At 49.0% G+C, this 69412-nt stretch overlaps 4 protein-coding genes across 8 annotated transcripts; 2 read left to right on the top strand and 2 right to left on the bottom strand.

Moving 5' to 3' along the window:
• The first annotated feature begins 26686 nt into the window (after window positions 1-26686).
• Window positions 26687-39108, top strand: ATP4A (ATPase H+/K+ transporting subunit alpha). The gene is made up of 22 exons (XM_037039660.1): window positions 26687-26758; window positions 26851-26991; window positions 27079-27138; window positions 27565-27768; window positions 28895-29008; window positions 29249-29501; window positions 29737-30005; window positions 30627-30825; window positions 31202-31311; window positions 31391-31525; window positions 31881-32073; window positions 32819-32994; window positions 33658-33794; window positions 33882-34032; window positions 34118-34286; window positions 34378-34532; window positions 35745-35868; window positions 36335-36480; window positions 37748-37881; window positions 38233-38334; window positions 38424-38515; window positions 38698-39108. Exons 1-22 carry the CDS (start codon window positions 26747-26749, stop codon window positions 38724-38726), a joined length of 3105 nt encoding a protein of 1034 aa, XP_036895555.1. The 5' UTR covers window positions 26687-26746; the 3' UTR covers window positions 38727-39108.
• A 2575-nt stretch (window positions 39109-41683) lies between these two features.
• Window positions 41684-43435, bottom strand: TMEM147 (transmembrane protein 147). The gene is made up of 7 exons (XM_037039600.1): window positions 43255-43435; window positions 43117-43186; window positions 42602-42661; window positions 42380-42516; window positions 42167-42251; window positions 41959-42080; window positions 41684-41875 (listed from the first exon to the last, which is right to left on the bottom strand). Exons 1-7 carry the CDS (start codon window positions 43329-43331, stop codon window positions 41752-41754), a joined length of 675 nt encoding a protein of 224 aa, XP_036895495.1. The 5' UTR covers window positions 43332-43435; the 3' UTR covers window positions 41684-41751.
• Window positions 43436-43714: 279 nt separating this feature from the next.
• GAPDHS (glyceraldehyde-3-phosphate dehydrogenase, spermatogenic) lies at window positions 43715-54618 on the bottom strand. The gene is made up of 11 exons (XM_037039601.1): window positions 54526-54618; window positions 51859-52030; window positions 50978-51074; window positions 50705-50811; window positions 46510-46600; window positions 46292-46410; window positions 45808-45889; window positions 45350-45501; window positions 45052-45214; window positions 43961-44058; window positions 43715-43878 (listed from the first exon to the last, which is right to left on the bottom strand). Exons 1-11 carry the CDS (start codon window positions 54590-54592, stop codon window positions 43806-43808), a joined length of 1221 nt encoding a protein of 406 aa, XP_036895496.1. The 5' UTR covers window positions 54593-54618; the 3' UTR covers window positions 43715-43805.
• Window positions 54619-58489: 3871 nt separating this feature from the next.
• Window positions 58490-63274, top strand: SBSN (suprabasin). 5 transcript variants are annotated; one of them, XM_037039599.1, is made up of 6 exons: window positions 58490-59889; window positions 59944-60097; window positions 60314-60709; window positions 62331-62396; window positions 62505-62549; window positions 63096-63274. In XM_037039599.1, exons 1-6 carry the CDS (start codon window positions 58793-58795, stop codon window positions 63117-63119), a joined length of 1782 nt encoding a protein of 593 aa, XP_036895494.1. In that variant the 5' UTR covers window positions 58490-58792; the 3' UTR covers window positions 63120-63274. The 5 variants fall into 5 exon arrangements, with proteins under 5 accessions (XP_036895494.1, XP_036895492.1, XP_036895491.1 ...); XM_037039597.1 differs by lacking the exon at window positions 59944-60097 and having other exon boundaries at window positions 58505-59241; window positions 59296-59545; window positions 60194-60709; XM_037039596.1 differs by lacking the exon at window positions 59944-60097 and having other exon boundaries at window positions 58505-59295; window positions 59350-59545; window positions 60194-60709.
• The last annotated feature ends 6138 nt before the right edge of the window (window positions 63275-69412 follow it).

Below are 69412 nucleotides of genomic sequence, written 5' to 3'. Positions count from 1 at the left end.
TCTGTTATATAATAGTTCGGCATCCTGCTGGCTTTGTGTGCATTTAGTATATAAGGGAGTTGGGGCTTCCCACAGCACAACTTGCAGCTCGTGATGCATGTGGATTGCCCCACCCCAGAATAAAGGCATCTCACCAGTCTCCATGAATTTTCCTCTGTCTGCCTGAATCCTGTGTGAACCTGCCTAGCCTTGAATGGCTGCAAGACAATAGGTGTAGGTGGCAGGATTTGTTGCAGTATGGTATACAGCCATTGGCACCTGTGGAGAGGTGGCCTGCCACTGGCATATGGTATCCAGGGGCAAGTCTCCTTGCAGCTTGGACCCCTCCCCAGGACTAGCCCAATGTTAGTGGCACCCCTGACACAGTGAAGAGGGCTCTGCAGATGGTAGAGGAGACCCTGGGGAAGCCGAGTGCCTGGGTGACTGCAGGAGACATGCACTGGGTGTTTCTTTCAGTTTTGTGAGCTGAGCAGGAGACTGCATTTTGCAATGCAGTGAAGTAATGAGAATTCTGAGGAAGAGGGAGAGCCTTGAAAGCCTGGATCCTCTCCCTGTAGGAACAACTCTGAACAGCAGAACTGCAGTGATCCCCCTTCCCTGGTCGTAGCAGATGAGCTGGAGGAGGGAGAAGAGGAACCGAGTTCCTTGCTAGCCCATCCAGTAGTGATACAGAAGATGAAGTCACGGCAGCCCGTGGTGTCTGGGGGTAATCTGGCTTGCCCCTGCCAGATTATTGAGCACATGACCTATCGCCCCTATAACTTCTATACTCAGGCCGAACTAGTAGATCTGGGGAAGAAGTTTCAGCAATGGGCCAAGGAGCCCTTGGCAGCATGGCTCCTCTGCCTTTGGGACTTAGGGGTAGAGAGTATTATGTGCACTGATAATGAAATAGAAGTTAGCTTCCATTGCAACACACCCCTCTCTATGCCAGCAGCTGCAAAATAGCCAGTGAAATGCTAGAGGGCAGGGACCTCATTCTCTGTTAGAATGGGTCATGGCTGTGATTTGTATGGTCTGGGTGGATGCAGGAGATGTGCCAAGCAGTATGAGCAAATGGCAGTCCTACTTGGACTTAGTGCAAATCCTGTGGGAGTTGGGCATGTCCCAGGCCATGTTTAAGCCGAATACTCAGGGCCTGGATGATGAATGCTCTACAGCAGAGATGAAGGATCTGGTACTGCAGCATGCCCCTTCTGCCTCTTTTGGATTTCTCATGGCTATCTTGGAACTGTATGTCAGGCACCACATTAATGACATCATCCCAACAATGGCAAGTCTGGGAACTTCCAGCCAAGATGGAGGCGTAGGTGGAAACACTGTGCCTCCTTGCACAACCAAGTTTAAAGACAACAGAGTTTTAGTAACAAAAACGCAGCCAAAACACAGAAAATTGAGCTGTACGGAAGTCCGACAACAATGAACCATTCAGCCAGAGTGGTAAGAGGGGTGGAGTCAGTGGCGGAGCGGCGTTGGGCAGGAAAAAGTGGCCAGACTGACCCAGGAGCGCAGGCGGAGGTTGGCGAATACCAGGCGTGGGGTGGCAACTAGTGGACCCAGTGTGGGTACAAGGCAGCTGGCTGACCACATTCACACATTCATGCACAGATAAGCCAAGCAAAGGAGTGAGCAGTGAGACAGACCACTCAGGCTAGGGCCCCAGCCACGGGAATTAGAGCCTGAAAGCACCAATTGGAAAGACTTTCCGGGTTGAGGTGCTGGGAGAGGCTCCCAGGCTCACAGAGAGTTTGTTGGAGAGACCCACCAGGTCCTGGAGGGTGCACAGGCCCACACACCTGGGAGCCAGCACCAGGATGGCCAGGTTTGCTTGAGGGAAGCAGCAGAGGGGACTAAAATCTGAGAGAGAACAGAACAAACACCACTGCCCCTCTCTGACCCTGCCCCCACATACAGCATCACAACCCAGTGACTGGGTCACCCCACCCTCATGAACATCTAAGGCTCCGCCCCTCATACATAACAGGTGGGAATAGACCAAAACATTATGGCTCAAGAAGAACAGCTCAAAGCCCCAGAGCCAATAATTCTAAGTGACCAAGAGATAGCCAACCTTTCAGATGCACAGTTCAAAATACTGGTGATCAGGATGCTCACAGATCTGGTAGATTTTAATCACCAATTAGATGAATAAATGAAAGCTAAACTAAGTGAAATGAAGGGAAATGCACAGGGAGCCAACAGTGATGGGAAGGAAACTGAGACTAAAATCAATGAGTGGACCAGAAAGAAGAAAAAAATGACCAAAGTGAAAAGAAGGAAGAAACAAGAACTCAAAAAAAAATGAGGAGAGGCTTAGGAACCTCCAGGACATCTTTAAACATTCCAACATCTGAATTGTAGGGGTACCAGAAGGGGAAGAGGAACAGCCATGAGTGGAAAACTTATTTGAACAAATAATAAAGGAAAACTTCCCCAATTTGGCAAAGGAAATAGACTTCCAGGAAGTTCAGGAAGCTCAGAGAGTCCCAAAGAAGTTGGACCCAAGAAGGAACACAGCAAGGCACGTCATAATTACATTAGCCGAGATTAAAATGAAGGAGAGAATCGTAGAAGGAGCAAGAGATAAGGGGACAGTCACCTACAAAGGAGTCCCCATCAGACTGTTAGCTGATTCCTCAAAAGAGACCTTATGGGCAAGAAGGGGCTGGAAAGACATATTCCAAGTCATGAAATCCAAAGACCTACACCCAAGATTGCTCTATCCAGCAAAGCTTTCATTTAGAATGGAAGGGCAGATAAAGTGCTTCTCAGATAAGGTCAACTTCAAGGAGTTCATTATCACCAAGCCTTTATTATTTTTCAAAATTTTTATTTAATTCTTGTTCAAGTACAGTTTTCTGTCTTGTATTCCCAGCCCTGGCCCCCCAGTGCTCCCCACCTCCCTCCCATCTCTGCCCCCCACCTTAGTTATTGTTCATGTGTCCTTTATACTTGTTCATGTGAGTCCTTCCCCTTTTCGCCTGTGATTCTCTCCCCTCTCCCCTCTGGACCCTGTCAGCACGTTCTGTATTTCAGTGTCTTTGGTTACATTTTGCTTGCTTGTTTGTTTTGTTGTTTAGATTCCTGTTAAAGGTGATATCATATGGTATTTGTCTATCACCACCTGGCTTATTTTGCTCAGCATAATGCTTTTCAGTTCCATCCATGATGTTGCAAAGGGTAGGAGCTCCTTCTTCCTTTCTGTAGCATATAATTCCATTGTGTAAATATACCATAGTTTTTTGACCCAGTCATTGACCGATGGGCATCTAGGTTGCTTCCAACTCTTGGCTATCGTAAATTGTGCTGCCATGAACATTGGGGTGCATAGGTTCTTTTGGATTGGTGCTTCAGGGTTCTTAGGATATACTCCTAACAGTGGAGTTGCTGGGTCAAAAGGCATGTCCATTTTTAGTTTTCTTAGAAAATTCCATACTGTTTTCCATAGTGGTTGTACCAGCCTGCAATCCCACTAACAGTGAACTAGAGTCCCCTTTCCCCCACAACCTCTCCAGCACTTGTTTGTTTCTTTGTTTATGGTAGCCATTCTGACTTCACCAAGCCCTTATTATATGAAATGTTAAAGGGACTTATGTAAGAAAAAGAAGATAAAAATATGAACAATGAAAGGACAGCAAACTCACAGTTACTAACAACCACACTTAAAAAAAAGCAAATTAAGAGGACAGCTAGATCAGGAGGGGAATCATAGAAATGGAGATCACATGGAGGATTAACAACAGGGAATTGGGAGGAGGAGAGGGGGAGAAGGTACAGAGAATAAGTAGTATAGACGGTAGGTAGAAAATAGACAGGGGGAGGGGAAAGAATAGTATGGGAAATATAGACTCTAAAGAACTTGTGACACAAGGACATGAACAAAAGGGGGGAATGGTGGGGGAGAGGTGTGCAGGGTAGAGGGGAATGAAGGTGGGAAATAGGACAACTGTAATGGCATAATCAATAAAATATATTTTAAAAAATAATGGCAAGTCTGGGGGAGACTTGGCAGCAACAGAAAGGAGTGTGGATGGTGTCTCAGGCTCCTTCTGTCTTGCAAGTAAAGAGCGACCCCGTGCAGGTGACTAGGACCCAGATGTGGTCAGACCTTTTAGGGGCTGGAGTAGATTAAGTTAAGATTGATAAAAAGCCAAATACTTACCTATTATAACTCTAGAAACAGCTGTGAGCTGACCAACATTTCCTTTGGCCCCAGAAGAAGAAGGTAGCAAGGAGGAAACCCAGGGATGTGACCTGAGAGGCCTGTACTATCTGGTTGGAAGACCACCTGGCTGTATCAACTTCCCAAGAAGAGGGAGAAGATATACTTTGGACATTTGAATGGGGAGAGGGCCAAGGAACTTGTCTATAGGGGACCGATGAGGACCAGAGGCTGCATGTGGAACTGACATCCACTGGTCCCCTACAAATATTCAGCAGGTCCTGGCTGTAGTAGACACAGGAGCAGAGAGTACACTCCTGTATGGAAATCCTGTCAAGTTCTGAGGTTTCCAAGGTCTGAGGCTTCTATTGATGGTTATGGGGGGCACAGTGTAAAGACAAAGGCTATGTGGCTCTACCTGGATATTGGGCAACTGCTCCCTCACCCCATGAATATACTGTTTATGTGTCCTTCACTCCTGAGTATATCCTGGGCATTGATGTACTCCAAGGGTTATGGCTGTAAGCCACTGTGGGGGAGTTCTGCTTGCAAGTGTGAGTGGTAAAAGCTATTTTGCAGGGACATGCTGAGCATCCCCCCATTCAGTTGCTGTTCTCCCAACAGGTGACAGTGGTGAAGCAGTACTGGTTGCCTGGGGGACATGAGATTACGGCAACTATAGGAGAGTCGGAAAGGGTGGGGATAACTAGGGCTGTTCACAGTTCCTTCAACTCTCCCTTGTGGCCAATGTGAAAGCTGGATGGCAGGTGAATAATGATGGTAGGTTACTGGGAACTGAATCAGGTCATTCCCACAATACATGCAGCGGTCCCCTCTGTGATGGACTTGGTGGACCAGTTAATCAATGATCTGAGAACCTACCGTTTTTGTGGCAGATCTGGCAAATGCTTTTTTTCTCCATCGACATTTCACTTGAGTGGCAAGGATTTTGGCTTTCACATGGGAAGGCTGACAATGGACCTTTACAGTGTTCCTTCAAGAGTATTTGCACAGTTCAACTATCTGTCATGGGCTTGTAGTGGAAGACCTGGCTAAGTGGCTACAACCTGCTGAAGTGTGCCCTTTTCATTACATTGACAACATCTTGCTAACAAGTGATTCTCTCACAGAGTTAGAGACAGCAGTGCCGCAAGTGTTGTCACACCCGAAGTCACATGTCTGGGAAGTCAGTGAGGCCAAGCTGCAAGGGCCTGCATTGTCTGTCAGATTCTTGGGGGTTGTCTGGTTGGGTAAGACAAAAGTGATCCTCAATGCGGTGACAGGTAAAATTCAGGCGTATCCTACCCCTACCACTGTGAAGCAGTGCCAAACGTTTTCGGGCCTGCTAGGGTACTGGAGAGTGTTTGTGCCTCACCTTGCTCAAGTTGTTCACCCTTTGTATGCCTTGGTAATAAAGGGAGCGAGCTGGGACTGGGCCACAATCTTGGGAACAAACATTCCAAGGAGCTAAGTGTATCATAAGACATGCTCAGGCCTTGATGCTCTGGATCCTGCTAAACCTTGTGAGCTAGATGTGTACACAACCCAAGAAGGCTTTGGGTGAGCTTTTTGGCAGTGATCAGAATGGCTACCCCCACCCCTGGGATTCTGATCCCAACTATGGAAGGGAGAAGAGGTATGGTACTCCCTATTTGAGGAGCAACTGAAGGTGGTGTATGCTGCCCTGTTGGCCACAAGGCTATAACAGGAACTGCCCCTATGACAGTAAGGACCACTTACCCCATTGCTGGGTGTGTCCAAGACTAGATGGCCAAGCCTCACAGTGGGACAGCTCAGACTCCCACGTTGGCTAAGTGGGGGGCTTATCTGCAACAAAGGAGTACACTATCAATTAGTCTCCTATAGGCTGAATTGCAGGAAGTATTGGGCCTTATCACCTATGTAGATGAAAAATCTACTGCCCCTGCCACAATAGAAGAGATGGAAGGTAACCCCTTCCATGAAGGGTGGGCACCTATTCCCTCAGATGCATGGTATACTGATGGACACAGCAGGGACCAGCCCACCGTGTGGACTGCTATAGCAATTCAACCAGAAACAGACATGATCTGGTTTGATACTGGAGTAGGCCAGAGTAGCCAGTGGGCAGAACTGTGAGCCATGTGGCTCACGCATTCAAATGAAGCACTGCCCCTGAGTATTTGCACAGATAGTCAGGCAGTGTACTGAGGGCTAACATTATGGATCTCTACATAGCATGCAAATAAATTAATGGTTATGTATAGGCCATTATTGGGGCAGGCCTTGTGGCAAGACCTCTGGGAATTAGATCACCAGGAACAAATCACTATATATCATGTGACCAGGCATGCACCCCTTCCCCCCGCCCCACGAATGATGAGGCTGACACTGTAGCCAAAGTGCGTTGGCTGAAAATGGTGCCTATTGGCTCATCAGGAAGAGAAGTCGCCCAGTGGTTAGACTGTTGCCTCTTACATGCTAGACAGAAGACCATGCAGTCTACTCTAAAAGCTTTGGCATTACCTATCACTTTAGCAGAGGTACAGGAAGTTTGTGAGACCTGTATTGTCTGTCTGCGAGAGCATCCCTGGAGGCCTGTGGAAATCACCAGGCAGGTGGTGTGGGGAGGAGCACCACTGACCCAGTGGTAGATTGAAGTGATTAGACCCCTGCCTATGTCAGAGGGGTGTAGGTATGCAGTCCTATGTGTGGACATAGCCACTAGACTCTTGGCTTCATATTCTGCATGCCACCAGATCAGAAAGCAGTGGTCACTGTGCTGGAGTTCTTATATGCCACTTACAGATGACACTTGATCACTGAAAGTGACCAGCAGACACATTTTATAGGGGCCTTTGCACAAAAATGGACCTGAGACATGCAAATTGCCTACAAGTTTCATATGGCCTATCGCCCTCAAGCTGCTGGAATGATCAAATGGTGCAAAGGCCCTAGAAAAGCAGGGCCTGTGAGCCACAGTTGCCATTCCTGCATTGGGGGGGCTGAGTAAAATATTTGTGGACTGTCCTCCAAACTCCAGATGAGAGGAGTCAGGAGGGGGCCAAGCTCTAGTGGAAGCACTACTGCACTGGACTGCTGTTCCAGTTTGGCTACGAGTACAGACTAGGGATGCTTTGCTAAAACCAGGCATGGGGAAACAAGGAAACATTCTGATGCCTGTACCTGAGAGCCTTGGAGAGTGGGCAGACAGCCACTTGGATGTGGCCTTGGGAAGTAAAAGCCCTCACATGTGTTGAGTGGCTCTTGTTGCCCCTTGGGGACAAGGGATGGAGAGAAACTTGCAATAGTGTCCTGGGTGATTGGGACATGGCCCCCAGTATTGTGGGTACCATAACCAGGGCCAGCAGAACATGAAATACTTCTCCATGGCACCTTTGTGATATCTTTATGGCCCACAATGAGTTCTCCATTGTTGTTGCAGGTAGATTATGAACCCCCAATTGAGGCATGAAAAGTATGGTATTCACACCCAGGAAGACACCTCTGCCAGCCACTGTCCTATTGGCTGACCAGAAACTTGTTCATATATTGCCTGGGGGTCATGTTTTGCCATTGTTAGTTCCAATAACTGCTTTGTCTTTTCACTGCTAGGGTGCAAAGTAACACCTTAGTGGACTGGGTACATACCTACACCTCAGTGGTAACAAATCAGCATGCTGGGTCTACACTGAAACCCCCCTGAGCACATTTGCTGGCTTCCCAAGTCGCATCTCTCCAGCTTCTGTCTCAAACTGGACTTGGTTACAGAACCAGTGGAACAGTAAAGATCCCTTATGGAACACAACCTGGGCAGATATCTATGCTGGGGCAAAGCAGTGGCATGACCAGCCCAGGCCATTAGTCAGCTATTCCACATGGTGTGACTCAGGGTGGTTTGTGGCTGGGACCATGTAGCTGGCTGGACCAGCTCCCCTTTGTAATGAGAACCTCAAAGGATAAGCTCAAGTGGGCTGGACTCCTATAGGTCTGTGTCAGACTCATACTCTGAAGTATTCCTGGGAAGTGCAGAATGATACATGAGCTATCGTGTCTACTGGAGTCTTCTGTGTGTATGGCTGACATGGGTAGCCTTATTTGCCCAGGAATTGGACTGGCTGTTGTACCTGGGGATGGCCCTATTTGCCTGCCTAAGTTCATAAAATTCTTGCACTCTGGCCAACCAATTGGGAAGCATTTAAAGCATGACACTGGGTAAAGCGTACCCCCTGGTGGTATTACCCATTAGCCATTTTTTCTCCTCAAGCTGCTTCTGTACTCACTGAGGCTGAGATAACTGCTTTGGCTTTGTACACTGCTTGTGCATTGAATGCAACACATGATTCCTTAAGCCTCTTAAATGAGGAAATGTATCAATTAAGAAAAGTCCTACAAAATCGTATGGCCTTAGATATGCTCACTGTTTCACAAGGTGGGTTATGTGCCCTAGTTGGGGCTGAATGCTGTGTGCACATTCCAGATGTCCATCACAATGTTAGCCAAGCCCTACGGGCATTAGCTTCTGAGACCCATGCTATTGAGTGTCTAACAGGTGATCCCTTGCAGGAATGGTGGGCACCCCTAACCACTGAATGGCAGTGGGTTCTTGCTGTCTTGGGTAGCAGAGCTTGTGTTTTGGTTGGGTGCTGTTGCAGTTTGTATTGCTGTTGCAGCATCTGGGTACATGGCTCTGCCCTCCTTGCCAAGGGACACTTGTAGAAGACACTCTCACATAGATTGCATGGTGAAGAACCCTGAAAGTGTGAAATATAGGGAAAATGAAGTCATGCAGGCTCCCTCACCCAGATGCCGGGTGACTATGACTTAGCAGTGTTCATAAAACTTTGAGTGTGGGCCTGCATACGAAGAATCAAGCTCTGTTATATAATAGTTTGGTATTCTGCCGGCTTTGTGTGCATTTAGTATATAAGGGAGTGGGGACTTCCTGTGCTGCAACTTGCGGCTTGTGGTGCGCATGGATCGCCCTACCCTGGAATAAAGGCATGTTCGACATCCCAACGGCTCCGTGAATTTTATTCCATCTGCCCGAATCCTGTGTGAACCTGCCTGGCCTTGAACAGCTGTATGACACGAGGTCAAAGACATTTTTCACCCAGTCCCCCAAACTCCCTCCCCTTTGCAGCTCTCAGGAAGTTCTCTCCCTCTATAGTCTGTTTCCATTTTGTTTGTTAGTTTAGTTTGTTCATTAGATTCCACATATAAGTGAAATCATATGGTACTTGTCTTTTTCTGACTGGCTTATTTCACTTAGTACAATACTCTTCAGGTCTATCCATGTGGTCACAAATGTTAAGATTACCTTCTTTTCCATGGCCAAATAGTACCCAATTGTTAAATTGTACTACAATTTAATTTAGTAGTACTACAGCTTGTTTATCCACTCATCTACCAATAAACACTTGGGCTACTTCCAAATCTTGGCTATTGTAATTAACACTGCAGTGAACATAAGAATGCATATATTCTTTCAAATTAGTGTTTTGGGTTTGTTTAGATAAATTCCCAGAAGTAGAATCACTGGGTCATAATGTAGTTTCATTATTAATTTTTGAGAGAACTCCATACTGCTTTTCACAGTGGTTGCACCAAACTACATTCCCACTAACAGTGTGGGAGGTTTCTTTCCTTCATATCCCCACCAACACTTGTTTATTGACTTATTTGTAGTCAATATTGACAGGCATGAGGTGATATCTCACTGTGGTTTTAATTTGCATTTTTCTGATGATTAGTGGCATTGAGCATCATTTCGTAGAAGTGTTTTTTCAGGTCTTTTGTCCATTTTTTCATATGCATTTTTTTGATGTTGAGTTGTATAAGTTCTTTATAAATTTTGGAAATTAACTTCTTATCAGGTGTATCATTGGCAAATATATTCTCCCATTCAATGAGTTGTCTTTTCATTTTGTTGATGGTTTCCTTTGCTGTGAAAAAGATTTTGGTTTGATGTAGTCCCATTTGTTTATTTTTCTTTTGCTTCCCTTGCCTGAGGAGATATATTAGAAAAAAATATTATTATGAGAGATGGCAGAGATGTTATTACCTATATTTTAATCTAAGACTCTCAATAAGTTGAGAGGACCAGGCTTAACTAACTGAACAGCACAGCCAAGCCAGGATATAGTGTATTATTGAAGAGCAAAGGCAGGTTTAGGAAGACAGAGAAGGACACAGGGTTTCTAAGTTGCTTGGAGGGGGTTATAGGGCCAGTGAGGGCATTGTAGGGGGTCAGAGGAGTGTTCCAGGGTTTGTTTTCTCACACTGGTAGCCAGGGTCACTGTGGGACGAGTTTATCCAGCACCCTCCTGTTGGTGAGGTTGATTGTTTGGGCCCCCATTACACATTACCTGCTGACCCTTCTTTCTCCCTCTGCAGACTCCATCCTCTCTGCTGGAGTCTATGGCTGCTGTGGCTGACATCCAGACCCCAGAGTTCAAGGTCACTGTGATTCAGCTCATCTACAAGACTGACTTCATTATTCCCATGAAGGAACTACATGCAATTTTTCAGTCTTCTGCTTCTTCCCACCAGAATAATTGTCATCATGTTCTTCTGCTTGGTGGGTGGAATTAACCATCTTCCCTTCCCCACAGAACACCCCAAACCCTTCTGGTTTTTTTGCCAATTGGCTGACAGTTGGTAGGGACAGTTTTACTTTTCCTGTTAGGCTGGTCAAGTCCCATTTATTGATTCTCCTCTTCTAATTGGCAGGAAACTGGAAGAAGCCTTGATTGAAGAGGTCCCATCCCCCTTCCATACACACCCACTCAAAATTTCAGCTCCTGGACTGGACAACTGGATCAAGAGGCCTGTACCCCTCAACCTTGGCTTTTGAACCCCATTCTGAACCTTTGCATAGTTCTCCTTCCCAGAATATCTTTTCTAACTCTGATTTTGTCAAGCTTCCTGCCAGGGTTGGAGAATGAGGAGCCAGCCTACCCTAAGCACAAAATGCAGCCCTTGAGTTCTCACATTGTGTATCGAAAATCTACACGAGTTTTCCTTTTGACTCCTCTATCCATGCCTTCATCCTGTAAATATTAAACGATGTGCTGTGTGCCAGGCTCTGTGCTGGGCACTGGGGGCATTCAAAACACAGGACACTGCTGAATCTGACCTCCTTCATGAGGTTCTTTTTTTGTTGCCTCCTGAGCTACCCCTGCTGCCTCTTTCCTGATTCTCCTACACCTTTGATAGTACTTTCACCTTTAATAGTGTGGCTCCTAGCACTGTGTGCTGGCTCTGCCCTCACCTCCTTATTCTCCTTGTCCTTTACAGATGCTGTCTCACCCTGTTACTTTCCTTCATCTTCTTCTCACAATTTGCAATTAAATATTCATTTCTCTGATTACTTAGTAATGCCAGCTTTTCACCTAGCTTGCAAGCATTGTGGATAGGACCATGACTATTTTGTTCACTGCAAATACTAGTGCTCAACAAAAAGATTGGCACAAAATAGACGCTCAATAAACATTCAGTAAATAATTAAATTAAGGATAGTTTTAATGAGAGGCCTGTTTATAAAATGGTGTCTGATGTGATTCAGTGAATCCAAAGGTCTGCGAGGACACTCTAGCCAGGCTTGCCTTGGTTAAAGACAAATAATCTTTTTGATATAATCTGTATTATATTTTTATTAGCTTTTACCCTCCCCCCAACAATCACCTCACTGTCCATGTCCATGAGTCCTTTTTCATTTTTGCTCAATTCCTCTACCCTCTAACTGCATCCCCCCACTATCTATCATCTGGTCTCCATCTATGGGTAAGGACAAAGAATCTTAAATACAGCAAGAAGGTGATAATAAGTTACCTATGAGGGAGTCCCTATAAGGCTTTCAACTGATTTCTCAATAGAAACACTTCAGGACAGAAGGCATTGGCATCAAATAATCAGGGTGATGAAAAGCAAGAACCTGCAACTGAGAGAACTCTTTCTAGCAAGGCTATTACTTCAAATTAAAGACAAAATAAGGAGTTTCCAAGACCAAAAAAAAAAAAAAAGGGGGGGGGGCTAAAGGAGTTAGCCCTTTTTTTGACCAAACTAGTTTCAGGATATATTAAAGGAATCCCTTTAAGAAGACAAAATAGAGTGGGGAACATAGGTATAAAGGAAAAATGGCATTAAATAAGTACCTATCAATAATAATCTTAAATGTGGACTTCCAGCCAATATGAAGGCATAGGTAGACACACCGTGCCTCCTCACACAACCAAAACAAGGACAACAACGATTTACAAACAAAAAACAACCAGAACTGACAGAAAAGCGAACTGTATGGAAGTCTGATAGCCAAGGAGTTAAAGAGAAACAGTCATCCAGACCAGTAGGAGGGGTGGACCTGGGCATGCAAGCGGTGGCTGGAAGAACCAGCAAAGTGGAGAATTGTGAAACAGGACGCAGCACACAAGGTGGCTGGTGGACTGGGAGGTCCCACATTTGAGTTCAGAGAAGCCAAGAGGAACTGGGGAGCAGGACAGACCACTCAACCCCGGGCTCCAGCATGGGAAAATAAAGCCCCAAACCACTGATTGAAAATACTGGTGGGGGTTGAGGTGGCAGCAGGAGAAACTCCCAGTCTCACAGGAGAGTTCATTGGAGAGACCCACAGGGTCCTAGAATGTACACAAACCCACCCATATGGGAATCAGCACCGGAGGGACCCAATTTGCTTGTGGGAAGTGGGAGAAGTGACTGAAACCTGGCAGAGAGCTGAGCAAGCAGCACTGTTCCCTCTCAGACCCCTTTCCCACATACAGTGTCACAAACCGGGGACATGGGTTACCTGTCCTGGTGAACACCTCAGGCTCTGCCTTTCACTATGTAACAGGAATGTTAAGAAAAAAAAATGGCCCAGATGAAAGAATAGATAAAAGCTCCAGAAAAAACACACCTAAGCAATGAAGAGATAGCCAAGCTATCAGATGCACAGTTCAAAATACTGGTGATCAGGATGCTCACAGAATTGGTTAAATTTGGTCACAAATTAGATGAAAAAATGAAGTCTACACTAAGTGAAATAAAGAAAAATGTACAGGGAACCAATAATGATGGGAAGGAAACTGGGACTCAAATCAACAGTGTGGACCAGAAGGAAGAAAGAAACACCCAATCAGAAAAGAATGAAGAAACAAGAATTCAAAAAAAGATGAAGAGAGGTTTAGAAACCTCCAGGACATCTTTAACTGTTCCAACATCTGAATTATAGGGGTACCAGAAGGAGAAGAGGAAGAGCAACAATTGGAAAAGTTATTTGAACAGATAATGAGGGAAAACTTCCCCAATCTGGTAAAGAAAGTAGACTTCCAGGAAGCCCAGAGAATCCCAGAGAAGTTGGACCCAAAGAGGAACACATGAAAGCACATAATCATTAAGTTACCGAAGATTAAAAATACAGAGAGAATCCTAAAAGAGGCAAGAGGTAAGGGGACAGTCACCTACAAAGGAGTTCCCATCAGACTGTCAGCTGATTTCTCAAAAGAGACCTTACAGGCAAGAAGGGGCTGGAAAGAGGCATTTGAAGTCATGAAAGGCAAGGACCTACATCCAAGATGGCTCTATCCAGCAAAGCTTTCATTTAGAATGGAAGGGCAGATAAAGTGCTTCTCAGATAAGGTCAAGTTCAAGGAGTTCATCATCACCGAGCCCTTATTATATGAAATGTTAAAGGGACTAAGAAAAAGAAGATAAAAAATATGTACAGTAAAGTGACAGCAAACTTGCAATTATTAACAACCACACCTACAACAAAAGCAAAAACAAACTAAATAAACAACTAGAACAGGAGCAGAACCACAGAAATGGAGATCACATGGAGGGTTAACAACAGGGGAGTGTGAGGGGGAGAGAAGGGGGAAAAGGTATAGAGAATAAGTAGCATAGATGGCAGGCACAAAATAGACAGGGAGGGTAAGAATAGTATAGGAAATGTAGAAGCCAAAGAACTTACATGTATAACACATTGACACGAACTAAAGGGTGGGAACATGGGTGGAAGGGGGTGTGAAGGGTGGAGGGGAGTGAAGTGGGAAAATGGGACAACTGTAATAGCATAATCAACAAAATATATTTTAAAATAGTAATAATCTTAAATGTGTCCTGGCTAGTGTGCCTTAGTGTTTTAGCAATGGCCTGCAAACCGAGGGGTCTATGGTTTGATTCCCAGTCAGGGCATGATGTGGACCCTGGCTCATGGGGTCTGCCACATTGTGGATGAGGCAGGAGAAATTCACATAGACTACCAAGTCCTGTGCAGGAAAAGGGACAGCATAGCTTCTCTCTCAAGGGGAGAAAAGTCTCGGCCCTTGCCTGGACAGGCCTGTATTGCTTTTCTGGGCACATTATATGATGTTCCTCATTTACTATGCACAGGTTCACTTTAGGTGGTTACCTTTTACAGAAACAAAGGAGACCATGCTGCTAATCACATCACAGAAGGAGGATATTTGCAAATGCAAAGGGAAAAGTGGTTGAACCAGTTATGCTCCATACTGGGGAGTTTTAGCATGGATTTTAGGAAGTTACAGTAAGCACTTTCTGTCCCAATTCAGGGTGAGGAAGTTTTAGCAAAAGCAAGTCTTAAAGCGGCCTTGGTATGATGTAGACCTGATTCCCCACGGCAGAACCTATCCATGGGTGTGGGTCCTGTGCATCAGACCTTGCTTTCCACCAGGAGCTGGGCCCATGCCACGAAGAATGGTCTACAAGGGCACATGCCTGGGTTTCAGGCCAGGTCCATTGTCAGTTGGGGGCACACAAAAGGCAACCATACATTTATGCTTCTCTTCCTCTCTTTCTCCCTCCCTTTCTCTCTCTTTAAAAATAAATAAATAAAATCTTAAAAAATAACCTTAAATATAAATGGATTAAATGCTCTAATCAAAGGACACAGGGTAGCTGAATGATTAAGAAAACATGACCTGTATGCATACAGTCTACAAGAGACTCACCCAGAACAAAAGATACACACAGGCTGAAAGTGAAGGGATGGAAAAAATTATTCCATAAAAATGGGAAACACAAAAAATCTGGGGTAGGCGTACTTATATCTGACAAAATAGACTTCAAAACAAAGGCCATCACATAAGTCAAAGAAGGTCACTACGTAATACTGAAGGGATTAATCCAGTAAGAGGCTTAATCCTTGTAAACATAGCACCTAAATATATAAAGAAAATCTTGGTCCTGGCTGGTGTGACTCACTGGATTAAGTGCTGGCCTGCAAATCAAAGGATCATGAGTTAAATTCCAAAGGGGGTGCCCCCTTCCAACCAATCCATCTCCCACTCCCATAGTCAACCCCATACTGTGCCCATCAGTAGATGAGTGGATATTTTATTGATTATGCTATCACAGTTGCACCATTTTCCCTTTTTATTCCCCTCCATCCTGCACACCCACTCCTACCCACATTCCCCGCCCTTGGTTCATGTCCATGGGTCATACATATAAGTTCTTTGGCTTCTATATTCCCTATACCATTCTTAGCCTCCCACTATTTTCTACTTACCATTTATGCTACTTATTCTCTGCACCTTTTCCCCTTCTCTCCCAATTTCACTCTCACTTCCCCTCCTTCACTGGTAACCCTCCATGTGATCTCCATTTCTGTGATTCTGTTCCTGTTCTAGCTGTTTTCTTAGTTTTTTTTAGGTTCAGTTATTAATAGCTGTGAGTTTGTCATCATTTTACTGTTCATATTTTTATCTTTTCTTAGATAAGTCCCTTTAACATTTCATATAATAAGGGCTTGGTGATGATGAACTCAAAGCTTGACCTTATCTGGGAAGCACTTAATCTGCCCTTCTATTCTAAATGATAGCTTTGCTGGATAAAGTAATTTTGGATGCCAGTATTTGCCTTTCATGACTTGGAATACTTCTTACCAGCTGCTTCTTGCTTGCAAGATTTCTTTTGAGAAATCAGCTGATAGTCTTATGGGCACTCCTTTGTAGGTAACTGTCTCCTTTTCTCTTGCCGCTTAAGATTCTCTCTTTATCTTTATAATCTTGGGTAATGTGATTATGATGTGCCTCAGTTCATTCCTCCTTGGGTCCAACTTCTTTGGGACTTTCTGAGCTTCCTGGACTTCCTGGTAGTTTACTTCCTTTGTCAGATTGAGGAAGTTCTTCTTCATTATTTGTTCAAATAAGTTTTTAATTTCTTGGTCTTCCTCTTCTTCTGGCACCCCTATGATTTCAATGTTGGAACATTTAAAGATGTCCTGGAGGTTTCTAAGCCTCTCCTCATTTTTTTGAATTCTCGTTTCTTCACTCTGTTCTGGTTGAATGTTTATTTCTTCCCTCTGCTCCAAACTGGTGGTTTGAGTCCTGGTTTCCTTCCCTTCAGTGTTGGTTCCCTGTAGATTTTTCTTTATTTCACATAATGCAAACTTCATTGCTGCCTGGGTCTTTTTTATGCTGTTGAAGTGCCCCGTGAGTTCCTGGAGCATCCTGATAACCAGTGTTTTGAATTGTGTATCTGATAGTTTGGCTCTCTCTTCATCACCTAGTTGTATTTTTTTTCTAGAGCTTTGAACTGTTCTTTCCTTTGGGCCATTTTTTTTTTTTGGCTTGGCATGCCTGTTATGTAGTAAGGGGCGGAGCCTTATGTGTTCACCTGGCCAGGGCAACCCATGTCACTGTCCTGTGATGCTGTATGTGGGGAGGGGCCTGAGAGAGAACAGTTCTGCTTGCTCCACTCTGCTGGTTTTCAGTCACTTCCCCCACTACCCACAATGAAATTGGGCTCTTCTGGTGCTGATTTCCAGGTGGGTGGGTTTGTGTATGTTCTAGGACCCTGTAAGTCTCTCCATTGAACTCTCCTGTGAGGCTGGGAGTTTCTCCTGCTGCGACCTCAAACCCCGACAGGTGCTTTCAGTTAGTGGTTTTGAGGCTTTATTTCCCCATACTGGAGCCCTGGGTTGCAAGGTCTATCTTGCTCCCTAGTTGTTTCTCCTGATTTATCTGCATGTGAATGTGGGACCATCTAGTATACAAGATGGTGCCTCACTGTTCCAACAGCCACCACCTTGCCTGCCACGGTCCTCCAGCCACTGCCTTGCCACAAGTCCTTTCCACCTGCTTGCCCATCTCCACCACTCCTACTGGGGTGGAAGAATGTTTCTTGTTTAACTCCTTAGTGTCAGACTTCCATACAGTTTGATTTTGTGTCAATTCTGGTTGTTTTTTGTTTTTAAATGTTGTTGTTGTTGTTTTTTTTTGGGGTTGTGCAAGAAGGCACAGTGTGTTTACCTACACCTCCATCTTGGATGGAAGTTCAATTTTGTTATTAATTAATTTACTCATTCAAAAATGTCTGAATGTCTTCTGAATATATAAGGGACTCATCCTAGGTCTTTTTTCATGATAATTTCTGATGATTATGGTTTGATCAGCACCCTGCTCAAGTGGACAGAGTTTAGCTGAGCGAAGCAGGATTCAAGCATGAGGTACTTAAAAATATTTTTTTAAATAAAGAAAGTAAGGAATCTAGGCCCTGGTTGGTGTGGCTCAGTAGAGAGAGTGCTGACCTACGAACCAGAGGGTCACCAGTTTAATTTTAGGTCAGGGCCTATGTCTGGGTTGCAGGCCAGGTCCCAGGTAGGGGGCACATGAGAGGCAACCACACATTGATGTTTCTCTTTCTCTCTTTCTCCTTCCCTTCCCTTCTCTCTTAAAGTAAATAAATCAAATCTTTAATTAATAAAATAAACCAGGAAATGAAAGACAAATACCACATGATCTCACCTGTAAGTGGAACCTAATTAACAAAACAAACAAGTAAGAAAAATACAAGCAGAGACATTAAACTAAAGAGCAAACTGACAGTAACCAGAGAGGAGCGGGGATAAGGATAATAGTGGATGATAGGGGAAGGGCCATCAAGGAACATGTGTAAAGGACATATGGACAAAGCTAAAGTGGGTATGTTTGAGTGTGGGAGGCCATGGTGGGGTGAGAATGGAGACAACTATACTTGAACAACAATAGAAAATAAAATAAAAATTAAGTTTATTAAAATCTATAAAAAATTTCAAACACCTAAAAAAGGAAGCACTTATAATGGTCTGCACTCTCTCTTTTTAAAATATTAATTTCAATGCAGTATCTATTTTAACTCATGCTTTCAGAAGTTAAATTTTAGGCTGATGTAAAAAATGCTTGATAAATATGTAATATCTTAGTAAAAGTAATATCCTTACAAAAAAATAAGAAAACTAGGAATAAATTTAACCAAGGAAGTAAAAAAACCTGTACTCAGGAAACTATAGGACATTGAAGAAAAAAAATTGAGGAAGATAAAAATAAGTGGAGGTATATATCTTGTTCATGGATTGGAATATTTAATATTATTTAAATGTCCATAGTACCCAAAGCAATTTATAGATTCAATGCAATTCCTATTAAAACACCAATGGCATATTTCACAGATCCAGAACAAATATTCCAAAAATTTGTATGGAACCAAAAAAGACCTGGAATAACCTCAGCAGTCTTGAGAAAGAAGAACAAAGTTGGAGGTATCACAATACCTGATATCAAACTATACTACAAGGCCACTGTAATCAAAACAGCCTGGTACTTGCATAAGAATGCATATAGATCAGTGGAACAGTACAGAGAGCCCAGAAATAAACCCATGTCTTTATGGTCAATTAACATTTGACAATGGAGTAAAGACAGTCTTTCCAATAAATGGTGTTGGGAAAACTGGGCAGGAACATACAAAAAAATTAAACTGTACCACCAACTTACACCATACACAAGAATAAACAATAATGGATAAAAGACTTCAACATAAGTCATGAAACCATAAAACTCCTAGAGGAAAACATAGGTAGTAAAGTCTCAGACATCTCTTGTAGCAATATTTTGGCAATATATCTCCTACATCAATGGAAACAAAGGAAAAAATAAACAAATGGGACTACATTAAACTAAAAAGCTTTTGCACAGTGAAAGAAACCATCATCAAAATTAAAAGGGAACCCACAGTATGGGAGAACATATTTGTCAATGATACATCTGATAAAAGTATCCATTCTAAAATATGTAAATAACTTCTATAACTCAACACCAGGAAGACAAACAATCCAATTAAAAAATGAGCAAAAGACCTGAATAGACATTTCTCCAAAGAGACATGCAAGTGGCCAATAAATACATAAAAAATATTTAATGTCACTCATCATCAAGGAAATGCAAATTTAAACCATAGTGAAATATCACCACATACCTGTCAGAACGGCTGCCATCAGTAAACCAATGAACAACAAGTGTTGGAGAGGATGTGGAGAAAAGGGAACCCTAGTGCCCTGCTGGTGGGAATGCAGACTGGTGCAGCCTCTGTGGATAACAGTATGGAGTTTCCTCAAAAAATTAAAAATTGAAATGATTTTTTAAATAAAAACGCATTTGAGAATGTTTATTCTATTGACTGATTTTTTAAAATTCAAATATTACGTGATCATTATCATTTAAAATTTTGATAACCTAGTAAGTATAAGATTTTGAGTGCTACATCCTATCATCGCCGTTGCACATTTAGCAAAAATTTAGGTTTTCTTAGTTTTCCTAATAGAAATGATTAGAATAGGCACTTTTTTTCGATATAATTGATGAGCCATCTGTACGTTCTTAAACTTGAACAATTGGTAAATATACATGTTTCTTTGACCCAACAATTACACGTATGGGTATATATTCAAAGAAATCCGAAACACTAATTAGAAAAAATATGTGCATCCCTACATTATTGCAGCATTATTGACAATAGTCAAGATATGGAAACAGCCCAAGTGCCTATCAATAGAAAAGTGGATAAAAAAAGATGTAGTAAATATATACAACAGAATACTAATAGGCCATAAGAAGAAAGGAATCATATCTTTTGCAATAGCATAGATGAACCTGGACATTATATGCCAAGTGAATTAAGCCAGGCAGAGAAAGATAATACCATATGATCCCACTTATATGGGAATTTAATGAACAAAATAAACTGAGGAACAAAATAGAAACAGAGGCATGGACACATAGAACAGGCTGACACCTTTTAAAGGGCAAGGGGTTCCTGGACGAATGAATATAAAGGGACTAGCCAAAGACTGTGTGTATGTGTGTGTATAGATATAACACTTAGATGCAGACAACAGTGTGGTGATGGCCTGAGGGGAAGAGGGGTGGGCGCTGGGTAAAGGTGAGCAAAGTTGGGGGGAGGGTGGAACGGGGACATCTGGAATAAATTGTGTCAACAATACAAGTAAATTAAAAAATAAAAGAAAGAAAAAATCAGTACCTTTATCACGAGGTTATTGTGAGGATGAAATGTGCTCATACCTCTGAAGCACGGAAGGCAGGCTGAGCTCGGGGAGTCCCAATGAGTGTCATTAGTTTCCTGTCACTGTGTCTGTCCCTCTATTTTGGGGTACGTGGGACAAAGAACATCACTTCAAGGCAGGACAAGGGATCCATGTTAGTATGTGTGGCCACAACAGCTGCTGCAGGCTGTCGAGTGTCCCAGAGGTTCTGAGATTTATTCAGTCAATAAAAGCAAATTAACCATCTACTATGTGCCATTTTAGGTACGAGGGACACGTCAGTCCAAAAAACAGAAATAAAAACCCCCCAAACAAACAAAAAATCACATAAAATCCCTGTCCTCATAGAGTTCATATTTTATCAGGGATTCAGAAACTACAGAAGCAATCCAATGAGAAAACATATATAGTATGTCAGAGGGTGGTAAATGCTATTGTTCCGGGTAGACAGTCCACAGGAGCACCAGGGAGTCTCCCCCATTGGCCAAGATGGCAGCAGGGGGAGGTTCTTTTACACTGAGCATGCTGGGAGTTAGATAGATGAATGGATAAAGCCCAGAGTGTGCCAAAAGCTAGAAATATGAATGGAGAAGTCCCCAGCACCCAACTCTAGAAAGCATGAATGGATAGGGCCCAGAGTACACCAAAAGGTAGAAAGGCAATAGTGGGAGAGGTCCTCCTCTCCCATTCGCTGTAAGAAATTCCTGCTTGAGCAGGAAGATGAAATGGTCTTTGAGAAGGGAATCCACCCTTCTCCCAAGCTGCCCAGCACCTGAATAAAACCTCTTTCCTTTCGCACCAGCGCCTGCCTCACATGTTTGCCTTTGGTCGTGGCAGGCAGCCTGCCCTCTGTTTTGTTTGCTTAGGCATTGGGGGGAAAGCAAAGAAGGTTATGGAGACGGAGACGGCTGGTGGGAGATGGCAGGCTACAGTTTAGTCAAGGAGGTCTAACTGGGAAGGCAACCTTTGCATAAAGGCCTGATGGGGGGAGAGAGGAAGCCATGAAGATATCTGGGAGAAGAACATTCCGAAGAGAGGAAACAGCAAATGAAAAGACCAGGAAGTTGTCTGCTGTGTTTGAGCGAGCAGGGAGCCAGTGTAGCTACAGTGGAATGGGTCAGGGAGAGGTTGGGAATGGAGGTCTGGGAGGCAACAAGGCATATCACGAAGGGTTTAGGCAACAATGTGGGGACTTGGCCTTTACCTGGAGTGAGGGGCAGCTGGGTAGAGCTCTGAGGCTGAAGGGCCCTGACCTGATGCTGGGTTCGCCACCTCCTTCTGTCTGCATGTGGGGAGCAGACGGTGGGGATGGGGACCGAGCAGAAGACCAAGGAGGAGGCAGCCGTGATATCCATGAGAGAGAAGGATGGAGGTTGTACCAGACTGGGAACAGAGGAAAAGGGAGAGGTGGATACATTGTGGATATAATTTTAAGGTCATAGATAAGGACAGCCTGGCCACTTTCTGAGGATGGTTGACCTTCCCATATCAGAACAAACGTGGGAGAGGAGTAGAACATAGAACACCAGCCTGCCAGCTTAGCCAGGCTGGGGCCAGACCTCAAGCTCACCTTGTTGACCCTCTGCCTGCTCTTATGCCAATTTAAAGAGGAGGGCATAGGTCTCTGCCTGTGCAGGTCCTAACTTCAGTTTTCCCAGGGCCTGGGGGTAGGATGGAGGTGACATGCCCGGGAGGTGAAAGGCATGGCTAATTCCACTATCTTATCAGAGAGACCAAACACATACCAGAAGTCACCTCACAATGAGTTCTTTCACTCAGTAAATACTCCCTGAGGCCAGCAGGGGCTGGCCCTGGGCTGGACAAGGCAGTGCACAGTGGGCACAGAGACGTCCTGAATCATGTGCTCACTGGTTCAGGGGAAAGATGAAATGTCACCAAACTGTTGGCCAGAGTGGTCAGGAGTATGATGGGGTAATTATGGATCATGGTGGTCAGAGCTGGGATGGGGAAGCCTAGGGTCCAGGACAGCGCAGGGGAGGTACCTGCCTCAGCCTGGTGGATGGTCCAAGAAGGTTTCCTGGAGCGGGGAACATCTGTATAAGAACAGAAAAGAGGAGGAGCAGCTGAACACGGGGAGGATGCAGGGTGAATGTTTCAGGCAGGGGACATGCCTGTGCCAAGGTCTTGATATGCTACTTTTGACAGAGGGCCTGGGGTGGGGAGGGGGTGCTTTGAGTCCTAAAACATGAAAGGGGAAGGTGGCATCTGGCCTTGTAGGGCTGAATCTTTAAAGTGTGTTTTACATGATTCTGGGAGACTTGTTCAAATTCCCCTTAAAACCCACTCACCGTTCACCATTTAATAGTATGTCCTCTGCTCTTCCTCAGGAAGAAAAGANCCTCAGCCTGGTGGATGGTCCAAGAAGGTTTCCTGGAGCGGGGAACATCTGTATAAGAACAGAAAAGAGGAGGAGCAGCTGAACACGGGGAGGATGCAGGGTGAATGTTTCAGGCAGGGGACATGCCTGTGCCAAGGTCTTGATATGCTACTTTTGACAGAGGGCCTGGGGTGGGGAGGGGGTGCTTTGAGTCCTAAAACATGAAAGGGGAAGGTGGCATCTGGCCTTGTAGGGCTGAATCTTTAAAGTGTGTTTTAACATGATTCTGGGAGACTTGTTCAAATTCCCCTTAAAACCCACTCACCGTTCACTGTTTAATAGTATGTCCTCTGCTCTTTCTCAGGAAGAAAAGACTTTTTAAAATTGTTTGTTGTTCTCAAAAGTCTCCAATGATCCATGTGCCAGGCAGGCTCAGAGAAACCTTTCAGTGCAATGCTAAATGGGTCATGTTACACTTGTGGCACTCCCGTGAGAAGCCTCTGCCTGCAGGTCAGGTGAAGAGTTCCTTGTGAGCTTGAAATGGCGTGGCACAGTCTACCTAGGGCTCCACTTCAGGGTGCCAAAGGTGTTGGCACATCCCTGCTTTACCCACATCCTGCCTGTGGGCAACAGCCTGTGTCCAGCCCCAGACACAGATTAGGATTTCTGGCATACACAATGAAAGAATAAGTGCACGAGCAACCCCTACCCCAACCCAAGACGCAGAACTTGAGTAGCATCGCAAGGCTATGCAGTCAAAGGGGCTGGTAAAATGTTTAACTATTAACAGGGCTGGGCATCGACCAGTCAGAATGGACAAGGCCATGGAGCTGGAGCCTGGTTGGGCTGGGCCAGTGGCCCCTTGAGGTGGTCACGTACAGGAGGTCTAAGGCTCAGACAGTGGCTGCTTCCATCACTTTAATCATCAGTACAGCTGAGTGCCTGTGTGGCTGTGACAGTGCTTTCGATGGAAGAGAAAGAGATCATAGAAAGCCCTTGGGTCATTCCTCAAGCCTCTTGGTATCTCCAAATGTCCGCCTTCTTCCGGACTAAAAAATAAGGTTTGTCTTGAGAAAATACTGTGTGCAATGCACCACCGTATGTTCTGGCCAAAACTGTACAACTTCAGTCTTATCATAAGGAGCCACCAGCAAACCCTAACTGAGGGGAATTCTGTATAGTAACTGACACTCTTTCAAAATGTCAAGGTCATAAAAGACAGAAAATACTGAGAAGATGTCACAGGTTGGAGGAGACTCAGGAGATGGGACAACTAGATGCAGAGCGTGATCCTGGATTGGCTCCTGGACCAAGAAAAGGATATGTGGGAAAATGGGGCAAATTCAAATAAGTTCTCTAGATTAATTAATGATGTCATATCAATGTTAATTTCTGAATTTAGTCATTGGACTGTGGCTATGATAACAGTGTCTTTATTTACAGGAGACTCATGCATGAGTATTTATGGATAAGCATCCTTTTCCCAATTTACTTTCAAATGATTCAGCCAAAACTTAAAAAGATACCTATTTATCTATCTATCACCTATCTATCTAGTACAAATGTGGTGCAATCATTAAGTTTAGGTTAAGAGTAGGCTGGTGGGCATTTTACTATACCTATAACTTGTAGGTTTGACATATTTAAAATAAAAAGTTAGAAATTATTATAGACTTATAAGACTAAGAAATGAGAAGACAAATGAGTCAGACACCAGAGAAGGGCAGCCTCTGAGTTTGGACAAAGGTCTGCACAACATCACAGGTCAGCGGTCTACTGCCAGTGATAGTGCCTCAGTCTCTGCATCTGTGACTAGGTCTTGAGTTTCCCTAATTTGTGCAGACATGACCCCATATCTGCCCCAGGCCCTACGCACTTTGGCAGGTGGTGGGCTAGTAGGCCAGGGTGGGAGGACTAGGGACAGTGAGAGGCACTTGAGGAGTTCCAGTGACTAAGAGTTCCTGAGGGCCTGCCCAGTTCACCAGATCTGCTGATGACCCTTCCTAACCACTGGGTGAGATGGACACTATCCAACATTTAGGAATGTTTGTGGAGGATCTACTGTGCACCGCGGGCACTGTTCTGGGTGCTATGCAGACATCAGCAGACACAACCTAGTCCCAGTTTTCCTTGTAGGGCAAAAGATTTTCATCATAAAAATAAAATACAATGTTACATTGGGATAAGGAGTGTGAGTAAAGGAGGGTGAGTGGATGGAGGCTGATAGGGGTGCAATATAGAAGCCAGGACTCTCTGAGGAGGTGGCATTGGAACTGAGACCTGGAGTTGAGAGACAGCCATGCAGGTATCTAAGGAAAAGTACCAGTCAAAAAAGCTGCAACGGCAAAGGCCCTGGGGCCACAGTCTGTACGATGTGCAGCAAGGAGGCCAAGTGCCAGTGGAACCATAGTAGAGGTTGAGCCAGGAGAGGTGAGCTGGAGCCAGAGCTTGCTGGAGTGATTGTGGTCTTTATTCGGAGAGAAAAGGGAAGCCAGTGGAAGGTTGTAAGCAGGGGAGTGACCCAAGCTGCTTTATGTGTGCAGCCCAGAGAAATGAAATCCCAGGAAGCAAGTGGATACATCGTGGCCCTGCCTGCCTCTGGTTTGGGGTTTCCTGCAGCAGGCTGGGCATAATCAACTGGGTGGGTGTGGGAAGGAGCTTTGACTTTCTCAGGTGACCTGCCCCAGAGGAGAAGGACATCACCAAGGCAATTATCTTATTGGATATACCCACACCTGCCTCTGGATACATGTCTACCCCTCAGGCCCAAACATGAGATATCAAGGACCCACCATTCAACCAGTCCCACATTGCTGCCTGCGAGATTCCTGCCAGGGGAATTGGGAGGAGGTCCCCCATCCTCAAACCTGGCACCATGCACCAAAATCCAGGACCCTGGGACACACATTTTCCCACTTTGCACTTTGGTTTATACATCCGGCAGGTTGGGGTGGAGACAGCAGCATGACTGCAGTGGCTACAGCTGGATGTGTAGAGGAACTCTAGGAATCTTCCTTGAACTCCTTTGAGCCTCAGTTTCCTCCTCTGCGCAATGGGAATGAGGATGCTACCTTCACAGGCGTTTGTTGCAAGGATACATGAGGTTACATATATGCAGTACCTGGACATAGTTGGCCCTACAGCTGTGAGGTTTTGTTTTTTTTTTGTTCGTGATCCCTCATATAAACCAGGCTCCAGGTCCAATGTGGGCTGGAATCCTGTCCCTGATACTTACTTGTTACACCCTTGAGCAAAGTTCTTAGCCTCTCTGTGCCTCAGTTTCCTCATTTGAGCAATGGAACATGGCTGTTATGAGGAACTAATAGAACATTTGTACAAAGCACAAGGAGCAGACCCAGGACACAGTAACAACTCCACGAAAGACAGCTGTTACAGTGGCTGTGGGGAGCGTCCTCCCCCTCCAGGTGTGACACACGCCGTATGGCTTAAACATGGACACTCTGCAACCAACCTATCTGCTTCTGAGTTCTGACTCTTTCACATCTTATCCTGGAGACGATGAACAAGGGACTTCACTCCTTTGTTACTCAGTCTCCCCATCTGTAAGGCAGGGTAAGAAGAGTGCTCACCTCAACGGTTGTTGTGAGGTTAGATAAATCACCACACGAAAGTCCTCAGCACAGTGCCTGGCGCATAAGGACACATCCGTTTGCTGTTTTTCTTGTTACTGTGGATATTCCCGCTGGTTTCCTGATCTCAGTGGCAGGTGGCGATGGGGTCTGGGCCTGTTGGGCAGCCCAGTAGGGAATACCTGAGCTGCCCAGGCCTAGAGGTTACCCCAAGGAGCCCTGTAATCAGCTGTAATCAGGCCAGTCCCGCCACACCTCCTCCCTTTCTGGGTATATCAGGGCTGGTCCAGACCCAGGATCTGTCTTGGCAAGGGAGGGTGGTTGCACTGGGAGCCATGGGGAAGGCAGTGAGTGGGGCCCGAGGCCAGGGGTCAGGGGCAGGAATTGGAGGCAGGGGTTCTGGTGGGATCTGATGCCTCTCCTCTCCCCCTGTTTCCAGGAGAATTACGAGTTGTACTCGGTAGAGCTGGGTCCTGGCCCTGGTGGAGACATGGCAGCCAAGCTGAGCAAGAAGAAGGCAGGCAGTGGAGGGGGAAAGAAAAAGGAGAAGCTGGAGAACATGAAGAAGGAGATGGAGATTGTAAGCATGGACCTGAAGGGCTGGGTTGGGGGCTGGGGTGGGGGCCAGTGAGAGGTGGACAGCGAATGCCCTGCCCTCACTACACAGAATGACCACCAGCTGTCAGTGGCGGAGCTGGAGCAGAAATACCAGACCAGTGCAACCAAGGTGAGCTGGGGGCAGAGGGAGAATGGGTGCAGAGAAGGGGAAAGGTGAAGGAGAGAGGGGGAGAAAAAAGGGAAAAATACACTAGTGAGAAAGGGAGAGAGGGAGAGAGAGAGAGAACAAGACAATCAGAGACACAGAGAGAGGCAGAGAGATGGGCAAGGAAGAGAAACAGGAGCAAAGACAACAGAAAGACAGAGACAGAAAGAGGAGAGAGAAGAGAGACACAGAGAGTTACATGAAGGATGGGATGGGAAAGGAACAGGAACAGAGACAAAGATGGGGAAAGAAATGAAGAGGTGTAAGGCAGCTGAGGGGAACAGAGAGGGGGAAACAGGAAGGAGAGATGGAAGAGCCAGCCCCTGAGGAGTGTATGGGGAGAGGAAAGCTCTTAGTGGCCACTGCCACCCCATCCCATCCTATCTCTAGGGCCTGTCTGCCAGCTTGGCCACGGAGCTGCTGCTGCGGGATGGGCCTAATGCGCTGCGGCCACCAAAGGGTACCCCAGAGTATGTCAAGTTCGCACGGCAGCTGGCAGGTGGTCTGCAATGCCTCATGTGGGTAGCTGCTGCCATCTGTCTCATTGCGTTTGGCATCCAGGCCAGTGAGGGTGACCTCACCACTAATGACAATGTGAGTGGAAGGTGCTGGGGGGCAGACACTGAACACAGGAACCCGGAGGACAGACAACATGAAGGATGGCATTCAGGATACCAGGGACGTAGGGTGGGGATTTGGGGACACAGAAATGCAGTTTGAAGACATGATAATGGAGGGGATGAAGGGTATTTGGGTGTGGAACAGATCCAAGGTTACAGGAGACACTGGAGAATGTGTCTCAGGTATGGAGGACATAGGCAGGGATACAAGGACAAAGAAATGCAATACTTAAGATAAGGGACTTGGGAAACAGAACATGGGACAGATCCAGGACAGAGGGCATAGGGGACACTGGGACTCAGACATGGGGCACAAGGACATAGGGACATAAGGGACACAAGACTAAGGACACAAGACTCAGGACACAGTACATGGAGAGACATAAGACACTAAATGTGGAAGTATAGAGACAGAGAGAATATCAAGATGCAGAACAAGAGGACATTAGATATATGACAGGGGTCAGAACGAGAGACATGGAGACTTAGGGACACGTGACACTGAATGTGACATGGGATGGGGACTCAGAAGTACATAGACTTGAAAGACACTGGACATAGATAGGGACTCAGAATTTGGAACCTGAGACACTGATTGTGAATTCACAGAATATGAAGCATAAGATCAACAGCACACACACATGGGAATGGGGGCATGAGGGCGCAGTTACTGTTGGGTATAGAGGACACGGAGGATGGCTGGCAGATTATAAGGACGGAATATGAAGCATGAAGAGACAAATGGCAGTGGACCTGTGGAATGCAAGACTGGAAGGACACGGGAAAAAGGAACCCACACCATCAAGGGGCATGGTGACATGGGGCACACATTACAGGATGTGGGGACATGGGAGAACTAGGACTCAGGAGCCAGCGAATATGCTACATAGGGAAGCTGACAATGCAGGGCAGTTGAACTTGAGATACGGAGACTATGAGGATGGGAGATGAAGGCCACAGGGAACAGCGCATGAGTCTCCCCGGTAGAGTGAGGGCAACCATGGTGGGAGTGACCACGAGAACACCAGAGGACCAGGGAGGTCCTGTGCAGGAAGCTTCCACTCCTACGCATAAGCCAGTCCTCACTTCTCCTCCCCTAGTTATACCTGGCACTGGCCCTCATTGCTGTGGTTGTGGTCACCGGCTGCTTTGGTTACTATCAGGAATTTAAGAGCACCAACATCATTGCCAGCTTCAAGAATCTTGTGCCCCAGGTGGGTTCCCCCAGCTTCCCACCATTTCAGATTCTAGAGACGCCACGTCAGCTCAGGCAGGCTCCTGGCATCTGTGTGGCCTCCTCCCAACAGGCCCAGCTTGCTCCTTGTCCTTGGCCTCCATCTCTCCCCGTAGGTCCTCAATTCCTCCCCTTGTTTATCTCCCCGCATCGCTATTTCACTCAGCAAATTCCACCCCCATCTGCTGCCTGCTGCAACACAATTTCTCCTGCCCCATAGCAAGCCACTGTGATCCGAGATGGAGACAAGTTCCAGATCAATGCAGATCAGCTCGTGGTTGGTGACCTAGTGGAGATGAAAGGTGGCGATCGAGTGCCTGCTGACATCCGTATCCTCCAGGCCCAGGGCTGCAAGGTGGACAACTCCTCTCTGACCGGAGAGTCTGAGCCACAGACCCGCTCCCCCGAATGCACACACGAGAGCCCACTGGAGACCCGCAACATCGCCTTCTTCTCCACCATGTGCCTTGAGGGTCTGTGAGGCCCTTGCCTACCTGCCCAGCTGGCCCTCTCCATCACGGCTTCCGCTGCCCCTCTTTTGCTACATTCTGAGGCACACTGCCTCCCACTTCACATGACTGCCACCTCTTTAGGTCATACTACTTCTCTAGCTCCCATTATTGCTACCCTCTTCCTTCAGTTCACACTGCTGTGCACACCCCACCGCTTCCCTCCCAGTTCTGAGTCACCCTCTTGCCCCCCCTGCAGGCACAGCACAGGGCCTGGTGGTGAACACCGGTGACCGCACCATCATTGGGCGCATTGCCTCACTGGCATCTGGAGTAGAAAATGAGAAAACACCCATTGCTATTGAGATCGAACATTTCGTGGACATCATCGCAGGCCTGGCCATCCTCTTTGGTGCCACATTTTTTGTGGTGGCCATGTGCATTGGCTACACTTTCCTGCGGGCCATGGTCTTCTTCATGGCCATTGTGGTAGCCTATGTACCTGAGGGGCTGCTGGCCACTGTTACGGTGAGTTGTGGAGGCAGAAGAGAGGTGCAGACAGCTGACAGGGCGGTCTACCTGTCCATGCATCAGGCTTCCCTGCACCCTCTCCCTGTGTGTCCCTCCATCCAGTCACCTCCCATCCTCCCACCCAGCTTCTCATCATCCATCTTTCCCTCCCACCCCTCAACTCTACCCCTGTCCATTCCCTCAGTGAACATTCACCGAGGCTACTGTGGGTCATGCCCTGTGCCACAGGCCGAGGGCTCAGATGGACAGGGAGGGTCCCTGACTAAAGGGGGCTGAAGCTTGAGAGTGTGGACTGCCTTGAACGGTCAGTTCAGAGGAGGCTGAGGGAACGTTTGTTTTCTCATTTTGATTGTGTTGATAGGAGAATTTGTAGAACTCAGCTAAGGCTGCTTACGCAGGGGCCTGGCTATGTTTATCTGGGTGAATTGGGGAGGCATAACCAAGTAGAAAGCACAGGCTGGAGAAAGGCGTGGAGGCAAGAAAAAGCCTGGGTTTTGAAAAGAAATGTTGTATACTCAGTACTGTGGCTGGGGTGAAGGATCCTCAATGCTGAGAGAAGGGAAGGGGGGCTAGAAGCAAGGACAGGCCCCACGCCGGCTTTTCTCACCCTTCCCCTAGGTCTGTCTGTCTCTGACAGCCAAGAGGCTGGCCAGCAAGAACTGTGTAGTCAAGAACCTGGAAGCAGTGGAGACCCTGGGCTCCACGTCAGTGATCTGCTCTGACAAGACGGGGACCCTCACTCAGAACCGCATGACTGTGTCCCATCTGTGGTTTGACAATCACATCCACTCAGCTGACACCACGGAAGATCAGTCAGGTTTGGGAGTGGAAGGAGACAGGGGCACTGGCAGGCTCTGGTAGATGGTGGAGGCTTAGGTGGGAGCCCCGAAGTTACTGAAGGGAATCCAGGGAGGGCTTTGGGTTAGCGGGGAGGAACTCCATCCAGATGGGTCCAGGTCTGTGAAGGGGCTGGGTATGGAGTCTCCCATGAGACACCATACCGAGTCTGGAGAGCAGGCTCCACCCCGGAGTATGAAGGAAGCGGTTGGGTCCCACACAGGTCTGGGGAGGGAATCCTGTCCAAAATGTACCCGGAGGACTCAGTTCCGAACTGAGTGTGGGAGTGCCTCTGCTCTGGGTCTGGTGCGGCGTGTAGTCCCCTCGCGGACCCAGCCTGGACATCCGTCCTTCAGGGCAGACGTTTGACCAGTCCTCGGAGACCTGGCGGGCGCTGTGCCGAGTGCTCACCCTGTGCAACCGCGCCGCCTTCAAGTCTGGCCAGGATGCGGTTCCCGTGCCAAAGGTGAGAGCCCGGGGTTCTCGGGGCACACCAGGAGCCTGGAGCAGTCTGGCTCGCACCTGACACTGGTACCCATTCCCAGCGCATCGTGATCGGGGACGCGTCTGAGACGGCGCTGCTAAAATTCTCGGAGCTGACGCTGGGCAACGCCATGGGCTACCGCGAGCGCTTCCCCAAAGTCTGCGAGATCCCCTTCAACTCCACCAACAAGTTCCAGGTCTGAGTCCGCGGGCCGGCGCTGCCAAGGCTCACGCCCACCCACAGCAAGCCCAGCCCACTGTGGGCCGCGATCTGGGCTGGCCTATGGCGGGGGTTCCTCCCTCCCACCCATCTCCTGTCTCGCCCACGGCTCCTTAGCTTGCTCTCAGCTGTCAGGCTTTCCATGGTGGTAGGTCGCAATTCACTCCGGCGCTAATTAAGTCCATTCCCCACGCCCTGGCCCCTAACTATTCAGCCCGGTCCCAAGCCTGGGCCTCTAGAGGGGACGTGCCCACCTTACCCTCTCAAGGCTTTGCGGGGCAGCGCCCCTGCGCTGTTAGCGGCGTCCCCTCCCCCCTCAACCTCTCCCACAGCTGTCCATCCACACGCTGGAGGACCCGCGGGACCCGCGGCACGTGCTGGTGATGAAGGGCGCCCCGGAGCGCGTGCTGGAGCGCTGTAGCTCCATCCTCATCAAGGGCCAGGAGCTGCCGCTGGACGAGCAATGGCGTGAGGCCTTCCAGACTGCATACCTCAGCCTGGGAGGCCTGGGCGAACGGGTGCTGGGTGAGACCCTCAAGGCAGGGTAGGGGATAAACCGGGATGTAAGGAGGAGCTGGCACAGGCTGAGGCCAATCTTCCCTGGACAGCCTTGACCCTGCCTTTTCCCACCCCTGGCTGACAGCTGGCCTGCCCCAGTCTACACACTCGCCTTCATTTTCCCCTGTCTCGCTCCTGACCCCTGTCTATCCTCAATTCTTGTCTTGACCCAGCCTCTCCAGACCTGTCCTCACCTGGACCTTCCCTATCTTGACCTGAACAGATCCTGGTTTTCCCAGCTGTTGCCCCAACTGATGACCTGCATTTGCTCTCACCTTCACCTTTTAGAGTTCTCCTCTAGACCCTTGGACCTTCCATAATCCCTGCCTCCCCTCGAGACTTTCCCCAATCCTTGTCCTGAACTCTGACCTCCCCCAATTTTGTCCTGACTCCTTAAACCTCCCTAACCCCTGCCTCAACTCTGGCAGCCACAGGACTGTGGTCCAAGTCTGGAGTTTTCATTTTACTTGCTGTGTGACCACTGGCAAGAATTTTCCCCTCTCTAAGCCTCGTCTGCAAGGTGAGAATATTAGTAGGCTCATAGCGTGGAGGTGAGGACGGATTCAGAGAATGTGAATGAAGGATTCAGCACAGGGTCAGGCATCCATGGATGCTCTTGGTATAAGAGGCCTGGTTATTGTGCTCACCACCTAGCCTTCCTAGCAAAGGTTCCACCCAAGGCTCCTCTCTGACTTTCCTGTTTTCTGATCAGGCTTCTGCCAGCTCTACCTGAGTGAGAAGGACTACCCACCCGGCTATGCCTTCGACGTGGAGGCCATGAACTTTCCAACTAGTGGCCTGTGCTTTGCGGGACTTGTATCCATGATAGACCCACCCCGGGCCACTGTCCCCGATGCTGTGCTCAAGTGCCGCACAGCAGGCATTCGGGTATGCCACTTGGGAAAGGACCCGGTGGGGCAAGGACAGACGATGGGAGGACTGGGGCATGAGAGACCCTGTGATATCTGAAATTAGCTTGAACCCAAAATGGAATATGTTCGTTCATGAAACTAAAAAGTTCTTGGGAATAAAGGTTCAGATATAGCTGGATCCCAGTGTTCAGTGTCGTTATGAATTTGCCCTTCTTCATGTGCCAGCTCTGCTTTTCTCTCTGCTGGCTTTATTCTCAAGTAGTCTCTCCATTTTTTTTTTTTTTAGATTTTATTTATTTATCTTTAGAGGGGAAGGGAAGGAGAGAAGAAGAGAAACATCAATGTATGGTTGCTTTGTGTGAGTCCCCTGCTGGGAACTGGCCTGCAACCCAGGCATGTGCCCTGACTGGGAATCAAACAGCGATTGTGTGGTTCGCAGGCCCGTGCTCAACCCACTGAGCTACACCAGCCAGGGCTCATTTCTAATTCAAAACTTGCTCTGCCTCCCACATCAGAATGTCACCTCCATGAGGACAGGGATTTTTTTGGTCCCTGCTATTTCTCAGGCAGATAGCCAGTGGTCACAACTGGGTGAATGAATGAATGCATGTATCACAAGGGAAGACACGGAGATTGGGCTGATCTGAAGGGATCAAAGATCTGCTGGTCCTCCGCACAGGTGATCATGGTGACAGGTGATCACCCCATCACCGCCAAGGCCATTGCGGCCAGCGTGGGCATCATCTCCGAAGGCAGCGAGACAGTGGAGGACATTGCTGCCCGCCTCCGTGTGCCTGTGGACCAGGTTAATCGGAAGTAAGTCCTCTTCAGCCCTCTCCGTGGTTCTTTCCACACACTCCACAGACCAAGGCCCCAGTGACGCCCTCTCATCTTCCTCCTCAGGGATGCCCGTGCCTGTGTGATCAATGGCATGCAGCTGAAGGACATGGACCCGTCAGAGTTGGTTGAGGTGCTGCGCACCCACCCTGAGATGGTGTTTGCTCGCACCAGTCCCCAGCAGAAGCTAGTGATTGTGGAGAGCTGCCAGCGACTGGTGCGACCCTGACGATGAAGGCGGGCAGATGGGTTGGGCTGGCCCTGGGATGGCCTTTCACTGACCACCTGCTCATTATCTGCAGGGTGCAATTGTGGCTGTGACAGGGGATGGCGTGAATGACTCCCCAGCTCTGAAGAAAGCAGACATTGGTGTGGCCATGGGCATTGCTGGCTCGGATGCTGCCAAAAATGCAGCCGACATGATCCTTCTGGATGACAACTTTGCCTCCATTGTGACGGGCGTAGAGCAGGGTCCGGGCTGGGACAGAGATAGGGGCAGGCAGTGTGGGCACGGGAGGAAGCGGGCTATGAGGAGACTGAGGTATCTGCTGTACTCCCATAGGCCGACTGATCTTTGACAACCTGAAGAAGTCCATCGCCTACACATTGACCAAGAACATCCCTGAACTGACACCATATCTTATTTACATCACTGCCAGTGTGCCCTTGCCCCTTGGGTGCATCACCATCCTCTTCATAGAGCTTTGCACTGACATTGTGAGTCTACAGCCCCAATGCCCCCACCCACACATACCCATAGATGTGTGCCCATAGACAGGATGGGCAGAGACCACCATGGACATTCTTGGACACAAATCAAAACAAATAAGGTGTATATACAACAGCCAGATGTGGAGACACAGGCAGGCAGGCAGATAGATACAGGCAGAACTATGGACATGGACACAAAGGTGGACACTCAGGTAGGCATGGCCAAAACCCATGGACACACATGGACTCAGATACGAACACTCAGATACACAAATGTATTAACAGATACAGATGTCTGGCTAAACTTGGATCACAGATAGATGTTGCTCAACAGGTATGGCCAAAAAATACCATCAGATAGATCTTAAGGCAGACAGATGGGGAAGAGTCACAGATTCAGCCACAAATGTAGCCAGGTGCTGGCCATGTTGACATGTTTATTCAACAACTCACACAGTGCCTCGTCTGGGCCACACACACATTAATTTACTTAATTTTGTCCTCATGATGACTCTATGACATGAGTTTTACTTATCGCCCTCATCTTACTGATGAGCTCATTGAGGCATAGGTAGGTTGAGTAGCTTGCCCCAGGTCACATGACTAATAAGTGACTCAGTGGGAATTTGAGGCCAGGCAGTCAGATGCCTGACAGCCTGAGTTCTTGATCAGCACATTCTACTGCCACTCTGTGGTCACACACACATGGGGTGGGGTTAGGAGGAGAACACAAAGACAGAATGGATACAGAGGAACAGAGATAGTGATAGAGGAAGCAACAGAGACACAAAAGCAGAGACACAGTCACAGGGAAAGAGACCAGGGACATGGACAAAGACACAAAGGGAGAGAAAGAGAAGCCAAGACCAGAGTACCCCAGAGCAAACATAGAGAGAGGAGGAGGAAGAGAAGGAAGAGGCAGCAGCAAGGGAGGAGACAGAGATAGAGACAGAGAACATGCAAGAGAGTAGGTAAGTACAGATGTTCTGATGGAGATGGACACCAGGACAGATGTGCACACAGATGTGGAATAGACATGCCAACACTCTTGATTGGGCCCAGGTGGATACAAGTTGTCCAGGCAGGTGTGGTCACTGCTGGTCCTGTCTCCTAACCTCATTTTTATCCCTCCCCACTAGCAATGGGAGGAGAGCTCTAGAGAGTAGGGGACAGGGGCCCAGGCAAACTCTTAACCAAGGTTCCTTCTGCTCCTGCCAGTTCCCATCTGTGTCCCTGGCATATGAGAAGGCTGAGAGTGACATCATGCATCTGCGTCCACGGAACCCAAAGCGTGACCGATTGGTCAACGAACCCCTGGCTGCCTACTCCTATTTCCAGATCGGTGAGTGCCCACAGGGCTGGGAAGCCTGAGGTCTCCTTCAAGGCTGCTCACCTGCCTTGGGGTCTCGACCTGTGGCTCTGTCTTGCTCTGGATCTTAATCTCTGCATTTTATCCTGGGTCCCTGTCATTCTGAGTCCTTATCTGCACATAATGATCTATATGGTCCCTGTATCCCTTCTCCATATCTGGCCCTGTTCTCTATGATCCTGACTCTGGGTTGCCTTTTGTCATTTTTTGAGTTCTCCAGATGTCTCTGTCACTCTCTGTGCCATCTTTTGTGTTCTTATCAATCTCTCTTGGGGCCCTTATCTCTGTGTCTGTGTCTCCACATCTGTCACTGCCTATGTTCCTGTGATTCTCATGTCACTGCTTATGTCCCTGTCTCTGTGTGTATATTCCTGACTCTGTGTATCTGTTCTTTTGGTCCCTCTCTGTGTTCCATCTCTTGTCTCCCTGCCTCTCTCAGGTGCCATCCAGTCATTTGCTGGCTTCACTGACTACTTCACAGCCATGGCCCAGGAGGGCTGGTTCCCACTGCTGTGTGTGGGTCTGCGGCCGAAATGGGAGAACCACCACCTCCAAGATCTGCAAGACAGCTATGGCCAGGAGTGGGTGAGTCCCATGACTCCCTCATTTCCAATGCCACCTGTCTAGTGTGTTTGGTACATGTATGACTGAGCTCAGCTAGAACATCCCAGACACCTAGACTCTGCCAGTTCTGGGTAAAAGGGCCTTTTTCTGTACTGTATTATGCTCCAAACTCCTGCTTCTGATGATCCCAGCTGCAGATGGGTCTTCTTCCTGCCCTGACGGTAACATATTATCTCAGGTGTGAAACCAGGCCCCTATTCTGTTATTTTTCCCACATTACTAACACAGAGTACACACCCATGCATTTGTGGCCGACTTTAATGAAGGTTTGGTGCAGAGATAGGCCAGACCTGGTTGGTAGGGATGTTTAGCTTGCCCTGTAAAGTTACAGATCCCTTTAAACATTGATTGTTGTGATTATAAATGTAGACCTTGGAGCCAGACTGCCTTGGATTCATGGTATGCTATTGACCCTAACTGCTGTGTAACCCTGGGCAAGTTCTTTTGCCTCGCTGCGCCCCAGTTTTCTCACATCTGAAGTGGAGAGGACATTGATGTCTACACCTCAGTGATGTTCCGTGTGGTCCCCAGACCAGCAGCATCAGGACCACATGGACACTTATTTGAAATGCAAATCCTCAGTCCCCATCCCATACCTCGGAGGTCAGAAACATTGGGGGTGCGGCCTGGAATCTGTATTTTAACCAGCCCTTCTGGGGTTCTGATGCACACTGAAGTTTGGGTGCCACTAGGTAGACCTCATGGGGGTACTGGATTAAATGAGATAATAGATGTGAAACACTTGTACCTGGAGCATAGAAAATGTTCCCTACACAATTAGCTGGGATTAAAAATAGTTACATTGAAGAAACGGACTTAATAGTGACCACCACCTTCAGTACCCTGTTCCCCATGTGCCCATCTGGCCCAGTTCATTTATTTTTTGCCATCTGCCTGGGTCCTGGAGTCACTGGACTTTGCAAATCCTGCCTTGGGAGTCCAGTTCATTTTTCCCAGATCCCTTTTGGGTGCACAGGAAATTCTACCTCCATTCTTTCCTTATGAAAGCAATTGGTCTGACCTGTTGTCTACCTACACACTGACATCCTGGCTCTGCTCAACCAAGGTTTCTGGGCCTCACACTAGCAGGTCTCCTTTCCCCACCACCCCAGACTCTGATGTAGGGGAAGGGCTTTTAAGGGTTCCTGGCCCCATGCTCTCAGTGCCTAGCTGGCTGCAGAGGCTCTCCCTCTGGGCTTAGGCTGCTTGTGTTTCTCCTGGCCCACAGACATTTGGGCAGCGCCTGTATCAGCAGTACACCTGCTACACCGTGTTCTTCATCAGCATCGAGATGTGCCAGATTGCCGATGTGCTCATCCGCAAGACACGCCGCCTTTCTACCTTCCAGCAGGGATTCTTCAGGTGTCCAGCTGCCCCTGAGCCCTGCTCTCAAGCCTTAGTCTCAGCTTCCATCAGGTCCTGACCAGGGCTTACTGCAGCAAAACCAGCACTGAATATGCTGGTGCTGGGTGCTAACATTCCTTATCACAGCTGGTCAGTATCTCCCACCGTGTGCCTCTCAACTGGCCCGTCCGTGTTTCATCAGCTAAAGGGGCGATGCTGTCAAGACCAGCATCCACCACTGCAGAGGTGCAGGCGATGCTAACGCCATCTGATCTCCTTTGCCCCAGTACCTGATTTCTATCTGGCCCCAAATTCCTGATGGCTGTCTTTATCCTGAGCCCAGCCTGTCCCACCCTGTCCCACCTGCAGGAACAAGATCCTGGTGAGTGCCATCGTGTTTCAGGTCTGCATCGGCTGCTTCCTGTGCTACTGCCCTGGAATGCCCAACATCTTTAACTTCATGCCCATTCGGTGAGGGGTCATGAGGTGTGAGTAGAGGGATGGGCATGTGGGGCACAGTCCTGAGGATGGCCTTCACCTTGCATCTCCTGTGCCTTCAGATTCCAGTGGTGGTTGGTCCCCATCCCCTTTGGCCTCCTCATCTTTGTCTATGATGAACTCCGGAAACTTGGAGTTCGCTGTTGTCCAGGGAGTGAGTGTGGAAACTGGGGACCTGGGGGGTGGGTAAATGCTGAAACGTTTTCAGAGCAGCTGTCCTGACCTTTGATCTTCAACACTTGACCTCCAAATCAAGCTGCCACAGCCTCTAAGTCCCTGACCCCACACCCTGACCCTCGTGCCCCCAGCACTGAGTCTTTGCTTTCTCTCTCCCAGGTTGGTGGGACCAGGAACTTTACTATTAGAGGGAGAGATGCCTTAGTGTCATCCCTGCCTCCACCACACCCAGGTGGGGTCAAGACTCATGGGGCTGTCCGGACCAAAACATCTGAGCAATCAAGAGTCCTAGTGCCTACTGACCTGTGCCTACTCCTGTAGCACCCCAAACTTGGAGGGATCCTTCCCACTCCCATTCCCCATCCCCATCCACAAGGCGCCCAACTTCCTGGAGAAGCAGTCCCTAGGCCCAGTCCTCTGAGCTGGCCTGGGGAAGCCCCCACCTGAGGGGAGGGTGTGGTGGGGAATAGGAGCTAGCAGCTTCTGTGAGGTAGGGTACCTGGGGGCTCTTCTTTAAAACACACTTGTGTCTGCATTATAGTAATAAACCAGCTCACAGCGACAGCTTTTCAATTCAGTGCGGCACCATCTTAAGTGGTTTTCACGAGTCCCTTTGGTCACACAATTCTTCAACTTAGGGGCCATTTGTTCAGGGCCTTATCATCAGTTCCTAAAACAGCCTGGCACACAGTAGGTACTCAATAACCCTTCCTTGGGAAAATGAATTCCCATTTTCTTGCCAAGGGTTACAGCATTTAAAGGCAAGGTGGATGTGACCACAGGCACCCTTCAGAGCACTGCTTTAACCACCCTCTAACCGGAACACTGCTTCTGGGCTCTCCCCTTTCCCAGCACCCAGCCTCCCTCTGGGGAGGATCCTGACACAGGGTATGAAAATCTTTTCCAACTCAGGCAGCCCCTCTGCCTGTACTTCACAGGTGTCTCCCTCCTGATTCACTTGTTCACGCCTCTGCTACCGCAATGGGCGTCCCAACCAGCTCCTGGAGGTTAAATCCATAGGCTGTTCCTTATACCCTCTCACTTCAAGTTAAGCTTCCAATTGCCAAAAACTCCCCTGTCCCTGGGCCCTCACCTCCCTTTGGCCACACCTTTTCCTGGTCCCCTTTCTTCCCTTTTCTTTAATATTAGAGTCTCTCTGGTTGGGCCCTGGGCTTCTCCTTCTTCACCACAGTGCTCCCTGTCCCTGTTTTGTCTCTGCAGTGATATCTACATCTGTCTCCAGCCTCAACAGGCATGTCTGAGGGCACCCATGCTGGCCTCTGCATCACCCTCCAAACCTGCTCTCCCACATTGTCCCATCAGTGGGTTCCTTCTCCCTGGGAAATGTGATGAGTCCTCCTGAGGACTCATCAGTTATTTAGTCCTTCTGCACCTGTCGTCTCCCCAACCCCCTCACCCCACAGGAAAAAATACACAGCTTGGTCACCACCACCTCTAATCTGCTCATAGCCTCTCTTCCTACTTGTCATCCCTGTCCTGGTCTTCTGGTCTGTCTTCCCACCCATAGTGGCCACAGAGATCTTCCCAGAGTTAAATATGACCCTGTCTGTCCCCTACCTAGAACTCTCCATGGCTCCCCACTGCCCCAAGGTGAGGAATTAACATTCCTCACCCTCAGAGCCTTCTGGCACTCGGCCCCTGCTGACTTCTGTCTCACAAGTCCCTTGAACAGGTTCCAACCAGTTATATTTTGCTGGAAAGGGAAGGTTGTGACTTTAAGACCTTAAGACTTGACATCTGCTTTTTTCCTCCTTGACCACTAATTCATCTTTCAGGTCTCTGCTCATAAACCTGTCTTCCAGGGAGCCCAGTGTGCCCTTCAGTCTGTCAGCTGGCTCCTCTGGGCCACCACAGCCCATGTTTTACCATCACAGCCCTAATAAATGTAGTTTAGCTTACCAGTCCTACCACTCCAACCAGGCTTCACCTATCACAGTCCTGATGGCTCTGGCCTGGGCCCCACCCTATCCTCCAACCTCCCCCAACCACTCTGGTCTGTTTGTATTCCATGAAAGCTGGGATTAGTTCACAGACAGTTGGCCACCAGCAGAGGGCATGGGTCAGAGTTCCTGCTCAGCAAATAACTGTCGTGTAATTTCTGCAAACTTCACTTGTTCCAGTAAGAGTCGAGAGCTAGGTGGTTTATGGGGTAAAAGTATGGGAGAAAGTAACTCCATTACACATCCACCTACCTGGGCTTGGAGAGGGCCCACTGTAATCCCTTTTCACATCAAAGTCAGGGTGACCAATCAGTTACTTCACTCCTCTCCCAAGTCACCCGTGGACCCTGCCTTGACTATGAGCAAGGAGGGGATTAAGCTAGATGGTAGTTTTATGTTCCCTCTGAAAACACCAAGACTGTCATAGTGGAGCTGAACAGAGCTGTGCATGGTGCTTTCCTAGGCCCAGGGTTAAATTACGTTATGGCAGGACCTCCACAGTCTGACAGAGTGAGGCAGGGGGCAACTGTCCTATCCCACACCCTGGGGGATACCACTGGGAATACCAGAGCTGGTGAACACTTTCCTCGGCTGGCAGGATTTGCATCAAGGAGGAGCTTAAACGTGACATTCAAAGCCCTGATTCTGACATACTTCTTGGAGGGGGAGGAAATGGGGCAGGGAGCTGAACCCACTGGACCAAGGAAGGGTGAAGGTAGGGAGGGTGGCTTCCAGGACAATACCTAAATTGAAGGACTCAAATGCTCTGTTTGGCTGCCACTGTCTCTGAACTCCACCCTAAGAATTCTCAGGCCAGGATTAATAAGACTGGGGTTTCAAAGAGATCTCCTTGGCTGTCGTCTAGGAGGTGACTAGCTAGGGAAAGGTCCATGTGGGAGAGGGCCAGATTAAGGCTGTGAAAAGTCCTCACGGACCCTCTTTTGGATTCTATCTCCCTATCACCTGTTCTCTGATTTGCCAGTGCTTAAAAGATTATGTATGTCAAGACCTTGGTCTACTCTAGGGAAAAAAGGAGACGAAGAACTGCTCCAGGAACATTGGACAAATCAGGGCCAGCTACTTTCCTAGCCTGTCCGCCTGGCTCCAAAGCCAGAACAAGGGACTCTGGGATGTAGGTGAGCATGGTAATGGTATACAGTTCTGGAGAGAGATATAGGCGGAAACAACTTTCCAAATACTGTTTACTTCATCAAAACCTGGAGACAAGGAAAAGGTACTTGGGACACCAAGCTTAGGAGTGCACGTTGACGACGGCAACATACAAGGCAAGGGTGCTGAGGGCCAGCAGCCCTGTCACTACTGCTCGGGCCAGAAGTGCCGTCCAGCTGCCCAGGGAACAGAGGTGGACGAAGGTCCTGTGGGGAAATATTACAATGAAAGAAGGAAAAAAGATAACCCATCCCCATTTGGCCCCACCCTTGAACCCAACCCAGCTCACTCCATGACAAAGGCCTTATAGACACTGAGGAACATCAGCAGAAGGACAGCTGGCCGGAAAGTGTGGTACAGGTCATAGCGTGTTATCATCCACACCTGGGCAGATGCGACGATATAATGGACCTGCAGGGAGGCAGGAAGTCAGGGCCAGGCCTTGAGGAGTAGCACCACCACCAAAAAGTCGTGTACAGGAGAGTGGGACTACGTACCAGACTGATGTTTGAGTCAATGCTCATCTGGATGTATTTCCAGTCAAACTCAATGCCCCGGGCTCCAACCCAGAGGGGGATGCAACTGAAGAAGGCAAAGGGAAGGGTTCTCCAGTACCCAGCAACCCTCAGCACCCAGAGCCTGAGCCCCCCACCTCCCTGAAACCCTGGTGTCTTTTTTTAGGAATCTGAGCTCCAGGCTCCTGCACACACCGGGACATAATGAGTTCCGCAGTGGCCCAGCCCAGGGCAGCAACCATGATCTTGTACTCCCCTTTGCCGGCATTCCGGGACATGACAAGGTTCAGGCCTACTAGGTCTGCCACATCCACGCTGGCCTTCATGAACTCCTGTGGGTCAGGTGGAAGCTTGCTTAAGTGCAGGTGCCAGGGGGCCTCATTTCTGCACCCCTCCTGCCTTCCTTGCCCCACTCACCCCAATGAAGTCATAGATGCCGCCTTCCCAGGTGGGAAAGAAAGTGGCCAGGAACAACATCTGAGAACAGAAAACAGAGGTCGCCTCAAGGTGAGGGGGACCAACTAAGGCGGTTTTGTGGGAAGTTAGTGTGTCCATGGTTCCAGGCTTCCCATGTGGAGAGGAACCACCAGATGAGGACAAGAGTACAGGACCCGGGGAGATGAAGGGTAGTGACCTGGAAGTTTCTCTATGGTGATCGCAGGGGATCACGGTCAGACCTGGAGGTGCCTGGGCATTTGCAGTCAGCGTGATGGTTAGCAGTTTTTAACCATACAAAATCCCTCTTAACTATACAATTGAGTTTCCTCAATTTTACAAAAATAGCTACGCAAAAGTTGCTCGGATGCCTCTCCTCAGGTTCCACCCTCCCATGTGTAGTGCTGAGAACCATCCCACACAGGGAAATTGCAGCAGGGTGGAGTCCTGGGTCTGCAGAGCCTGGGGGCTAGATGTGCCGCTCCGGGCGTCCTTACCTTGCACAGCTGCACGAAGAGGTAGGTGACGCCAGCCTGGACGCACTTCCAGAAGGCATTGTACTCAGACCTGTAGGAGCGGGCAGTGAGGGCTCGTCCGGGCCCGCGCCCCCCGCCCCGCGGCCGCCCCGCACTCACAGGCCGCTGCACTTGTAGGTGATGAAATAGGGGAAGTAGGCCAGAGCGAAGCAGTTCCCGAAGTGAAACAAGGTCATGGCGCCGCCCCGGGCCCCGGCGGAGCACAGGTCTCCCTACCGTGCCCGCCCGGCGTCCCAGCCCGCCCCAGGCGCCTCGGCCTCCGCCGCGGCCCGCGCGGCCTTCTGGGAGCGGAGTCCACGGCGCCGGCGCGCTGACGTCCCGAGCGCCGCCGAGGCGGGAGCGCGGGCGCTCGGACCCCGCGCGGGCGCTCGGACCCCGCGCGAGCCAGTCCCGCCGCTGGGAGTCGGCGCCGAGCCAGGCCCCCGGTGGGTGGGTGGCCATCGCCGGAGGGGAAACGCACTGAACCCCACGGTGAACGGCGTAGAGACACGGGGCGCAGCTGTGAGCAGCTGTTTTTATTTTACTGGTGGCCCAGCGGCGCGGGTCCCTTGCCCAGGGCTCCTTGCTTCCCCCGGGGAGCTGAGGGCGGGAACGGGAGGTAGAGATTGTGGACCGGGAGTTCAGGGAAACAGACCGGGGGCTGTCCTACTTCACTTGTCTCGGCTAAACATGTAACAGAGGAGGTCCACCACCCGGTGACTGTAGCCGTATTCGTTGTCGTACCTGGGAAGGGGGGAGGGGGTCAGGGGATCCCTCCCCATTACCCCCAGTCTCCCCTCACGTTCTCAGACCCCTTCCCCCTTACCATGAAATTAATTTCACGAAGTTGTCGTTGAGCGCGATGCCGGCTTTAGCATCGAAGATGGACGAACGGGTATCTCCGATAAAGTCCGTAGAGACAACCTGCATGTAAGAGTTTTGCAGATTAAGTGTAGGTCGCCGAGCAAGGACCTCCAGGAGTCCAGGTTCTTACTCAGGCATATTGGCCATCCATTCATTTACAGTATTTGGTGGACTCCTGCTGTGCCCAGGCTTTGGATATGAAACACCCTGATGCTGCACCAATAAATATTTCCTGGGGATAATGCAGACACTTGGAATGGACTGGCAAGGAGGCTCCCGAGTGGAGGCAGCTAGGCTGGCTCTGGATCCCTAGGAGGGTCTGGCCAACTCCTCTAAGGACGCCTCAACTTCCTCTAAGGACAGCAGTATCTGAGGTGGCAGGAGCTCCAGCACCCTGGTGTAGTAGAAGGCCACAGGAAGGTTTTCAGCAGTGGTGGGGTGATGTGATTTGATTTTGTTAGAACAAGAGATCCCGGTGGCTGTGTGAGGGTGGATCTGCGGGAGCTACAACGACACAGCACCAGAAATGACACTACTGGGAGCAAAGGGACAGTGACATCTGTTCCTTACAGGGAAGGCACCTGCCCGAGGGCTGCCCTGAGCAAGTGCTGAAAAATGGGATCTGTTGTCTTGTTCATGAAGCGTGTGTTGAACACCTGCTCTGTTCCATGCCCTGGGAAGATGGCTGGAGCTATTGAAGTGAAAAGACAGTCTCCAAATCCTTACCTTCTTGGAATGCATGTGCTAGTAGGATCAACAGTGAGTATGAAATGAAATTTCAGGTGAAGAAAAGGGCCATGAAAAGAACATCTTGCTCAGGGGGAAGGCTGAAGTAAAGAGTTGGAGGAGGTGAGGACCGGCATTTAGCCACCTGGGGGAAAAGCTTTCCGGACCAAAGAAGCATCAAGTGCAAAGATTCGGAGTCAGGAAGATGTGATCTTCCCAGCCCTGCAGTTCCTATCTTGATACATTACGAGCAGCTCCTCGGCAAGTGGGGAGTTGTGCTCGCTCCCCAGAGGGTTCCTCCCAAGGTCTCCTCTCTTCAATCCCTACCTCATCCTCCGTGTAGGCAAGGATGCCAGCCATGGGCCCCTTGGCTGCTGCTTTTATGGCGTCTTTGATGGCTGAGTATGGGGTAGGCTTGGCAAGGCGGCAAGTCAGGTCCACGGCAGAAACGTCTGGTGTTGGCACTCGGAATGCCATTCCTGTCAGCTTCCTGGAGAATCCCACATTGGAATGGGAGTAAGAACCCAGGGAATTCTCCATCCATCCCTGCTCACCTCCACCTTCCCCTCATTAAACCCCTCAAGGACTGGGGCCACTTCCTGGTTGCAGCTTCCTGCCCTCATACCCTTTGAGGTCTGGTATGACTTTTCCCACAGCCTTGGCAGCCCCTGTGGAGGCTGGGATGATGTTCTGATGGGCTCCCCGTCCATCTCTCCAGGCCTTCTTTGATGGCCCGTCCACTGTCTTCTGGGTGGCCGTGTAGGAATGAACTGTGGTCTTGGAGAGAAGGGGACTGAGGTGAGGCCTTCCTGCTCCTAAGCTCCTATACCTCTTTTTTTCTAGGCCTGGGGTGATGAACCAGGTACGGAAGTTGGTGGGGCCACCACCACAGACCACAGGAGGGACACCTGCTGGCCAGGGTCCAGCCTTGCATGCGAGTTACAGTGTTTTAAGAGAGTTCACCACTGGCAGGACTTCCCTCTTGAAACCTGTCTCTTCCTGTTAACTTCACACACTAAGCAAGTCCTAAGAGGAAGAGGTAGCATTTCCCTGCCATCCATCCTTCCCCAGCCCTCAACTTACCATCAGTCCTTCCACAATCCCAAATCGCTCATGAATGACCTTGGCGAGGGGGGCCAGGCAGTTGGTGGTGCAGGATGCATTGCTGAAACAGTCCAGTGTGCAAGGACACTGTGAGGTGAGGGTCAGAGCTGCCCTACCACCCTTACCTCACTTTGGGGATACACTCATAGGCTTGGTTTTGTGAAGAGTCAGGATGGGGATGAGGAGGATCATTGGGGGACGCCTTCAGACTGAAGGAGGCACCGGATGGGCAGCTGGGGGAAGCTCCCCAAGCATGTACTCCAGAAGTCATGTATTTCTAACAGTTTTAGGGCAGTGTGAGCATGGTGGCTCTTAAGACTGGGAAGGAGAAGCAGTTGGATGTGAAAGGAATACCAGTGGGGGTGGGGCTGGGGAGGCTGAGTCTGATCCTGGTCCCTCCTCATCATGGGCTGGCCTGTCCTTGGGTACCACCCACACACTTCGGGATGTCGCTGCCCCTTACCTGACAATTTTCATGGTGCCAGGGTTATAGTCCTTTTCATTCACCCCCATGACAAACATAGGGGCATCTGGTGAGGGTGCACAGATGACCACACGTAAGGCACCTGCTGCAATGTGGTTCTAGGGAAGGAGGAAGGAGCAATGGTGTCATGAATTCATAAGGTGCTTTTGAGTGTCACCCCCACACCGGCCAGCCCTGGGCATCTCTCCCGCACTTACGGAAGTTTCCTCTAATGACAGGTACACGCCTGTGGACTCCACCACAAAGGGGCTCCCAACAGACTTCCAGGGGATATCTCTCGGCTGCTTGCTGTGGAGGGGTGGCAGTACTGTGCATGAATCTCCCTTGCATTGTCTTGCTGTCATAGTCCAAGGCCTTTATGGTTTGAAAGGCTGACCAGACACCTTCCTACCTGGCCTGCAGCCATCTGTTCTCCCCACCCCATACATACCTAGCTGTCCCGGATGGATTTGACCCTGCTGGTCATGTCTTTCACCCCAACCCCCCTTTGTGGGCCATTTTTCTTGACTGCCCCACCCCTGCTATGCCTGGGTATGTACAACCCCCGCCTCCCTTACTCAGGGCTCACTCACTCCTTGCCCTTAGGAGACCATCCCTGACTATTCTCAACCAGGTCAGGCCCTTTCTACATATGCTACTTAGAATGTAGACCCCAGAAGGCCAAGGCCTGCCCCAGTGATCTCCCTATGGCTGTTCTTGCCTCTCTTGTCTTTACCACTCAGCTTCTGCAATAGGGAGCCTGCTGCCAGAGGCCGGCAAGTCCCTAAAGACAGGCACTATATCCTGGGAGCAATGGGGGTAGGGGATGTAACTGAAGCCTGCACCATAGGTGCCAAAACAACAGTGATGGACTTCCAGCCAAGATGGAGGCGTAGGTGGAAACACTGTGCCACCTCGCACAACAAAGTTTAAAGACAACAAAGTTTTAGTAAAAAAAACGGAACCAAAACACAGAAAATTGAACTGTATGGAAGTCTGACAACAATGAACCATTCAGCCAGACCGGTAAGAGGGGTGGAGCCAGTGGCTGGAGGAGCAGGGTTACACAGGAAAAAGTGGCCGGACCGGACTGACCCAGGCACGCAGGCGGCCACTGGTGGATCCCAGGCGTGGGGTGGCAACTGGTGGACTCAGTGGGGGTGCAAGGCGGTTGGCTGACCATAGTCACACATTCGCGTGCAGAAAAACCAGGCAAAGGAGTGAGCAGTGAGACAGACCATGCAGGCTAGGGCCCCAGCCATGGGAATTAAAGCCTAAAAGTACCAATTGGAAAAAATGTTGGGGTTGAGGTGCCAGGAGAAGCTCCCAGACTCACAGAGAGTTTGTTGGAGAGACCCACAGGGTCCTGGAGGGTTCACAGGCCCACACACCCGGGAGCCAGCACCTAGGGGGGCCTGGTTTGCTTGCTGGAAGCAGCAGAGGGGACTGAAGTCCAAGAGAGAGCAGAACAAATGCCATTGCCCCTCTCTGACCCCACCCCCACATACAGCATCACAACCCAGCAACTGGGTCACCCTGCCCTGGTGAACACCTAAGGCTCTGCGCCTCATACATAACAGGCGCAAACAGACCAAAATATTATGGCTCAAGAAGAACAGCTCAAAGCCCCAGAGCCAATACTTCTAAGCGACCAAGACATAGCCAACCTATCAGATGCAGAGTTCAAAAAACTGGTGATCAGGATGCTCACAGAACTGGTTGATTTTAGTCACAAATTAGAGGAACAAATGAAGGCTAAACTAAGTGAAATGAAGAGAAATGCACAGGAAACCAATAGTGATGGAAAGGAAACTGGGACTCAAATCAAGGGAGTGGACCAGAAGAAAGAAAAAATGACCAAACAGGAAAGAATGAAGAAACAAGAATTCAAAAAAGTGAGGAGAGGCTTAGGAACATCCAGGACATCTTTAAATGTTCCAACATCTGAATTATAGGGGTACCAGAAGGGGAAGAGGAAGAGCAACATGTGGAAAACTTATTTGAACAAATAATAAAGGAGAACTTCCCCAATCTGGCAAAGGAAATAGACTTCCAGGGAATTCAGGAAGCTCAGAGAGTCCCAAAGAAGTTGGACCCAAGAAGGAACACACCAAGGCACATCATAATTACATTAGCCAAGATTAAAATGAAGGAGAGAATCCTAGAAGCAGCAAGAGATAAGGAGACAGTCACCTACAAAGGAATTTTCAGACTGTCAGCGGATTTCTCAAAAGAGACCTTACAGGCAAGAAGGGGCTGGAAAGAAGTACTCCAAGTCATGAAATCCAAAGACCTACATCCAAGACTGCTCTATCCAGCAAAGCTTTCATTTAGAATGGAAGGGCAGGTAAAGTGCTTCTCAGATAAGGTCAAGTTCAAGGAGTTCATCATCACCAAGCCCTTATTATGTGAAATGTTAAAGGGACTTATGTAAGAAAAAGAAGATAAAAATACGAATGGTGAAAGGACAGCAAACTCATAGTTATTAACAACCACACCTAAAACAAAAGGAAATTAAGAGGACAGCTAGATCAGGAGTGGAACCATAGAAATGAAGATCACATGGAGGGTTAGCAACAGGAGAGTGGGAGGAGGAGAAGGGGGAAGAAGGTATAGAGAATAAGTAGCATAGACGGTAGGTAGAAAATAGGGGGGAAGGGAAAGAATAGTATGGGAAATACAGAATCTAAAGAACTTGTGACACATGGACATAAATGAAACCGGGGGAATGGTGGGGGAGGGAGTGTGCAGGGTGGAGGGGAATGAGGGGGGGAAAATGGGACAACTGTAATGGCATAATCAATAAAATATGTTTAAAAAATAGTGATGAGAGAAACTAAGAGCTCTTCCTGCAATGAGGCTGTAGCCTTGTGGAAAATGCTCTTCCAGTGTTCTCCACACATCTATTAACGTTGGCTGTGCTACCCACTATGAATGTGGTGGATTTGATCGCCATCCCCAACAGTTACATGAAGAAACAGGTTCAAGGCAGTTCAATTCCCTTGCCCAAGGTCACTTGACTAGAAAGGGAAAATACACACAAAAGCAAGATTGCTTTTGTGCCTGGAGAACACGAACAGCGCAGTGATGGAGAGTGGGGTGGAGTGGGGAACACCCATTGCAGTGACCTGAGAAGGCAGCACCCGAGTAGGAGTGCATGTTGAAGGGGAGAATGCTGCAAGTGCCAGGGATGATGGTGCCCAGATTGGGGAAGGAAAGGAAAGGACACGGTATGTCTGAGTAATGACCTCTGTGCTGGAATTGTTTTTGGTGTGATTCCAAACTTGGATCAAGCAGCATCTCCCATTCACACCGATGCTCCAGTCCCCATCTCCACCCCTCTCCCACTCCCTGCACCCAACCCCGACTGCCTCCTTGCCCCTCCTTACCAGTCACCTCCCCAGCAAATAAAAGGAGAGGGGCTGAGAGTGTGGAACAGCTGGGAGGAGCACTGGGAAGGCTTGTGAGTATGTAAGCACAAGTGTATATAAAACCAGCAGTGGCTAACAATTTACTTAGAAAGATAAAGCCAAAGCAGGTAGGATCAAGGGTAGGAAGTGGGGATGGCTGGGTGGAAAATGGAGACAACTGTACTTGAACAATAGTAAAAAAAAATGGGAAAAACAAATGGGAAAAATTAAACTAGCATTTGAAAAAAAAATAAAGTAGGTTTACTATTTCCCATTTTATAAATTTTTAGTTTTTTAATATCTTGGAAATGTTTGTATTTGAAGCATATTAAACATTTAATATTGCTCTCAACTTACCAATTCCAAACATATCTCTAAATGAAGGAGGAAAATGAATATCAGTGGAATCTATGTGAAATGGGTATGAGAAGCAGTGCTGGGTCGGGGTCCCAAGATGTGAATGGACAGTGTGGCTGAGGTTTCGAGAAGGCTAAGGTGGAGAGCTCGGTGCTTGTGGGGCCTTATCAGGAGGTGGGGTTTTATTTGTGGAGTGATGGGAGGGTTTAAGTAGGGGAATAACTCGGTCCAGCTGATGTTTTAAAAAGGCCTCTGTGGCTGCTGAGTAGGAACTAAGTAGAAGTGGTTGGCTAGATGGTGCCGCTGTTCCCTGGGAAGGGAGATGAATGGGTTTGGGAGTTGAAGGAAAATCAAGAGGTGAGTTTTAGACATGTTGAATTGGTTTGCCTGGGAGAAAGCTTGCAAAGGTGCATTAAATAAAAAGTAATTCTAGAGTACAGGGGGGCATCTTTCCATCTACCATTTTAGCAGTCAGGGACATTTCTGAGACCCCATGTCCACACAGAGAGGTATGCACACACACAGTCGGTGGGGTTATGAACCTTATGTGAGAGGCTGGAAGGATTCTTTACAACCCCTCCACTAATGTTATCTTTACATGCGCTTACTAATATGTTGCAGGGGTGCCTCAGACAGCTGCTCTTACCACTGGAAGACACTGATCTCCTGGTTATCCACCACCAGCCGTCCATTCTTGTATTCCACAGTCCCCTTGTATCGGCCATGGGTGGAGTCATACTTAAACATGTACACCTGTGGGAGACAGAGAGGCTCCTTGTCTTGGGGTGGCAGGGGTTGGGAAGCGTGCATTCCTGAGGAGTCGCTGCTTTGAGGAAGGTTCCACATTGAGGCCGGGAGCCTTCTAGAGAGCACCCTCAAACCCCCTCTCCACCCATCCCACCCTGGGCCTGCTGCTCACCATGTATTCTGGGTCAATGAATGGATCATTCACCGCCACCACCTTAACGCCTTTCTCCATGCAGGCACGCAGCACTAGGCGACCAATGCGTCCAAACCTGCCCAGGGACGAGTGTTATGAGATTGTCTTCAGAATCCTTGGCAAGCAGGCAGAGTAGGGGACAAGAGAGAAGGGGGTAACAGAAACCTCCTCAAGGGGACTGGGTGGGACTCCTCAGTCTGGGGGAAGGAGGGAACCGGCCCTATGTGGGTCACTGTCATCTCGTTCAGATGACCTCGCTAGCCTCTTAAATTGATTTACCTGCTTCCTCACCCATCCTCTGCCCCATTCCTGACCATGTAGCTAGATGGATGTTGTAGGACTTTGGGTCAGATTACATCTCTTGGCCCGAAAACTTCCATACTCTGTCAGAAAACTGGATCCAAACTCCTAGCCAGGCCTCTTTCTGCTGTCCACGGCACTCCTTCCTCTTCTCCCTTGCGTGCTGCACACCAGCACACTGAATTCCTGCCTGTCCTTTGCACACAGAGCTGCCACGTCTACCCCAGAGGGCCACTGCTTGCTTCACAGCTGTCACTCAGACTCCAGTATCACCTCGCAGAGATTTTCCTTGACACCCAGCTGACCCTGGCCTATGCGGTCTTTCTGTACTCCAATACTGTTCATACACACATCACCGAACCAAATGTTGTTATTTGATTGTTGTCTTCCCAATATGAGCACTGACAGGGTGGAGCCCTAGCTGCCTTTTCCCTGTTTCTCCAGAGTGGACAGAAGAAAAGCACTGGTGAGAAATGTGGAGGTGCCCCATTCTGCTAGTAATCAGAGGAAAGCCTGGTTCTAAGGCTTCAGGAAGGGATCAGGGGCCAGGGCTGACTCACCCATTGATGCCAACAGTGAGTTCCCGAACCTTAGGAACCTTAGGTGGAGGAGGTGGGGGTTCCTCCTTGATAGGCTGTGGCTCTGGCTCTGGCTCTGGCTGGGGCTGGGGCTGTGGCTGTGGCTCTGGCTCTGCCTCAACTTTGGGTGCCGGTCGAGGTGGTGGTCTGGTCACTGTTGGAGGTGGGGGGATGGGAGTTCATCAGCAATTAATTGCACGACCAAAGTGAGAGAGCATAAACCATTTTTCCCACCTGTGGCTGGGTTCTGGTGCCTAGTGACCAACCATCTGGCCCAGTGTTTCCCAGACCTACCTGATCCACAGAATGAGCAGGGGATGGGCTTGCTTTAAAGTATCAGTGCCAGGGCCCCTTTCCTGGAGAGTCAAACGGAGTGGGTACTTTGTATTTTTAACAGTTGCTTGGGGGTGACACTCTCTGTGACTCAGTTTCCTCTCCTCTCTAAGGTGGAGATAATAGTACTTCTTTCAGAAGGGCACTATTAGGATTAAATGAGGGAATACATATAGTGCTTATGACAAGAGTCTGGGAACATTCCACATGTTATACATTAGTATTTCAAAGGTATTTTCCTGAATGGTCTGATAATTCATGTAGCCCAGTGGTCCCCAGACTACTCTGATGGGAAGCCTCTCCTAGGGAGGTAGGTCAGTTCTGAGACCCAAGTGTTGCAGAACATGCACTTCAGGTGATTCTTATCCTCAAAATACAGGTGCATCATAACATGAACAAATAGAGACCTTTATCAGCTTTCGCCTCTCTAAACACACACTCCCATTCCCATACTGCATATTAAAACACCTGTGCTTGGAGGTGAGCTGCCTGAGCTGCAGGTGGAGTCTTGAGAGGAGATGTAGCAACAGCAGTCAAGGGGCCCGAAGGAGGGTTTCATACTGGGGGTCAGGCCTGATTGTCGGCCCTGGCTGAGCGACCTCACATCTGTGTGGCCTTGGGTAAGTTAATGAACCTCTCTGGCCTGTTTCCTGTCATCATATCTGACCCTCCACCTGGGGGCTTCTGTGAGGACTCAAGGCTGAGTAGTTGCGGATAATAATAGAGGGGAGGAAGACTGATGTAAGTATTCAGGAGGAAAGGGAGAGAGAACGGGTTGAAGAGAGACTGGAGGGTGAAGGTGGGAGTTACGTTTGGCAGTAGAATCACAAGCACCTGGAAGGTGGTGGGGCTAGGAGCCAGGATCCACCTGGCCTGTTGTACTCCTGACCTCTCTGGGCTGCCACAGACCTTGAGGCCCGAGGCTGGACTGAAGTATTTAGTGTTTATTGGTGGCAGGCACCCTGTGATTATTGGTGACCTTAAGGATGTTTGCATTCCTTAGGGTTCTGCTTCTCCTACCATGAAAAGAGATTTATCTGTCTGGATTAAGAATAGGGATGAGTCCACTCTGACTTTCAAAGAAAATTCAGGTGGTCCTGTCCCAACTTCCTTCAGCCTTCCCCTCCCCTCCCCTCAGCCCTCCCCTCCCTCCCCTCCCCTCCGTTCTAAGGGTGGGGTACACTGGGAGAACTTCTTCGCTGGAAAGGAGCAGCCCAGAGGAGCTTCATCGTTGAAGCACCACCTGGTAGATGAAACACAGGCACAGGTGCGCTCTCCCAGTTACAGTGAGGCTTCCATTTCCTGGGTTTCACCATGGGCCAAGTGCTGTGCTGAGCTCCACGTGCATTGGCTCACAGAATCCTGTGAGGAATGCGCTACAAACCCCCTTTAAGAGGGGAAACTGAGGCCCGACGTCCCAGAGTGAGTAATGAGCAGTAAGAGGCCCATAGCCCTTAACCTGTCGGCTGCTGTATCTTGCAGGACCTCCCCAACCCTGGAGCCACACCCCCGCTGGGTGGAGCTTCCCGGCTGCCCACTTTTCCGCCGTGACCCGGGCAGGAGGAAATGGGGGTTGCCCTCCCGAAGCAAGGTTCCTGCTCCCTCGAGTTGGGGGCGGGGGGGGGGGGCGGCGGCCGTGTGTGTGTGTGTGTGTGTGTGTGTGTGTGTGTGTGTCCATCCGTGTGTCCGGCTGAGTCAGATGGGGCTGGCCGGTGGTTTTGGCCAGGGACTCCGAGTGCCCACCGTGCTTTTCCGGTGTGAGAGACCCAGGGAACTGGTCTGCGCTCTGAAAAGGCTTCAGTGAGCGCACTTGCAAGGCACTTGGCGCAGCCCAGCCAGGTCGCAGGTGACCACGCTTCGTGCGATATAGGGAGGGAAGGAAGAAGCCTACCAACTCCCAAGCAGTTCTTCTGCCCTTTTCGACAGAAGCATTCATTTTATGCGGAACCCAGCTCGCAGAACTTCTTAACCCCAGCGGCTGTCCTCAGAATTGCCCCTCAAAAACCTGTTCCAGCCTGCGCCCGGCCGCTGCTTCTATCCTTCCATTATGCTCTAGAACCTCACGGCCCACCTCAGGGTGGAGGTCCCCGTCACTTCCACCATCGTTTTAGAAACCACTTTGCCAGCAAACTCAGGTTGCCGACAGGGGCGGGGAGCGCTGGAGAGTGGGAGGAAAGCAGCTCGGGATGGAGGAGCCTGTGCCTCCTGTCCCCTCCCCCTCGGACTCTCAAGGAAGGAGGGGGCTCTGACACAGCTAGCCCGGCTCCCTGGCCACCCCTCCCCACATAAGCAGAGGCTCTCCGCCTCATCCCTCACCGGGGCACGGCTGTCGCAGCAGCTGGACAACGGTGACATTGGTGAGGACGATGTCGCGTTTCGACATGGCCTCTTAAGGTTTCATGGCCTAGCCACCCAGGGACCCTCCGCGATGTTACTGCCGCGCCAGGAGCCAAGGCTGGGGACACCAGCGTCCTGCGGTGACGGCACAATCCAGTGACGTCACAGAGGCTGCACGAAGACGCAGCCCAGGGAACGCCTCTGCTGCCTGCCCGCGGTGTAGCACCATTCCGAGGCCGCAGCTGGTGTCTAGAGTGGAATTCCACTTTTTGCACTGATACTCAGAGCCTTGTTTCCACACCGCCTCCGCGCTGTTCTTTGACACACACCCAGCCCCTCGTAGTTACCCCGAGTGTTCCTTTAGGCCTAGAAGCCCTGGCAAAGCCTTCCCTTAGCCGCCTGCCTCTTGGTTTCCCCTGGGTGTTACCCTTTAAGAGAGGTCCTCCTGACTCCCTGTTTAATATTCTCTCCTCAGGCACTGCCTGCCGTCACCCTTACCCCCTCGGTGTACTCACGTTTCAGAGCCTTGTCTGACTTCCCATCCTGGGTTATATATTCCAATGTGCAAAACCACCCCAGGGCTACACTCTAATATTTCCATTTTCCTCACAGCATAGGTTTCTCTCTAAAAATCATCTTGTTTATTCATTTTTTTCTTACTAATTGTCTCTACTCACTAGACCAGGCTCTGGCAGGACAGAGTGCCTGTCTAAGTCATCAGTTTTATATCACATCGATTAGAAGAATGTTTGGCACTTAAAAGGTGCGCACTCAATAAATAATACCAGAATGAATAAATAAATGTCACCTCCTCAGGTTTCTTTTGATCCCCAGTCTTTTTTTTAGAAGATTTTATTTACTTATTTTTAGACAGAGGGGAAGGGAAATAGCAAGAAAGGGAGAGAAACATCAACGTGTAGTTGATGCTCTTGTGCGCCCCCTACTGGGGATCTGGCGGGAAACCTGGGCATGCGCCCTGGCTGAGAATTCAACCTGGGACCCTTGGGTTGGCAGGCCAGCCCTCAATTCACCCCAGCCAGCGGTATCCCCACTCTGTAAAGCAACCTCCAAGCCATATCCTCTCATAGAACCCCATTCTTGTGGCTTTTCAGTGGTTTGTCATGATCTATTTATGATTTACTCCTTCACTGCCTCTCCCCCAGTTGTATTCACCACTGGGCCTTCAGCCCCTAGAACTGTGTCTGGCACAAAGCAAAGCTTGCGTACATATTTGAGGAGGAACAAATGGGCAGATGGCTCCTTTTCCCCAAAGCACTGGGGGTGGGGGCTTGCTTGCACAGGCAGGTACCTTCACCTGCAGAGCCAGCTGACACACAGCTGTGACCAAGATTTAGGGGTGTGGGGGTGGGCCAGGAAGGAGTCACAGTCTCAGAGAGAGGTGTGGAAGCAAGAAGGGGCACAATGACATAACCTCTTCCCCAAACCTCCATGAGTACTCAGTGTGCTAAGCACCTGTCATGGGACAGGGTGAGGGCGAGGCCTTCCTGCTTGGATGGCCTAGGAGAGGTGGAACTGAAACTAAATTGGGTGTACATATAGATGGGGAGATTTCGATCAACCAAAACCAAAAAAAGATAGTCATTAAACAAAGGGGGATGAAGTTTATATGTATCATCAGGGCAGGGGGAGACCACACAAATAAAACCAAGACTTAGAAGGGACTGACTTTGTACAACTTGACAATCATAAATATGAAAAGCTTGATGAAATTAAAATATTTTCTAGAGAATAGAAAGGGTCAAAACTGGTACAAAAAGAAATGGCAAATCTGAGTAGGACAATAACATGAAACAAAGAGTAAGATCTCTCCTCCCCAAGACTGATTCAGATCCTGATTTTTTGGCAAGACCTGACAAAGCGTAGGAGCAAGTATTTGCCAGTTCATGGGACGCACTGCAGATTCTAACCAGAGCTGGAAAGCCTGTGGCAGCTCCTGTCCAAAGCTCCTGTCTCTTGGACCGGGCCTGTGTTCAGGGGCCCTGTGAATGGGCAAGCACACTCTGGTAGCTTCATGGCAAACTTCTTGGGAGTGCTTTGGGGGAGCTGGGATGGCTCAGTGACTAAAAGCTCCTTGAGGACAGCAGGACAGTCGCTGTTACCAAAACCAGCAGAGGATGGCAGAGGATCGCAGAGAAAGATGCGAAAGTTCTGAACCCAACCGTGGCCAATGGGAATGGAGCACCAAGGAGGTGGGGCAGAGAAGGGTGGAAGACAAATGGAGAAATCGCACCTGTCAACCTCAGGGAGGGTTAGGATTCTGGAACTCTCCACCCAGCAATCTCCCTGCATGGGAAACTCCCTGATGTAAGTAAGCACTGGACAGAGCAGAAAAACCACACCTGAGGTTGCTCAGGGACTTGGCTTTGTCCCTGGAGTGTGAAACTGGGAAACAGATTTGATGAGCTGAAGTGTAGAGGGGTGGTACAATTAGTTACCTTCTATAGACAGAGCCCAGAGAAGGCAGAAGCTCCGGGGCCTCTGGGTCTGGGATGCCTCGTTCTGGGTAAACCCAACTGTCCGGGATCTAGGTGGAACTCTGGGTCCTCCAAGATGAGTGGGCCTTGTCCTTGTTTGAGCAAAGCCTGAAAACACGTGCAGATTCTCACCACACCTTGGCGCCCACACACAGAATTCCGCCACCTCTACTTGCTCACACCCTGCACATTCTTTCCTGCCTGGCCTTCCCACTAGCAATCCCACCTCCACCCCCTCTCTCAGTCTCTCCCCTTGGCACCAAAACCCAAATATCTTTCACCCCTGCACCCAACCGTACCCACCCACTGGTTCTTGTCCTTCCGGTCTGTGCCTCCCTGTAAACTAGCTCCAGATGGATATTCTGCCACAGGTCCACCATCCACCACCTGCCCTCCCTCCTGATACCCCTCTTTATACCTAGGCCAAACTCTCAGCTGTTTCCTCCTCCAACCCATGCTGCCATGTCAATACCGGGCTTCAGGTGGGCACTAATGAGTCTCTAGGGAGAGAAGGCGAGGCAGAATGCGATCCTGGCCCCCAGCCCAGGTACTGGCTGACAGTTTCCTGTTGCTCTGGGTCTTCAGCTCCTCCCCATGGCTGCCTCAACCGGCTTTTCAGGAGACACTGCGTCCTGTCCCAGCTCATGGCAATTGGCCCCCTGCCCTTGCCCAAGGGCTGGGAGGCAGGAGGCTAGGGTTTTGTGGTGAGAATGTGGTCCTGGCCTCAAAACCTGCAACTGTCCCCCTGGTACCCTCTGAGGACCCAGGGACCCTCTCCCCCAGCACCCTCTGAGACTCAGGCCCAGGCCTAGCCTCTCTTTCCTTGGTTTCTTCTAATCCATCCACTTGCTCAATCTATACATATTTACTAAACTCCAGGCAATGTTCTAGAAATTGGGGATGTAGCAGTAACCAACAGACAAAGGCCCTATCCTCTGGACATTTATAAGCTTATAGGTCAGACAGATAATAAAAAGGTAATTTTGCATTGTGGTAAGGGCTATAAAAACCAAAGGATATTACAGAATATAGTTGGGGGCAACCAGGGACAGTTTTTTTTAGAAGGTGACATTTGAGCCGAAGACAGAATGATGAGGAAACTGCCATGTGAAGATCTGAATTCTGCATATCAGACAGAGGACAGTAAGTGCGAATGTCATGAGGAAAGAATGAGCATGGTGTATCTGAGGATAAGGGAGAAATCCTGTGTGGCTGGAGCATTCTAACTAGTGGGGGGATCAGGAAGAACAATAAGAACAAGATCTGATGATTCCCTCAACTCCCTGAAAGTGCTCCCCTCCCCTGATTACACCTCCCATCTTTCTAGAATCTCAGTGCTGGGAGTCTGGATCCTTGATCCCTTGAGAGCGAAGATGCTAAGGAACCAGGGATGGATGGTGGTGGTTGGAGGTGGGGTTGGGAGAGAGGAGACCTGGCTAGTGGGTGAGGAATGAAAAGAGGAGGTGGTTGGAAGGGCAGACATCTAGGCTCTGGGGTGGAGGACCCGAGCTGGGCAAAGAGCAAAGATGCCATGTGAGTGTTCTCCATTCATGACTCACCCTCTCTTCCTCCTCCTTCTCATTGCTCAATCCCAAATCTCCCTGGGAAATACCTCCCTAACTGGGGACCAAGTCAGTGCCTCAAGGAGGTAACTGAGTCATGAGGGGTGGAGAAGAGGGAGGGAGGCAGAGGATAAATAGCAGCCTGGCTTCGCTGGTTCCTCTCTGCATCCTCTCCACCCTCCCAACAATATGCATCTTGCCAGTTTGGTCAGTTCCTGCTCCTTCCTACTGCTATTGGGGGCCCTGCCTGGATGGGCAGCCAGTGATGACCCCCTTGAGAAGGTCATTGATGGGATCAACCGAGGGCTGAGCAATGCAGAGAGAGAGGTGGGCAAGGCCCTGGAAGGCATCAATAATGGAATCACTCAAGCTGGAAGGGAAGTGGAGAAAGTTCTGAACGGACTTAGCAACATGGGGAGCCATGCCGGCAAGGAGCTGGACAAGGGCGTCCAGGGGCTCAACCACGGCTTGGACAAGGTAGCCCATGGGATCAACAATGGCGTCGGACAAGGAGGAAAGGAAGCAGAGAAGCTTATCCATGGCGTGAACAATGCTGCTGGACAGGTTGGGAAGGAGACAGACAAAGTGATTCAGGGGGTCCATCATGGGGTCAACCAGGCGGGAAGTGAGGCAGGAAGGTTTGGCCAGGGGCTCCACCATGCTGCTGGGCAGGCTGGGAATGAGGCAGGGAGGTTTGGCCAGGGGCTCCACCATGCTGCAGGGCAGGCTGGGAATGAGGCAGGGAGGTTTGGCCAGGGGGTTCACCATGGCATTAATGAGGCCTGGAAGGAGGCAGAGAAGTTTGGTCAGGGGGCCCACCATGCTGCAGGGCAGGCTGGGAATGAGGCAGGGAGGTTTGGCCAGGGGGTTCACCATGGCATTAATGAGGCCTGGAAGGAGGCAGAGAAGTTTGGTCAGGGGGTCCACCATGCTGCAGGGCAGGCTGGGAATGAGGCAGGGAGGTTTGGCCAGGGGGTTCACCATGGCATTAATGAGGCCTGGAAGGAGGCAGAGAAGTTTGGTCAGGGGGCCCACCATGCTGCAGGGCAGGCTGGAAATGAGGCAGGGAGGTTTGGCCAGGGGCTCCACCATGCTGCAGGGCAGGCTGGGAATGAGGCAGGGAGGTTTGGCCAGGGGGTTCACCATGCTGCAGGGCAGGCTGGGAATGAGGCAGGGAGGTTTGGCCAGGGGGTTCACCATGGCATTAATGAGGCCTGGAAGGAGGCAGAGAAGTTTGGTCAGGGGATCCACCATGCTGCAGGGCAGGCTGGGAATGAGGCAGGGAGGTTTGGCCAGGGGCTCCACCATGCTGCAGGGCAGGCTGGAAATGAGGCAGGGAGGTTTGGCCAGGGGGTTCACCATGGCATTAATGAGGCCTGGAAGGAAGCAGAGAAGTTTGGTCAGGGGATCCACCATGCTGCTGGGCAGGCTGGGAAAGAGGGGGACAAAATAGTCCAAGGAGTCCATCCTGGGGTCAGCCAGGCTGGGAAGGAAGTAGAGCATTTTGGCCAGGGAGTTCACCATGGGGTTGATGAGGCCTGGAAGGAGGCAGAGAAGTTTGGTCAGGCGGTCCATTATGCTGCAGGGCAGGCTGGGAAAGAGGGAGAAAAAATGGTTCAAGGGGTCCACAATGGAGTCAGCCAGGCTGGGAAGGAAGTAGAGCATTTTGGCCAGGGAGTTCACCATGGGGTTGATGAGGCCTGGAAGGAGGCAGAGAAGTTTGGTCAGGGGGTCCACCATGCTGCAGGGCAGGCTGGGAAAGAGGGAGAAAAAGTGATTCAAGGGGTCCACAATGGAGTCAGCCAGGCTGGGAAGGAAGTAGAGCATTTTGGCCAGGGAGTTCACCATGCCGTTGAACAGGCTGGAAAGGAGGCAGACAAAGTGGTCCAAGGGTTCCACGATGGGGCCAACCAAGCTGGGAAGGAGGCAGAGAAGTTTGGCCAAGGGGTCCACCACGCTGCTGGCCAGGCTGGAAAGGAAGCGGAGAAGCTTGGCCAAGGTGTCCACCATGCTGCTGGCCAGGCTGGAAAGGAGGTGGACAGGTTGCAGCAGAATGTTCATAATGGGGTCAACCAAGACGGCAAGGAGGCCAACCAGCTGCTGAATGTAGGTGAACAGGGGCGGGGAAAGGGGGAGAAGGGGGTTGGGGGAGGGAGAGGTTAAACGCTTGACATATTTGGGGAGCCCAGGTAGCTTTCACATGGTGAAAGAAGCGTAGGCAGCTATACAATTGTGTCCTCCTTCCTCTCCTTCTTTACAAAGAAGCTGGTGGTTAGCTGGTCAGGTGGATCAAGCCATCTTACCCGAAAACTTATACTAGACAGTATGAATGTCACCCAGCCCCACTTTCAGGGAGCTGCCCCCCTAGTGAAGGAGTTCTACAGGGAGGAACGTGAAGCCTCTCCTGGGGAACAGGAAACAGTTGCTGAACCCAGATCTATTACAGTGGGAGCAGAATGAGTGATGAGAAAATGCAGAACATCAGTGTGTGAGCATGAGGAATAGGTTTAGAGATAAGCCCCTTTCTGTTTAATTTGAGGTAGTCAGGGTAAGGAGGTTGATGCGACTCCCTAATTTTCAGAGAAGGACACCTGAGCTCAGTGAAATTTAAGGGGATTTGCCAAGGTCATGTGGCTAGCACACATCTTTGGCAAATCTCAGGTCCAGGCTCTTTCTCTTCCTCCACACTGCCCCATCAGAGCAGGTCTCCCGAAGGATTTATGATCCCCATTTATGTTGAGGGAACAGACCCTGGAGGGCAGAAGAAGCAAGCAGTGCCCTGAACAGCTGAACAGGCACCAAGGAGGGGGCGTGGCTATAGAAGGCTGACTTCTGCCTGCCTCAATTCTCTACTCTTCAATCTTCATGATGAGTCTTTGGGACACTCCCTTGAGGACTGTCCCAGGCCTCAAAGCCCATAGCCACGTTCGTTGGCTGCCAGGCAGTGAGCCAAGAATGGTGGGTGGGGAGGAAGGGAGTATGTCACAGGTGGCAAACACAAGGCCTGTGGGCTGAATCCGGCCCTCCACCTTGTTTTATCCAGCCCAGCACCTTGTTTCTACCTGGCGGCAGTGCTAAGCCCTCACTTAACTGTTAAGGAGTAGTTACATTTATACAGTCCCCAAATTACATTCGGCCCTTTGAAGGCAATGGTGAGGCTGATGTGGCCCCCAGTGAAAATGAGTTTGTCACCCCTGGACTATGTAGAAAGTGTACAGGAAAGGGGAAAGGGCTCTGTGACAGATGGCAGGACGGGGAGGTCTGTGATAGGACTCTGGGCTGCAGCACTGCTGAGTGTCTGGGATAGGACTGAAGACTGGGATCAACCCGAGTTAGGGATCAGGCTCCTGTGTGTGTAGGGACAAGAGAGTCCTTCTACAAGGGGTAGAGTTGAGGTCAGGGCCGAGGTTAACTATAGTCTTGGTATTTGCATGGGTCCTCTTGGTTCCCTTTCTAGCCAGGCCTCTTCTCAATGATTAAGAGCCTCTCATTAAATAAAATAAAAGGGAATTGGGGGAAGATTAGTGAAAGGGCCAGATATCCTTCCTGGCTTGTCTTCCCATCTCTCACAGAATTACCATGGTAACAGGGCCTTTGGGTTTCTTTTTGGACAGTGAGGGGATAGTAGGTTAGTCATCCTAGAGGGCAGCACGTAACTGGGGAAAAGGAACTTGGGAGACCTTCAAGGGCTGAGGGGTTGTAATCATAGTCTGGGTTTTGTCCACAGGGCGGTCATCCAGGCGGATCCACCGTCCATCACGGAGGGGGCGCAACCACAACATTAACATCTGGAGTAAGTCTCCCAAGCAAAGCATGGACTTGGAGGTGGGGGAGTGGAGGCCCTCCTAGGATGGTGGTGGGATGGATGCTGGGTACTGACTCGCTTGTCCTTGAATTTCAGGCTTCGGTCAACAAGCCCTTCATCAACTTTCCAGCTCTGTGGCGGGTAAGTGCCCACATGATTTCAGCTTTCTGCTCTGTCTTGGGAGATATTTGTATGCCCTCCTTTCCATGGCTTATTCATGGACAACTTCACTGTGGACAGACTCTCGGCCTTTCAGAGACCATCCAACCCATTCTGTAGCCCTGCTTGTCCTTTTCCTCACTTATCCCTTGCCCTTTGCATCCTGCTTTCATCTCTTGGATACTTTTAATTCCCACCGAGGCAAACACAAGCTGGCAGAAAAGACCTCCAGGGGCGTGTGTATGTCTGTGAGCCAGGGAAAGAGGGGAGGTTGAAACCATCTCCTCCATGTGTCCACCCTCTCTCCTCCTCATCTCCCCTGTGAATCCTGGCTCCCTATACTTTCTTAATCTAGGTGCTGCCTTCCTTAACATAGGAAGATATTCCCCAGAACATAGGCAATTCTTGGGTGCAGGTAGCCAGCCTTCCTCTTGTTTCCCAGTGGGTGGGGAGGTGTGAGGGCAGAAATTTCAGTGCCTCCATGACTGCACGCCCTGCACTCACTCCCTCTCTCCTTCTCTCTTCCAGAACATCGCCAACATCATTCCCTAAACTGATGCCTGACCTTGCTGAGCAGACTGATGTTCCTGTTGTCATAGCTGAAACGACTTGAAGGAGCTGGGGATGGGGGGTTGGGGTAGATTTTGGGAGTCCCTTATGGGAATGGTACTGAGATTTGTGAATAAATAAGACACAACCTACTCTCATCATGGTCCACATGCTCCCTAAGGGGGGCTGTGAGCGGGGAGACTTGTCTTTTCTCTTCTTGTTTCTTTGCTGAAGGGGCTGGGGGTGTGATGTACAGGATGGGTTAAGCTGGAGATTTCAGGCTGATCAGATCTGAGAAGGTGGTTACCGGACAAACCATGTTTCATTAGTGTGCCTGGCTCGGGGTGAGCAATGGGATGAGTGTCACCCAGGGAAAGCCCCTCAGGCCAGTGGTGGGGCAGAGACACCAGGGGAGAGAGGGCAGTTACCCAGGGGCAGTCAAAGGAGGCAGCATCCTCATTTAGGAGATGTCGCAGCAAAGGAATAACAATGATCGCTTGGATTTATTATACAGTTTAGTCCTGTTAGGCTCTCTGACAAGTACTTTATATGCATGACATCACTGAAGCCTCCCAACCACCCATTAGGTAAGGGGTACTGTTACTGAGAAGCACGAAGAGGCTCGCACAGGTTAGGAAACATGACCAAGGTCACATAGTCAGTATTTGGAGGGAGAAACAGCCTAAAGGCTACAAGGGATATTCTGCAAACAAAGGGGTCTTTCCTTGTTTGGCGTCAGTAGCTAAGGGAATCACTGAATGAAGAGAGAGAACAGAGATACATTCGGGAGGCCCTCTCACAGGGAGGACCAAAGGCTCAGAGGGAAGGCACGCTGAGGGCATGAGGGAGAGCTTCTTTATAAGAAGAGTAGTGATTCAGGAGGCCCAGGCTTCAGATCTGTGGATGACTCAAAGTCCGGTGGAATCAGCGTGGCAGTTACTATACACTGAACATGTCACTAGGTCCTAAGTCCTGTGAGAAAAGCTGTTTATGCTTCTGCAAAAAGGCAGAAATTCTCTTATGATCCCTATCATATGGAGGAGAAAAAAAGGCTCAGAGAGACCAGGGCACTTGCCCAGAGCAACCCACAAGAAAGCAGCGGGTCTTTCTATTGCCAGAACCTAACCTTTCGCGGCTGCCTACAAAGTCTCTAGAACGCTTGCCAAACACTGGCCCTGCCGCTGGGAGACCTGCATTCCAGTCAGGACTGCATGCCTGTGGGCAGGTTATTTTTCTTCTAGGGGCCATAGTTTCCTCCTGTATAGAGCAGGAGAGGATTATACACACACCTTCCAACTTCAACATTTCATCAATCGTGGGACCCAAAATAAGAGACCGTGTTCTTGTTCCCGGGGAATTCATAGGCTTCTTGAGGAGACAAGACACATGAACAGAATATGAAAACAAATACAAGGCAATGCAGCAATAAGAACTAAATGATACTTCGGAGGGGGGTAAAGGTGATATTCCTGACACTTTATACTCATTACATTTCTCCTTACTTATAGAATACTGTCATTTTATCACTTATATTTCTTCTCTTCTCCTGCAATAATTATTTTAAAAGTATTTCAAAGTTAGCACAAAGGTGAAGAGCTTTAGTGTGGATACCTGCAAATCCACTCTTTAGATTCCACCTCTAACATTTTACTATGCTTGCTTTACCACACATCCATCCAGCACACACATCCCTGGATCTAGCCATGTATCAAAACACTTTTGATGCATTTCAAAGTAAATTTCAGACATCTCTTTCCTGCATTAAAAGAAAACATTCATTCATAGCGTACGCTGAAGTCTGCTCTGTGCTAGATATCGTTTCATACAGATCGGGGGGCTCCCTTTTGAAAAGCGAATATTCAAGAGAATCATTCTTTCATAAAAAATAAAAGCTTTCATTGATTTTTATCTGTATGCACATTTTCTTGCTGCGTTTGTCAAAGAGATGTGGGGTAAATCAGTATTTCTTGGAGTCAATCCTGGGAAGCTTCTGGAAAAGAAGAGCTTAGCTGGTTTTGAAGAGTAGAATAGGCACAGCACATTCTTGCCTTGAGTCATTGCATTGCTGTTTCCTCTGCTAGAAATATTCTCTATATGCCCTCCATGTTAATTAAAGTATAATGGACCATTTGGGACAACATGTATGGGCCTAAAGAGTATTATGCTAAGTGAGATGTCAGAAAGAGACCAACAAATACTGTATGATTTCACTACAGGTGGAATCTAAAAAGCAAAACAAACAAAACAGAAACACATGTAGAAACAAAGAATAAATTGATGGTTGCTGGGGAGGGAGTGGGACAGGTAGAAAAAGTAAAGGGGAATTAGAGGTACAAACCGCCATGTCCCTTTTGTCCTAGCGTTGGCTTCTCCTCACTCTTCCGGTTTTAGCCATCTTGACCACCCAATCTGAACAAAGGGCCACCTTTGTTATTCTTCCATGGCACACTGATTTTTCTTCTTCAGAGCACTCATGACAATGTATAGTTGTATGTTTACTTGTTTCATATCCATTTCCTCTCGCGATGAAGAGGTTAAAAAGGTGAGCTCGAGGCTGGGCACAATGGCTGGCAACCGGTAGTGGAGAGGCTTGAGCAGATGGGGAAAGGCCTTGGGATAAGTGTGAGCAAGAATGAGGCAGCGGAGGCAGTTAGGTGGAGGGGGCTGGGGAGTAACAAAGATGCGAGGGGCCAGTTTCTGCAGATGCAGAGCCGGGAGAGGGGTTGGGGCAGGACCACACAGCCATCTTGGTTGGGTGCTTACTATGTCTTTGCTAAGCACTTACAGACATGATTCATGCCATCCTCACAACCTCCCTGTGAGGTGGGTACCATGATTGTCCTCCTTACAGAGGATAAAGTTGAAGCTCAGAGAAGGGAGAGAATTGCCTGATAATCTAGTAAGTGGTGACAACGGGGCTCTCTCAGGAGCGTTTCCCTGTTGGTGATCTCTGCTTGTGAGGTGGCCTGCTTCCCTGGGGCCCTTGGGGAGTGGGCTGCTTCAATATAAGTCCTCTTTAAAAATAAGTTTCTGCATTTGTTTTTTTCAGGAGGTGTGGGTGTGCATGTCTCAAAATTAAGCAACCGCTTTCCAACAACATTAACGTGCCCAACTAGCAAGAACATATGTTGAGTGCCCTGTGTTGCAGACACTGCTCTAAGCTCATAATTACCTCATTTAACCTTAACATTCACCCCTCTTTTAGATAAGGAAACTATTGTACAGATGGATTAAGATCATGGCTAGTAAGTAGTGAAGCTAGAATTTCAACCTAGACTTCAGAACAGGCACTGTGGACAAGGTAGGTCAGTAGTTGCCACTTTGAGACCCAGGATCCCATAGGAGGGAGCAGAGACATTGCCCGTATGCAAGGCCTCCTTTCCTCTCTATGACTTGAGTCCGTCCTCCACACCCGTCCCCAGTCTCCTCCCTGAGCTCTGTATTCCCCTCTCCCCATAACAGTGTATTCCCTGCAGGAATCCTGTTAACACCCAAGTCAGACTGCAGCTTCCCTCAGTTCCAAGCCCTTGGCTGGTTCCACCTCATTCAGAGTAAAAGTCAAGGTCTTCACAATGGCTACCTCGTTCTGAAATATATCAAGAACCGATACAACTCAACACCAAACAAACAAAAAATCCAGTAAAAAAATGGGCAGAGGACCTGAACAAACACCTCTGCCAAGAGGACACACAAATGGTGAACAGGTATGTAAAAAGATGTTCAATTTCACTAGCTATTAGGGAGATGCAAATCAAAACTACAATCCTCACACCTGTTAGGATGGTGATTATCAACGAAACAGGTAAATAGTATGTGTTGGAGACGTTGCAGAGGAAAAAAGGATTCCTCTTTCACTGCTGGTGGGGAAGTAAACTGGTATACCCACTGTGAAAAACAGTCTAGCGTTTCCTCAAAAAATTAAGAATAGAGTTATCATATGACTCAGCCATCCCTTTTCTGGGTATCTACCCCCCAAACTCAAAAACATGAGTTCACTTACAAGGGTATATACACTGCTACGTTCATTGCAGCATTATTCACGGTGGCTAAGACACAGAGACAACCAAAGTGTCTTTCGATAGAGGATTGGCTAAAGAGGGGGTGGTACACACATACATGGAATACTACTCAGCCGTATGGAAAGAGGAAATCCCGCCATTTGTGACAACATGGATGGACCCTGAGAATATTATTCTAAGCAAGATAAGTCAGTCAGAACAAGCCAAGAACCATATGATTCCATTGGTATGTGGGATATAAAACGGAAACTCATAGACACAGACAACAGCATGGTGGTTACAGAGGGAAGGGGTGTGAGGACAGTGAAAGGTAAAGGGGTGACGAAGGACGATCAGACTTTGGGTGGTGGGCACACACTGTAATATACAGATCTCGTATCATGTACACGCACACTTGAGGCTGTATGATCTCATTAACCAATGTCACCCCAATACATTTTTTTAAAAAGTGATTACCTCTTCAATTTCAACTCCTACCAATTCCTCCCTGCTCCAGCCTCAGAGCCTGTGCACTGCTGTTCCCTCTGCTGGAATACTCTACCCTAGACATCCTCATGGCTCAGGCTCTCACTGTCTTTGGGTCTCCGTTCATAGATAACATCCTAAAACTTCCTTCCCGACCACCTCGTTTAAATTTTTTTCCATATTACGCATGCTTCCCCTGTCACTTTGGGGTCTCTCCCTGCCTCTCTGGCTCCTCTCTCCTCTGTTCCTTCACTCCACTGTGTTTTCCTTCACAGTGCTCATCACCACCGGATATGTTTACTGTCCAATTAAATCCACAATGAACGTGAGTTCCCTAAGGAGGGAGATTTTGATGAACTTGTTCCCTGTGGTATCCCCCGTGCCTCACACGGGCATGACACAGGGTAGATATTCAGTAAATATTTGTTGAATAAATAAAGGAGTAAATTAGAGAGACGAGATAAAGCCAGAGGGTCTTGGACATAATGTGGGCATGTCATGTTTGTGGCTGCTAAGACAAGGGGGGCTTGGTGATGGAGAAAAGGAGCTGTTTGGAGTCAGACAGACTTGGGTCAAATTCTGACAACTCCACTTTGCCATAATCTGCTTTGCATATGATTTTGTGTACGCACTTGACAGTCTAAGCCTCAGGTACGTCATCTGTACAATGGACAAAATATCGACTTCAGGGTATAGTGAGGATTAAATAAGATCATGAATGTGAAAGCACCCCATCTTTTAGAGGGTTTGTGATAGGTACTTAATAACTGTGCCTTAAGACTGATTTCCGGTGACTCCTCAGGGCCACAGATGACTGAGGGCAGTTTTTCTCCGAAGGTAGGACATGGGACCGCTGGGGGTAAAGGAGAATTTAGGTGGTCTGTAAATGTAGTCTGAACCATGCAGTGAGAAACTCTTTTCTTTTTTAATCTTTCCGATTCTGTTAGAGAGGAAGACTTGATGTCCATGCGGGTGTGCCTTGAATATCTCTCTCATGCTTGCTAATTCCCCCCCCTTTTAACAACGAGGATGCATGAACTGCAGCCATCTATAGTGTAATATAGATGTATTACACTATGATTTCCTGGTACTTTCTATTTATGGGCAAGTGATTCTGGCTTTCCACTTTCAGCCGCAATATATAAAATATTCTTAAAATAGAGTAAGAAAGTAAGCTAGCTTAAAGAAAACTATTGTAATAGAGGAAGGAGAGAGCAGCTGCCTACCGTTGTGGAGGTGTCCCACGAGGGAAGTGCGGGAAGGAGTCCTAGCAAGTGCTCTGCCTGCTGCCGGTGGTCCTGTCCTGGGGAAGTGGGAATAGGTCTAGGGTCTCCATCACCGATTCTGGAGGCCCCAGATTTACTTTTCTCTCCTCTTCCCACCCTGCAACAAGGTGCCAGGGCAAAACCAAAACTGATTTCATCCAAAGAAGCACGAGGCCTTTGAAAAGCAGGGGGAGGTGTGAGACATTGAGGTGACAGAAAATACTGGGGGTCAGGGCTTGGACATGAAGGCAGGCTGGGCTTGGGCTTGGGCTTGGGCTCCACTGCACATTCATATTAGTTCTCTGAACCTCAAGTTCCCCGTCTCTAGACAGGGTAATAATAAGACTAATCTCCACGGTTGAGTGAGCCTGAAAGTGCTTAAAGTCCCGTGCTGGACACACAGAAAGCCTTTGATAGACTGGAGCTGCAATTTGTTATTATTATTATTATTATTATTATTATTACTACCACCACCACCATTGACTGTCATCACTGGAGTCAGAAATGGAATAACAGGGAGGTAGGAGCAGCCGAGGACAGACAGGGA

Source organism: Sturnira hondurensis, unplaced genomic scaffold, assembly GCF_014824575.4.
Source record: "Sturnira hondurensis isolate 20B ecotype Veracruz unplaced genomic scaffold, ASM1482457v3 Scaffold0025395, whole genome shotgun sequence".
NCBI classification, from domain to species: Eukaryota; Metazoa; Chordata; class Mammalia; order Chiroptera; family Phyllostomidae; genus Sturnira; species Sturnira hondurensis.
This window is presented reverse-complemented; position numbering and strand designations above follow the sequence as displayed.

Coding starts and splice junctions, on each gene's coding strand:
- SBSN (XM_037039599.1), top strand. CDS start 58,793: ATGCATCTTGCCAGTTTGGTCAGTTCCTGCTCCTTCCTACTGCTATTG. Junction 62,397..62,504: donor CCACAACATTAACATCTGGA/GTAAGTCTCCCA, acceptor CTTGAATTTCAG/GCTTCGGTCAACAAGCCCTT. Junction 62,550..63,095: donor ACTTTCCAGCTCTGTGGCGG/GTAAGTGCCCAC, acceptor TCTCTCTTCCAG/AACATCGCCAACATCATTCC.
- ATP4A (XM_037039660.1), top strand. Junction 30,006..30,626: donor GGCTGCTGGCCACTGTTACG/GTGAGTTGTGGA, acceptor CCCTTCCCCTAG/GTCTGTCTGTCTCTGACAGC. Junction 31,526..31,880: donor ACTCCACCAACAAGTTCCAG/GTCTGAGTCCGC, acceptor CCTCTCCCACAG/CTGTCCATCCACACGCTGGA.
- TMEM147 (XM_037039600.1), bottom strand. CDS start 43,331: ATGACCTTGTTTCACTTCGGGAACTGCTTCGCTCTGGCCTACTTCCCC. Junction 42,662..43,116: donor TCTTCGTGCAGCTGTGCAAG/GTAAGGACGCCC, acceptor TTCTGTTCTCAG/ATGTTGTTCCTGGCCACTTT. Junction 42,517..42,601: donor GCATCTATGACTTCATTGGG/GTGAGTGGGGCA, acceptor CCTGACCCACAG/GAGTTCATGAAGGCCAGCGT.
- GAPDHS (XM_037039601.1), bottom strand. CDS start 54,592: ATGTCGAAACGCGACATCGTCCTCACCAATGTCACCGTTGTCCAGCTG. Junction 46,411..46,509: donor TGTCATTAGAGGAAACTTCC/GTAAGTGCGGGA, acceptor CTCCTTCCCTAG/AACCACATTGCAGCAGGTGC. Junction 45,215..45,349: donor GTCATACCAGACCTCAAAGG/GTATGAGGGCAG, acceptor GGGATTCTCCAG/GAAGCTGACAGGAATGGCAT.